The 61,266-nt window shown below is 44.6% G+C and overlaps 3 protein-coding genes and 1 non-coding gene across 4 annotated transcripts; 2 read left to right on the top strand and 2 right to left on the bottom strand.

The window, feature by feature from the left end:
- Positions 1-18,661: 18,661 nt before the first annotated feature.
- LOC149331275 (uncharacterized) lies at positions 18,662-26,489 on the top strand. Its single transcript, XM_089555935.1, has 2 exons — positions 18,662-18,716; positions 25,369-26,489. The coding sequence occupies exons 1-2, from the start codon at positions 18,662-18,664 to the stop codon at positions 26,487-26,489; spliced, it is 1,176 nt and encodes a 391-aa protein (XP_089412061.1).
- Positions 26,490-31,634: 5,145 nt separating this feature from the next.
- On the top strand, positions 31,635-35,300 carry LOC149331276 (uncharacterized). Its single transcript, XM_089555938.1, has 3 exons — positions 31,635-33,174; positions 33,295-33,969; positions 34,018-35,300. The coding sequence occupies exons 1-3, from the start codon at positions 31,635-31,637 to the stop codon at positions 35,298-35,300; spliced, it is 3,498 nt and encodes a 1,165-aa protein (XP_089412064.1).
- A 7,657-nt stretch (positions 35,301-42,957) lies between these two features.
- Positions 42,958-60,281, bottom strand: LOC149331277 (uncharacterized). The gene is made up of 6 exons (XM_089556043.1): positions 60,009-60,281; positions 58,309-58,459; positions 56,076-56,124; positions 52,875-53,154; positions 47,495-47,685; positions 42,958-43,336 (listed from the first exon to the last, which is right to left on the bottom strand). Exons 1-6 carry the CDS (start codon positions 60,279-60,281, stop codon positions 42,958-42,960), a joined length of 1,323 nt encoding a protein of 440 aa, XP_089412169.1.
- Positions 45,295-45,366, bottom strand: TRNAA-CGC (transfer RNA alanine (anticodon CGC)). The gene has a single exon. It is a non-coding gene; the product is annotated as a tRNA-Ala (tRNA).
- Positions 60,282-61,266: the final 985 nt, after the last annotated feature.

Consider the following 61,266-nt stretch of genomic DNA (forward strand, 5'->3'; position numbering starts at 1 on the left):
GGGCAAGGTGCGGAGCAACCAAGATATTAAAGTCAATAAAAGAAACCGAGGCTAAGATAGCGATAATATAGCTTTCGTCCTTTGTTTGGTTGTAGAGAATTGATGGAAATGCTGCCGAGAATATTAAACGACTTTTCTGCCTGTTAGTCCCAGGAGAAAAGTTTAAATGTTACTTCTCTGGTTTTTAATTTCCCTCAAAGCAGGAAGATCATTTCTGTGTTAAATTTTTTTTTATCGATAATACGGCAAGCCGATCGTAATACTATCTTCGATTCTTTTAAAGTAGTGCATACAGGGACAATATAATGTTTAGACAAAAGTCAGAAAATGAGAGCACAAAGAGAAAATTTTTGGATCCTTCTTTTCTTCCTTGAATGGTGCGCAAGGCCTTTGGATATGAGCATCAGTACGAGGAATTCTGCTGCGGCTGAAGGAGTTTCTGAATGAATTTTTTTTGCTCATGATTTTTTTAAGGTCTCGAGAGAGGGGTGTCGGTTTAAATGCCAGCTTGGGCTTCAGGTCCCACAGGGTATAAAGAATTGCAATATAATGGCTGCTTCGTAGTTTAATTCTTTTCAACTCTTGCCGGCCGTAAGAATCGGAACGATTGAATTTAGGCAAGCCGTGGTTTTATTCAAGATTTTAGGCGTCATGTTATCCAGTGCTTAAGTTGGCGTTATAGCCACGGTTTTGCGATTGACAACGAAACATAACTTGCTTTAGAAATGAAATTTAGCCATTGTTTAAAACATTTGCCAGGCGTTGGCTAGTTCCACGCGGTGATGATGTTCTACTAATATCTTGTTCATCATGACAAAGCAAGAACATGCAACCAAAAGTTAATGCCTGTGCCTTTGAGACAGACCCTTCGGACAAATTGGCATTTAATTATATCAAGATATTACGGCGTTCTGATTGAAAATGCGCTAGTTTTCCTTAAAAGCCACTCTTTTATCGCAGAAAAGGTAAAAAGCTGAAATATAAGAGTCGTCACCATTGGCCATTCTCAAAGAGAAAATGCATTAAATTCAAAATGTTTTTAGGCACGGATTTTCGTGAATAACGCGCACCATCATTCACTTAGAAACGCTAAATACGCGATCTCTATAGGCCTTCAAAAGGAAAATAAGAGTATAGTGAAAGCACATTTTTCCAGTTCAGTTGCCTCAATATTAAATACGTCTCTGGCTGGCGAATACCAAAATATCAGCAAAGCCAAAAAGAACCTGACAAATGAGTTTACTAACAACTAAAAATGGATCTAGTTGTCATCCTCAGTAGTCCTTTAAAATGAGCGCCATTGGGCATGCATACGATTTTCAGGAAAACGATCGAATGCTGTGGCGGCGTTGTAGTCCACTAGGAAGGGAGTCGCCGCGAATGAGGTGACGTTAGGGGAGGTGCGGCAACTGTCACTTTCAGGGTACAGACGTCAAATACGCCTAGAAGGAGCGAGTTGGAAGAGAAGGACCAATAATGCAAAGCATGGTACCAGGATGCTGACATTGTTGCTTGTGTTTCAAGTAACCTTTAACAGATACTGGTACGCCAATGTTTCCGTTGTAACGACATAGAAGAGCTGTTGTCATCTGCTTTGAGTTTTGTCTGTAGCATAATTAAGACTCGGTAGCTTTAGAAACTGAATTTTATTAAAGGCTGGAGATTACCTCCCTAAGGATATGCATCAAGTGACGACATCATCTTGAAGATTATTGTACCTTTGATTACATTGCCAAAAGTCCGATATCCGGGCAAGGAAACCTCCATGATCGCTGTAGCAATGGAGGGTGCCCTACCTTTCATCAACGTCATCTCGGTGAACCGAAAAGCGTCAGGTAATTGTAAGGGCCAGTACAGTGCACGGACTTCAGTTTCAATACAGCCTGGGGAAATAAATTGGAAGAATCAAAGCAACATATATCCTGTTAAAAAAAAGTACGACCCTGCTTGCTATATAAAATACTCATTCTTCGATCAAGCCCTAACCGCTTCGCTTGCACGATCAATGTTCGAAAGCATCTAAGAATTATTAATTTCGGTCATTCTTATTTTTACGCTTCAGTAAAAATGCCTAGCCTGAATAGGTTTTGTTACGGCAAAACAACCAGTGTCAGTGGTCGAATAGAATAAAGAAAAAAGAGATCTTGTTTGAGCTGGTAACAAAAAATTCAGGGGGCACTTTGACTGTCTAAAGTGGGTAGAGGCGGAAGCGTTTTCCGTACCACCTTCGCTGTTTCTGTGGCACTGGTGGCGTCACATGTAATTGAGTACTAATTACTAAGTGATGACAAACCACTAATTAATGACTAATTACTTATTAATCCCTGAATACTAATTAACTGCTAATTAATGACGCTTAAGCTTCGCCTTTAGGAGTGGAACGCGACAGCGCGTTGTAGCGCTGCCAGGGAGTCCACGGAACGCCACCACCCGTTTGGCGCGATGCCTTGCCCTTTGAACGCAACGCTTTTTGAGGAAAGGAAATGGCGCAGTAATTCTCTGTCATCTCGGTGGAAACCTGAACCGCACCTTAGAGGAAGGGAGGAAGTGGGAGTGAAAGAAGATAGATAAAGAGGAGCCGTAATGAAGAAAATGAAAATTGTATTTGAGGAAAGGCAATTACGCAGTAACTGTGTCACAAAATTCAGGGGGGCACTTTTTGACCTAAAGTGTGGTCACTGATGTGTGGTGAAGATGTTAAGCTTCGCCCCTAACAGTGGAACGCGACAGCGTCTTGCAACGCTGCCAAGGAGTCCATAGAACGCCATCGCCCATTCGGTTCTACGCCTCGCTCGTCGGTAAATTGGTTTTTGAGGAAAGGAAATGTATGTGTCTCTCATTTGTCGGTGGACACCTACACCTCGCCGGAAGGGAATGGAGGAGTAGAGTGAGTGAAGACACCGTATTCACTAGACGCGCCTTTGTTCATTCCAAACCATCGAGATGGCTTGGCGGAATGAAAGAAAAAAAAAAAAAAGAGATGGCTTGGCGGAGTGGATAGCATGCTCGTCTCTCACGCCGAAGACCGGGGTTCGATTCCTGAGCTCGACCAATTTCTTAATCGGTTTTATTTATTTATATGGCCTGACTAGTAATGCTAATTAGGCTAATTGGGTAATTAAGCAATTAACTAAGCTGAATCCCACTTACTTGGAGCATCACTATACGATCCCTTCAATTGGTTGCATGGTTACTAGCCAAAGTACAATTGGCCCCGTTTGAAATTCGCGCACTTTGACGTCACGACCGTTTCCACCAATTGAAAAGCGTGACATTTTCTGTCGACAACTGCTGCTTACAATGATGAGACATTAAAGGCTTCCGCCTTAAAAAACTCGCCTTTCCAGACGTCATCTAGGCGTAACCTTTGAGAGACTACATTTATGACTGTGCTGAAACTATATAACGGGTCATTGATTCGTTAGCAACGGAAGGCTCAGTTAATGCTTTTGGATATCCGTTCGCGTGCTTGTGATTCTCGTCTAGAATTTAGCAAAGGTATCTCATCCTTTCCGGCATAAATACAGTAAAGGTATCGTTGTCGTACATGAGTTATTTTGTGTTAGACTGCAAGCTGCCAGGAACACTCGCAATGGTTTATAACTCGAACTACAAAAGTAACTTATTATTTTTTTTTGCAGTTACTGCCCTCTTCTTCGTTCTCTTTTCAAGTGCCCAATCAGCACCGCCCTCCAAGAGACCAGCTATGGTCAGCGGTTTCTACATGCTTCCTGGGGCACTGGTGGTCCCGGTGATGGGCTCGCCGTCAGGGTTCGCTTCCTTGGTGCCCTTCAATGGCACTCTGCCAGGTGGCTCGCTGGGCCTAGGAAACATCGTAATCCAAAACAACTTCGTCTAAAGAAGACTTCATGGTAACATAGTGTGACGAAGGGCGCTGAGGACGTTGGCTGCAATGACCGTGGTGTATAGAAAAGACTACAGATGGCTAAAGTCTTCACACCAGCACTTATTTCTGGTCCCTCTGTCTTGTACTTTCTTTTGAGTTCACGCTTCAGCCGCGCCAGTCAGAACGCCTGATGACTATTTTGTCGCTCTGAAACTGAAATAAATTTCTGAAACCACTAAGCTTCACCTTGAATTTTGTTTTTCTTTGCTCTAAGGTTTACTCCAGCGCGTAAAATCAAAATGCATTCGAGTGAGCTTTGGCTGCTGTGAATGCATACTGAGGGAAATATTTTCAGACTCTGTATTGCCCGATGATCAAATAAAATAACCGCAGGTTTCCTCCTCGATCAAGCAGGGCCTACTTTCCTAGAGACACTCGCGAAGCATTGTTTCACCGCATCGGCTGTGCGCTTAGAAGCCTCGCCGTAAAAACATATCCGCTCGTAGCCGATCAACCACGTGGCTAGCCATGTGTCATGAACGTCGGCGACCTTCCGTGGCATCATTTAAAAAAGCTGGAGCATTATGCGCGGAGTCGTCGAAAAATTGCGCTGCTTCACATGAGTTTGGTGTCGCCGATACAAAAGCGCCTCAGGCGCCGGAAGCGTTGAAGGAAGAGAGAGCACTTTTACGAGTGCAATGGCGACAAGTTTTCCGTGCACAAGTCGATTGCTACCGTCAACGCGCAATAACGGCGGTGCTGTGGAAGTTAAGGACGCCTACTGAACTTTGAAAGAAACAAACAAAGGCATTTACGTTCCGCGTGTACGGTCAGGCTTTTCTTGCTCAAAACATCTAATGTGTGCTTGTTGCTCAAGAGCGTCCTCTCTGGAGAGAAGCTGCTTCAGTGCTTCGGCGCTGCTCCGATATCTGATATGTTGCGTCGGTAGTTTTAGGTCATTGTTTGGTGCTGAGAGCTTCCATTGGCCGACTAATATGGCATTCCAATTTCTTTCCTGTTTCGCAACTTAGGGTAGGCCTACACGACGCATCAAAGAATGAGCATGTAAATACGCTATAGGTTGCCTTTGTCTCGATAGAAGCTTTTAAAAGGAGTGGTCAATGTCCGTTTTCGCTGAACGAACCCGCTTTACAATTAGTAATTACGGTATACAGGGTGCGTCGCCGGGGATAAAAATAGGCTTTTTTAGTTAGAATAGCGCTTTTCTCGGCATAGCATTGTCCGCGAAGTAGAACATCAGAACACAGCTAAAACGTGCTAACGAGAAGGCTGGGTAACTGATAGTGCATAGTTAACTTCGTCACTGTTACTGTTAAGCTGTTTAATTTTTGAAAGTCGTGTTGCCCAACGTAAGTAATATCATATCACTATTTATAAATCCGAAAACAAGATTACTATTTTGAAGAGTTACATTGTTGGAGAGGTTGCTTTACCTGCAAGCTGCTCGAAAACGCACGTATTTTGGCTCGATGTAGCCTAAATTTATTGGGCCACAGCGCCGAGGGTAACCACATTTCCGAAATTCCAAAAACTGATATGGACATTGCTTACGGTAGGCTACGCGCCTTTCACTAATGACGAAGCCTAATAGTAATAGTTAAAAAGTTATCTATTCAATACAATAATAGTTAACCGTCCGGCTAGTTAGCACAAGATAGCTGTACTCTGATGTGCTTCACCGCTGGCAATGCTATGCCGAAAAAAGCAGTCTTGTACCTCAAAAAGCGTATTGTTAAAAACTCTAGAGTGTTAAGTGAAACACCCTGTACCGAGAAAAACCGAGTAAGACCGAGTATATCCAATCCCACAGTAAAAGCTGACGGTTTCAGTAATTGTTCCGGGGGGACTTCACTCGTTCCCTGGTATTTTCCATCTCAGAATATAGAAGCCTTAAATTATCCACCACTGCCCGGTCTTCCCTCGCTATATAAATAGGTAGCTTTTGCTGAAAAGGCCTATTAAGTCTTAATACCATAAAAAAAGTGAAAAAGTATTGAAGCTTTGATTCGCGAGGGATCTTCTCCGGGGAGTTATTTATTCCCTGTGGGCTGTCTGCGTGGTTTTGATAATTTCGCTGCATGATTAACTTCAGTTTTTTTTATTTCTTGTCCTTAGAACCCTTTTTTTCTTGTCATGCCCTCAGGCTACATGCCCGTGGAGGAAAAAATTTTGTCAGCTTGGTGCGCATGGTGAAATGAGTTTGAGAGCTCAGCTAAAGAGCATTTAATTATTTCCATACGACCGGAAAATGTAACATATTTTAGCTGGTAGAATCTATAGACTAACTTCCTCGGAACATGAGAGTTCGGGAATGTTTCCACGACCATGCTCATGACGGTGATGAAACACTTGCGGCTGCTTATATCTTCAAGGCTTACGAAAGAAAGGCTTTCGAGATAGCCTTTCTCTACATAGTCGACACGCTAAAAAATCAGCTAACCGTTATGACATTCAATAAAATAGGCTGATAAAGGCGGCGCGACGGTAGTCAGCCATCAGACGAATTATCAGGAACAAGAAGAGAGAGGTGTCGGACAACTTTCTATAACAGAAACTGAATGACAATCAAACCGATGGTTTAAGAGCACAGACATTTGGGATAGTTGGTTCATAGCGGACTCGTACAAGCTCAAAAAAAAAAAAAACACGGAATAAATTTCTAGACCTACTTCACCAAGATGAAAAAAAAAAATGAAGAATAGCATAGCCTGCTCCCTTCACCTTCTCGGAGAAGAAACGCTTGGTTTCGCATTGCTTGCGACCGAAAATGAAAATTCTTTCATTCCTCTCTGATATTTAGGGACTCCCTCTAACTGATAGTTTTGTCCTTGTAAACTGACCTCTTGTGCCCATCTAAACCGATAGCCTACACGCAGACAGAATCCAGGCTTATAAATGAGCCGTCAAAAGACTGCACACCGAAATGAGGAATAGGCTTTAATAAAGAAAACATTTTGATGGCCACCCCGAAGGAAGATTTCCTGGCAAGGTGCGATCTAAAAAAATCTATTTTGAGCTTTTTATTGATGACGTTTTACAAACACGGCCTCACGTTGAATTAAAAAGTTTAACTTTCATTAGTTCTTTCAGTAGTGTTAACTATTATTTACTCCCGCAACTCATCAAAACTGGCTGGTTATTAAGCTTCACGTGAAGCCGACTGGCGGTCACCAGCAGTTGCACTTAAAAAGTAGTGACGTGAACCAAGTACAGAAATATATTCATTAGGTTAGGGTAAATGTACGAGCGGGGGTTCTAATTAGCTACCCACTGGTGACAAAAACCGTTATCAAAACACCGAGAGTAACGTTTGATTTAAATGCTGCGCAAGCAGAACTCAGTCGTTTTTTTTCCAAACGCGTCCTGCAAAGCAGACAAGTTCAACGAAAGTGTCAATTTATGCACCATGTTTTTGTTTCTTGATGACACTAAAATTTCAGAAAGAGTTAACCAGGTTAACTTCTTATTAACCCACTACGCCACAGTACTAAGCGACTCGTATATTCTGTATCAGCACATAAAGACCGAAAGTGTACGCTTGAAAGTAGTATTACTAGACACCGAGTGGAATCCAGGAGAAGGCAAGAATAGCAGGGGCCGGCAGGAAGTTGGGTGGGCGGATGAGATTAAGAAGTTTGCCGGGATACGGTGGCCACAACTGGCGAAGGCCCGGATTAATTGGACAGAAATGGAAGAGGCCTTCGCACTGCAGTGGGCGTAGTCAGGCTGATGATGATGATGATGACAATGAGGGTTGTGTATAAGCTCCGCAAAAAAATTTCGCTCCCTTCACACCTGGCCGCGCACCGGGTAACAACAGTCGTTAACACTGTGTCCAAATGACATTATCTGAATCCGCTTTAAGCTTAGCATCTGATTTGTACGTGAAAAAAAACTACAGCTCTAGTTACGATGACAGGAGTGTGATATACCTGCTTGAGTACTTAACGTGTCAGTTAAGTGAGACTTTGCGCATTTCACAGACAGTGTTTAGAATCAGCTTTCAAAGCAAAACGGTGTAGCATAAACGGCCTTACAGCGACCGCAGGACGACAGGACACGGATGAACGCAATTCCTGCAACTGTCATTTTTTCATAATGTCTTCGTGATCTCTATAATCCTCCCGCTTATGATGTAAAAAAAGTTCTAGTTCATTACGAAGATAAATATATCTACTTTCCAGATCTGTGCGTTGTTAAGAGCAAGGTTTGTTAGTACCAGAAGAGAGTGCAAAAAAAAAAAATCTGGTGCAGTTTAGCTCTAGTTAAACCTGGTTGGTTGCGAAAGCCTCTCCTCCTCCTCTCTTCCTCCGCTTTTCAAGACGTTCGGCCCGTTGTGCTTCGTTTCCTCGGCACGTCTTCTTCTCTTAGCTTCAGTCCGTGTAGCACGGTTGGATCACATTCTGAACTTCAAGTGGCTTGCTTAGCTGCTTCTGATTCTCGTCGTTATCGCAAATGTTCTCGTTGTTCCTCTGTTTCGTGCGTACGTTGTTTCCGCTTGGCTTCATTCCGTTTAACTTGCCTAATACCAGCTTTTCAACTCGATACTGCTCGTTTAGCTGCTTCGGCTTCTCGTCGTTTCTGCAGTCGTTCTTCTCGTTGTTCTTCGGTTTCTTGGGCACGTTGTAACCTCTTTCTTGCATTCTTCCTAGCTTGCTTGGCTGTCGCCTTGGAGTTAAACTGTTCAGAAGCAGTAGAGCAACAAGATTCAGATATAGACTCTTCGTCGGTGACTTCCATGGCGAGACTCCTCGAGGAGCGCGGCACGACCGGCTGGCGGCGGTGGTGAGAGCAAGCTGACGTCACGCGTCTCCATAGCAATGAAGAGGCTGACGTCACACCATCTGTTAGGTGCGGCGGCAGCTCCTCGAGGAGCAGGGGGTCCACAGACTATGCGACGAGCTGTTACACCTGGCGTAGTATTGCTTTCGCAAGAGAAATTGGCTGTGGTTTGTCCAATGGCCATCCTGAGTAGAACTGCGGAAGCAACGGATCGGCAATCGCAGCGGCGGCGGCATCTCAGGAGCACTTTCACTGTCTAAAGTGCTTAGATGGGAAAGCGTTTGCTGCACCACTTTGACTTCCTCTGTAGCACTGGTGACGTCACCACTGGATGGCGGCGCACACAATTAAGCAGTAATTATTAAGTAATATCAAATTACTAATTAATGACTATTTACTGAATAATTACTAAATACTAATTAGCTGCTAATTAATTACGCTTAAGCTTCACCTTTAGGAGTGGAACGCGAAGCATGTTGTAGCGCTGCTAGGGAGTCCACGAAACGCCACCACCCGTTCGGCGCGATGCCTTGCCCTTTGAACGCAACGCTTTTTGAGGAAAGGAAATGGCGCAGTAATTCTCGGTCATCTCGTCGACACCTGAACGGAACCGTACAGGAAGGGAGGAAGTGGCAGTACAAGAAGAAAGAGAAAGAGAGGCCGTAATGAAGAAAATTAAAATTGTATTTGAGCAAAGGAAATTACACAGTAACTGTCTCCAACTTCCTCCTCTCGCATGCGCAGTTGGGGCTCTCCGGGGCTCCGCGAAATCGCTCACACCTAGCGTAGTGTTTCTTCCCCGACAAAAGTGGTGCACAAATTTATACTTTTGTTGGTGTTGCGAGCTTCGCAGGACGACTTTGAAAGAAATCAATAGCACAGCGAGCGTTCCAGATGAAATCAGGAGGATCACTGAGATCAGTCCGATTCCAAAAAACATGCATCCAGATATACATAAGGCGAGAAGAGAGGCATGATCCGAATTCCACGAAAGAAGCTTCGCCAGGGCGAAAGACGTATTATACGTTGACGCAACAACATACAGACACCGACACGGCTCGGTAGCCAGCGTGGTTGATCACCAGCTCAGGGAAATCAACTGCGCTTCGATAAAAACCAACAACATCCTCGAGGCTGAGGAAGCAGCACTTGCACTCGCCATCACCCAGCAGAGAGACGAGCCCCATGCACACATCATTGCAGACTCTCAAGAGGCGTGCAGAGGTACAGCAGTGGACGCATATCCAGTGCAGCCATTCACATACTCAAGGCGAGGACAATCACCTTTACGAGATGCTTCATCACGTGGACACCAGGCCATGAGGCTGTCAAAGGGAACCAATGTGCGGACGCCAATGCCCGAGCATACGCCAACCGGGAGGCGCGCACAGAAGGGGAACTGGACGCAGTCACTAGACGGTATGGAGCCATCTTAGGACACCAACGAGCCCTCCGGAGGACCTACCCTCCTCCCCACAAAGACCTTAGTAGAGAGCAGTCGGTTGACTGGAGACAACTGCAGACTAATACATACCCCAATCTCAGTTTACTCAGAAAAAAATATCATTCCACATATGACAAGAAATGCCCGCTATGCGGTGAACACCCAACGCTTTACCACGTTACATGGGCCTGTCAGAAAATGCAGGCAGCGCCGATAAACAACACACCAACACCGGAGCAATGGGAGGCTGCGCTGTCCAGCTCGAAGCCTGAAGAACAGCTCAAGCTGATCGACAGGGCTCGCAAGACTGCAGAGGCCGCTGGGGCCCTGGACTGAGGGCTCCACCTACGCTGCGAGAAAGAACCCTTGTAGTACAATAAAGTTTTTCATTTCATTTCATTTCATTTTGGGAAAACTACTGAGGGCTGCTTGTGCAGTGCTTAAACCCAATGTTCGTCTAGGTGCACTGAAAGCGCTTTCTATCTCCAGTGGATAGTTATTTAGAACCGGCAATCTCAAAATGGCCCAAAGTGACATACAATGAGGGATATAAATGCTTAATAGCTTCCCGTATAATCTACAAAACACAACAATATTAAGCACATTTGTGGAATGGGCTTGTTTCGTCAAATGTGCGAAATGTATTCGAGCTCCATTTAGCAGTTCTTTAATTTTAGTTGTTCAAAGGTAACAACCTTCGGCAAACCTGCAGAGGTTAGGGCTTGTCGGCGGAAGCCACACATCAAGGCTCAGAAAGATATTCCTTAGACTCTATACTTTTGTGAAGGGCTGCACCTCGTGGTGGGCAGAAAATTTTTTTATGTGATAATAAAGATTCGAGTGATCACTAGCAGGTAGATGGGGTTATTCATTTGGGCCGTGTTGTTAACGCTTGGTACAGTATGCCTTGCATGGTCACGTCTTTATCCAGTATTAATTATTGTTGGTCATTTAGCTGGTGGCCTTCAGGACTTTGAGCAAGACCTCTATTTACTGTCCGCTCTTCCCTGAGGAAGACAAATTTCTCAGCGTTTGATTGAAGAACATATTCTCCTGAAATAGTGGGCCGCTGCGTTTTGCATTGTCAGTTATGTCTCGAAACTTCAGGCAAATTTCCTTTTCTGTTTTTGCGCACTGAACGATATTGTTGTGTTTTCTTGGGGTGCCACTATTTTTTTTCTTTCAGTGAAATAATAGGCTGTTCTCTAATATCAAAGCAAAATTTAGGCCTTTGTTTCTCCAATGAACGGCGCGGTCCATATTTGCTATCCAAATGCTTCCTATATCCGATTGTCTGCCGAATGATTGTCAGTTTGGGACAATGCAGGGAGGAGGACTTGCAGAACCCCTAGGGTCAGATTGGGAGCTAGGCGTATAGTTGCCAGCTAATTCATTCAAGCTGTTCATTCATTAAATGCACCTCTCATAGACGTTACTATGACATCAGTCATGCATATATTAGCAATTGGTGAGTACCGGTTAAAGATTTTATGCCTATAGTGTGTATAATTAATGCCAATGCGTTAAAGCGTAGTTTTGACTGCGGTGGTACTATAGGCTGTCCCTTATTTGCTCGGTGCATCTAAGTTGAGCAACCAAAGTAACAAAAGATTACTTACACTAATATTAAGCCTATGCAGAAAATTTTCGTTTGCAACTGAGAATACAACTTCTATTGACCAGCAACAGTTGTGAGGTTCAGTTTCTAGGAAGGAAGTGAAGAATCACAGTGAGTGTGCAAAGTATTCCCCGACTAGTCATGAAACAAAGTTCAAATTTTAAGGTGAGGAAAAGAGAAATAGAGAAGCCATCAATGCCAAATAGTAGCTGTGATCACAAGATGCCATGATAAGTGGTACGAAAATATGAAGCTCAAACAGCCCCATAGCGAAAGTTCTATTGCTGGCGTTGTAACTATATTGCCAAAATCAGTTTTAGAAATCACTTAAGCATTTTCTTCATGTGATCAGTAGAACATGTAAATAGCGGACTATTGGCCGGTGACTTGTATGGCCCGCTGAAATAATGGTCTCTTGGGAAAGTAAATTTGAAAACGTGAGAGAAATTCTTTAGGATTAAGTTCTCAACTAATACCTTAGGTCTAACTTTGCTGTGCACTTTGAAAGCTTTAAATACAGCGTTAGAAAAAAGAGGAAGACAAGGTTGTAATAAAGCTGTAAACAAGAGGCGTAGGCTGCGCGTATGTTCGGTTTTGTTGAGGAACGTAAAAGTGAGAAGTAATACAAAGTACACGCTCTTGAAATGTGAACGTAATCGTTGATATTATTGATAAGTTTTAAAAGATAAAATACCAGTTTTTTATATTTTTTACTTCGCCGTTTGAGTAGTTTGTCCACTTTGATTTAGAGATTGCCTTAAGCTTTCGCAAACTCTCTTTTAAAACGCGTGAAAGACAACTATTTTGAGCGTGGTAAATGCGAAAATGACATTGTGACGAAAACTCATGCATAAAGAACAGATGCTTGGTCATGAAACCATTGATACTTGAAGTAGTGATTCGATTTATGTACGGACCTTCCTTGTGGTGTACGAAAGGCCCCAGCTTAGTAATATGTCACCGCAGAAAAGTGCTTCTTCACCCAATAGACAACAAAAATAGTGTCTTCTCAAGTGAAAGCGCAGGCACCTTCGGGAATTTGAATGTTCAAATGTGTTAACTGCGTTGGTCTTAGAAATGTTAGCATTGACATTATATTGTTTCGTAGGGTTCGGGGCCCTCATTGTTGCTTGAAATGGTTCACAAGATATAGAATTTTTAAATAATACCGAAAGGTTTTGAAGTACAAGAAGCTTGCCGCATGCCTGTTGAGAATAATGATTATTTGTCCGTCCAAGCAGGCTTTGTTTTCTTTTTCTGTATAACAACATCTTGTGATATTCAATGGTTATGTGTATAGAACTAATTTTGCCTCGTGCCAGAGGCTAGACTAAAAAGTATGTGGTCTTTCGAGAAATTTGGGTGCGGTGTTCCTTTCTGGACTTTTATCAGTCTTTCATCGGACTTATGATACAACGAAGGGTATTAGAGGTTACTAAACACGCCTTAAAGATGGCGCGTTCGGCTCATGACGATAGGGATGAAAAAAAAAGTTGTTAGTCTGCTGCACTACGCCTATGAACCAACCGTTCACTTCTGCTGTTAAGAAAATCAATTGAAACGGGTGACACAAAGTCTGAAGTGAAATTTTATTTTCATTGTGTGTTGTTTAATTAGATTTCCTAATTTTAAGCTTCCTTATGCGTTACAGTGGCCGTCCTCGGTCTCCTGGTTCAAGGAAATACAAGTTTTCGAGATCGGATAAAAAAGCGCATAGATGCCATGAAAGCAAAATTGCCTGATTTGAAGAAGAAAATTTTTCGCTCCGGTCTGATAAGCCCCGTTCACGGTAACCTGGTCCCTATAGAAACGGGGGCTCTGGATGAATTATCTTTTGTGGAGCAAATACCCCTGACAGGAATGGCAGTAAGCCCGGTGTTCACTGAGACATTCCACACTGCAGAAACAGCCTTAACTTCGGGCTACCTTGAGCCAAGTTCGTATCCGACGAAAGTCAATACGGCGGAAGCGTTCGCTGAAGCAAGGTCTTTGAACGGAGGAATCAATCCAGAAGCAAGGTCCATTGTCGGATCGCGTAAAATACTTGAGGGGTCATCCATGGAAAAACACGCCGTACAAAGGAGATCTTTGGAACATTCTGCGAAGGCAACGGAAGGAGCGCCACTTTGAAGACTTGCTCTCCAGTGACGGTCGCTGCTCGAACCACTGAAGACGTCTACATGGCTATGAACCTAATAAACAAGGTGCGGCCTGCTGGCTTTCATAAAAATTTGTTTTCTTTACAATCCAATACACCAATGCTGTTTTCCTACAGCAAGCAGATTAAGAGAGGAGTGGAATGCTACAACAGTCGAGCGAAAGACAAGTGCAGTAATGACAGGACGTGCACTCAGTGCCGTAGTCTCTATCCTCTAACGAATTTGTTTTTACAGCAAAAGCTGTTTTAGGGAGCACACCACACCCGTGGCGGAAGTTTTGGCCCGTCACAGAAACGCTCGCCCTGCCTGGAAGGTACGAAGGTGAGAAAGAGAGTGGTCGGACGTCGCAGTAACCCACACCTCGACGCAGGCTTCCGCCATAAGTTAGCCGCAGTCCTTGCATTGGCCAGGCTGGGGTGTCTCCGCATCTGCCTCTAGAGAGTTCACCCCCCCCCCCCCCCCCCTCCCTGTCCGGCATTCCCGTGCTCCGCCCGCTGGTGGCTCGTATGTTTTCGCGCATTCGCTTCGGAGCACTCTACCTTAGTGTCCTGACCAGCACACCCAGGAGGGTGAATTTGGGAGGAGAATGCAATGCCTGTGAGCAGGAGTAAACTACGCGTTTTGGCCTGCGGCTGGTGGTGGTGGTGGCTAGGGAATGAGCGTTTCGCAGATGACTGGTCAGCGAGGAGTGATCAGCAGATCAGTGCACGCACCGTATTAGCATTCATTTTCACGTCAAATCCTCGTTACAATTTAATCGTTACACGATGCACTTTTTCGTGACTGCTGTCGATTAGCGCTCTGTTGGTAAACGGAGTTTCTCAGCTTTTGCGTACAGGTATATGCCATTAGAACCGATTTCGGATGTAGCATCGCTTGAAACGTTTGACTGCAATACATTGCGGCAAAATATACCTTTGTGAGGCACATGAAAAGGGTGTACACCTCAACATTCGGGTGATAACCTTTGCAACACTCGGAGCGATAGGCATATCTACACAGAGGAGCAAAATGATAGTTCCTCTACTGGACTTCAGTCGCCATTTATAGGTGGTTTATTGCTGAGGCCAAAGCCAACCAAGAATTGTGCGGCGTTCCGGACTGTGAGGGTGGTAAAATAAAATAAATATTGCTGTGAGTAGTCTCGAACTCTTGGCGGAGCGAACAGATCAGCTTCGCTGGCCACTGCACGACAGCGCTACTCTGTCGCAGTAGCCGATCGCGCCTCATGTTAAACTGCAACACACTCTTCCGCGAACAGATTAGATCAGCTTAACCCCGGTCAGAGCTTAACCTGCGTCCAATATTATCGCCAGACGTGCCGACGGCTGAGCAAAGCAAAACCTTGAGCCAACCAGGCTAAACACATGCTTTCGGACGTCTGCTCGGTTAACTATGTTAAAACCCGGTCATTTTTTTTAAGTAATAAGTGGCATTCATGTTCCGCGAAAGGTCACATAGCGTTTAAATCCAATTTTTTGTGGATGTTGCTTTCGAGTGTCCTCTCATGTCAACGTGTGGGAGGACGTCTGCCCATGGCACGAGGCCACTATTGGAACGTAATATTTTTGATAAAATTTGGAATTTCCATTTTTGGTTTTCAAAAATGGCGATTCATTCCTAAATGACCAACAACAAAAATGAAGTAACCGGCTGCTGTATCTCGCGAAACCGAGACTATAATTTCTCCAGCCGAAAAAAAAACATACTTTTTTCATTAGTATGTACTTTATTTAAATATGATTGTTAAGAATTCTAATGATCTCTTACTACGTGTCTAGTTTTATTTCTACTTCATACCTAAAATGGTCACAAAAACGACGCAAGACGTGTGGAGCACAATTGATAGTTTTGTCGGGGCACAAGCAGTGAAGTTGGGTTTGTATGAAGCATGTGTCATTTCAGAAATGGTAACAGAGGTAACATTTTCAAGCAGAATGGTATTAAATCTGGTTTCGCACAGAAAGAAAGCTTGTCCGACAGGTGTCCGACAGCGCATCTCAGTTTCCCTTTTGAGCTACTGATGGCGTAAAAAACAGGAAAAAAAAAACTGAGCTTCAGAAAGAGCAAAAGCAAAGAAAAGTAAGGCTAATGAAGAGGTGAGCTACAAATAGGGAAGATTTTAACCGCGCTCGACATTGATTTACGGCATTTGCAGTTATCCCTAATGTTCTTTCTCTTTTTCCTCCAAGCTCTCTTTTTTTGACACTTTATCTGTGTGGGAGATTGTTGTTTGAAACTTCGTAAAGTTATTTATTATATATCTATGTGTACAATGAAACACATTATGTGAAATCGCACATTGCGTCTCCTCACTTGCGAATTTTTTAAAAGATGCCTATAAAGAAACTATTGTTTTTGGTCATTTCATTAATAAAAACTATAATTGATGGTATCATAATTATTTTGGTTGATTTTGCCGCTTCTATTTCTGTGTGTATAACAGCAAAACCAATCTGACTTGTAATGAACTTCTGGCGTCACATATATAGTAGTGATTTTTAAAAAAATATATTAAACTTTGTTTGCATCTGTTTTAACGTTTTGTTTAGGCCTAAAGCAACGCCCTTCTTAAAACAGACAACTAATTTTATATTTTTGTCTGGTATTGAACATTTTTTTCTGAAAAATAGCTTCATACCCTAACGAAGTAACTCCGTAAGGGAGTTATGAAAGTGGACAGTGCTACACCAGCTCTGGCGACGAGGTAGAGCCTCCCAGCCAGCAGAAGTTTGTACTGACGAAGCGATGCTTCTGAACGCAGAGGTGTGCTAGTCGATGAAGTCGAGAGTTGGACAAAAACTCGTCTGGTTGGGGACAAACATACTGACGGTGAAGAAGGATCGGCGTTTTTTCTTCACCGTCAGAGGTGTGCTACTTTATCCAACGGTAGACCATCTCACCACCTCCATGGTTGCCGCACTCTGTTAATTTTCTTCATGGACTGTGCCATGGACTTCATGGAAGCCAAAGAGCTAGCTAAATGCGCTGCGCATGTCAAGAATGCTGAACTTTTTCACTTATACCGAAATTGGAATAATTTAATTCGGCATATTTTTCTGTTTCTTTATTCTAAAATTTATGCCGAACGATCCAGCACATGCTTATTACCCTTACGTAGGCGCGCACACTCTATGGGTTCAGTCTCTGCTGTTGAAGGGAGCGTTTCGATGGATAGCCGTCTGCTGCGCGATGTCAGTGCACGTTAAGATCTCTTTTCTAGTGAATCTAAAAACACTTAGTGGTCGAAATTATTTCGCAGCCACTCACTACGGCGCCTCTTCCTCTTCTTCCGCTCTACTTAACTCTTTCATTTCTTTCCTCACAGCGCAGTTGAGGTCGTATACGAGAAGTGAGGCAGTCACAGCGCATTTTATTTAACCGACTTACGTCGGCTAGGCTGAGTATTCTCGTGCCTTGACCTACGGCATGGATCAAGCTTGAGACTAAACCGGCGCGGATATGCGATACCGCTGTTTGATTTCACTGCATTGCGCAACACGGCATCAACGTTGTCAGTTTTGCGCTATTAAATCGGCGGCGCAGCGTCTCAGGTATCTTCATGCAGAGCGTTTACGGGCAGCGTCTCTAGCACACGCGCCCTTGAGGGGACCTGTCTCATCTTTTCGAGCGTTCACCTACCAGCTATACCTGCAGTGTTCTAGAGGCGTTTCAACCTGTTTTGTGGCGTCTTACGACCACGCTTTCCACGATGAAGAAGGCTGTACAAAGCACAGTGATCGGTGGGCTGGCCAAGGGTGCTCCAGTGACCGAGTGACCATGCGCGTGTCCGAAGATGACAAAGACAGCGCGATGAACGTGCAGTGGTTGGTGATGTAATAGGGACGCAAATTCGCGTGGGTGGCGGAGGGATCGGAGATGTTGCTTTCGCTTGAAAAACACATGGGAGAAATGACTCATTCCAGGTAGGCCTCGCATCACGAGTGTGTCAATGCATTGCTTGGGAAGCATTTTGCTTTCTTTTAGGTATTGTGAACCGGCTTCAAAGCAGCGTTTATTTAGGAGAATAAATGGAATGTGTAAAAACGGCATGAGGAGCTCATAAGAGACTGAGACAAGTGTAAAAAAAATAGAATATTTGAAAATGGAAGTTCTGAACAGCAGAAGCCTGTCATAAAAAGATAAATGGCTCGGAAAGAGTTTTTCGACAGAACTAGCCGTGGACATTTTGCTGGAGGAACGAAGTGCAGCTGCCGCATTAACCCACGTTTAAAACAATGCTGTCGTTTTTTGTTATCTCGGGGAACCTCTATTTTCTTTTAAGGCGCGGATTGTGTCAGGACAGCTGCTCGCCCCATTCTCCACTGCCTTTTATATTCCGCACTTGGCGGACTTCATTTCAATGAGTACAGTCATCTATTCAATTTGCTGGAAGTGTCCTCAAATTTTACGCTCTCTGTTTACTTGGGAGTTTTCTGCGCTGACGTAGCTTTTGTTTGTTTTATATTTTTCATCATGCCAATCGGCTTGTCAAACGGGGTAATGCAAATTTCTTGCTTTATGCGCCTCACTCATAGTTGTCAATACCACATATCGAGCAGCACAGATTCTCGTGTACCCTCTCTGCATCAGAGCGCGAAGAATACATGTAAAGTTTTGTTTTCTTTATTTCTTCAGCACAACGATTTCATGTAGTGTTTATACGCATGTAGTAGTATCAAGCTGAACAAGTAGCCAGTTATGGCAAGGCTTAAATGTAGCCATGATTAGATTGACATAAGCTTACGCTTTTGAATCTAAGTTATCTGCGCTCAACATCTTCAACGACAATGAGGTTTCAGAAACCATTTGGAACATCACCGACCTACATGGCTCTGATTACAAGTAAGTACCAATATTTTAATAACAAAGTCATCGCTTTGATACATCGTTTATTGCTTCCAATTATGGGATTTATATTAACTGGTAAAATGATCGGACAGACGTTACGCTGTAGCGTTGAAAAGTGCTCATCTTGCCAGGCTATATTTTCACGGCGCGCGCACTAGTTGCCGAATGCTGAGAATTTTAAATATATATACCGAGAATGCCTCTATCTGACCTCAAAAAATTGCATAATAGAAACAGAACCCTGCTGCTAGATAAAAGCGAAAGTTATTAACACTGTTGACATATTAAACCATGGTATGCCCGAGGACCTCATTTAACATTGGTTAATTATATAGGTGGGTGATGTACAATGCGCTTATTTATTTTCACCTGTCTTGTTTCTTCACTCGCGAAAGGAAAATTAAAGGAATAAAGGCACTTTGGAGAGTTACGCGTGTACTTGAATTATGTTCTAAATTTTATTTTTTTTGAGTGCAGAGTAAGAATGTCATATGTATTTTCCGGCAAGCTCGAAAAGAACAAAGCAGAAAATATTGTGGAGCTAATATAAAATTTACGCTGCCTCGCTTCCCCAGTGGAAAACTTTTGGCCAGATCGTCGTTACAGCGATTCTTTTGCAAAGGCGATGGCTTGTAACACATAACAATAACAGATGCGAACATCGAAACTCTCATAGTTTTCTCATCAGCGTGCACATTGTTTTTCATTTGAAAGCTTCGCCTACCATGAAGAAAAGCATTCTGACAGCATTTCAGCGGACACCATTCTCTTCGCTAGCAAATGTTTCACTCTCAAAACACATCATTAACGCACTCTTGATGAGAGAGAATCAGCGAAAATTATAAACGTAGCACTTTCTTTTTCGCACCGAAGAAGAATTCTGAAGAAATATAAATGGCATTGGGAAATGATGCCTGCAGAGCTTTAGCTCCGTGGTTGATCCGCGCTCACAGAGCCGGCCTACTACTGCTGAGTCCCGCAGATAAAAGGCGGAATATATGAGAAGCTCGTCGAGCTGAATCAATGCAGACACTTGATGATTATTAGGATTGTAGGATTGTGGCTTCCAAATAGGTAGTTGTATTTATGCCAAAATAAAGCACGATAAGGGTTCTTACAACTAGCTGGCTGTCCAGTAGAGGGAGACCAAGCACGCATTACCACCTAAAAGCATGCATTTCAGTTCGCAAAAACAGTCTTTCAAACTGTATACATTTGAACGTCGTATGCAACCATCACTAAAACCAAACTGGTTTTAGTGATGCACATTTGGGGAATGATTGTGCGCATACTTAAGCCGATTAACAATGAGCTGGATCTTTGAAAGAGGGGAACACTTAGTTGACGCTGTGCTTAAATATTTTAAACGAAAATGAAGGCATAGTCGCAGTTGTGCCTTCGCAGATGATGAAAAAATGCAAACCTTTGTGACAGAAGTTTAAAACCCAAGCATGCTCGCACAGCGCGTAGATGACATAGGGAGAACAGATACGGACGAAAACAAAAAGATGATTTGATTTATGGGGATTTAACATCCCAAAGCGACTCAGGCTATGAGGGACGCTGTCGTGAACAGCTCTGGAAATTTCGACCACCTGGGGTTCTTCAACATGCACTGACATCGCACAGTACACAGGCCTCTAGAATTTCGCCTGTGTACCGTGCGATGTCAGTGCATGTTGAAGAACCCCAGGTGGTCGAAATTTCCGGAGCCCTTGCTTGCGGCGTCTCTTATACCCTGAGTCGCTTTGGGACGAAAACCGCATAAACCAAACCAAACCAAACCAAACCAATCCTCTCGGGTAGGGTTGGGGATAGGCGGAAGGTGCAGGGTTGATTGGAATGCTCACACAATGTGGAAAATGTCCGAAGAGTTTCTTCACAGTGTGCGCCCGGGGTGGAAATATTTTAGAAGTGCCGGGTACAGAACTGTTTTAGAATAGAGGCGAAGAAGAAAATGCTCCGCCACTTTGGTGAGGCCCTTACAGGGCTTAGGAAAGATTGCATGGCCGAACTGGTAATGTTTGGTGATTTCCTTAAAGGTAAAAGCCGGATTGGGGTCGGAGTGCGCATCGAGGGGAGTCGAGGGCGATGCCCGGTGAAGCGGTTTTGTTCTCTATTCAGCAATTGGAACGGCTACTTTGTGTAGGCTACGGCTGTTGATGAGGATGATGATGTCTTCAGGCTTAATGGCACATACTCCCGACGAGAGATTAACCAGGGCGCAGGGTACCTTGGGGGATTCCCCTAAACATTGGACCAACACTGTTCCCACTTCGAGTTATTGACCAATTCACTCTCGCCCTACCTTAAGCTTGCCGTCCCGGTTAGCTCAATTGTTGAGCGACTGCTCCGGTGAAGTGGTGGTCCCGGGTTCGAACCCCGGACCAGGACGAATTTTTCTTTAACTACGAAGTTTCTGGGAAAGCTGTATAGCTTTCCTTTGTAGCCGTATGGCTGCGCTCGGGTGGATGCCAATGAGTAATTGCTCCCTTATTACAAATCTACTCCACCTTGGGGGATTCCCCTAAACATTTGACAAATACAAGCGCACTCATTCTGACTTTATGAAGTGTTTTTTTTTTTTTCTCGTTGCGTGCTTATGGAGACAGGCGCATGTATGCACGTCATTCAACGGGGGAAGCTTTTGGAACGCGTCGTCTTCCATGTTTTCTGCGCAATTCAAAGGCTGATGTATTGTATGCTTTGAGATATGCTGAAAAGTACGATTAGTGTCATTGCATGTACCACTGCTTTCAATTTGATTAATTCAGAAAAAACTTTCCCAGTGCCGATCACCACGCATGTAGACCGATGGCACCGACACAGAAGAGAGCATTTTAGTGCCTTTTATTCCAGTGCTCTTCCTCTACGGTAAAACTGTAGCATACACATGCGATACGCTGCTAAATTGGCATTAACGATACACGTGCTTCCGTGAGCAAAAAAAAGTTCGACGTTTAAACAGCGCTAGTTTGTGTTACTCTTTCGTCTCGTGTCCCGTTCTTGTTGCGTTGTAAGCAAAAAGTGTGCTTGCATTCATTGCCTACACTCTAAGCTTTAATACACCTATTTGGGAGTGTAAAGGAGTAAGCTGTCTTCTAGCACACTCCTTCTTTTAAAGGGTGTACGCTAGAGGACAACTTTACTCATTTTTTACTCCTGCCTTTTTTGAGTGTACAGTGGCGAACACGCGGTAATCGACAGCACAGCGCGCCGCTTGATGAGCAATGCGTTCGCGATATTTCGCTGAGATGGGATGTTGAATGAAAGACATTAGAACGTGACTGCTTCTCGCATGCTTTAGAAGATCCCTGGAGGCTCACGAATACACTTGCCGAGAGCACCTAACGCCCCGAAAGCACGCAGTCTGTCGCCATCGCCGTTTCATACGTACGTGAGGGCAAGCAGTAGTTTGTTCTGCACTTTGCGGCTGCCCTCAAGAGCTTCACGTAGCACCCTTCATACATATGGAGAGCATTTTTACCGTACGCGTCTCTTGCAACGGGATGCAGATGCAAGCTATGCAGCTGTGGGCCCGTGCCTTTAAAAGAAAGATAGGTTAAGGCAGCCTGCAAGCTTTGCACTATACGACCATGACGGTTGTCTAGGCCGAAGGGCTAGCTAGATCGGGTTTCCGGCAGCATTTCCGGTCATTGGAAGTAGCGCCTGTGATTGGTCGAAGATCTGCACAACCCATATGCCATTTCCATGACGTAGCTGTTTTCATTTATTGCGGGCGGTTTGAATGTCGAAGGTTTTTGGACTTTTATTTGGGATCTGCTAAGCAAAGTGGCCACCTTTCCGCACAGAAAAAAACGTTAGTGTTCCCGGGAAACAACCTTCCCGTCTTGCTTAGTTTGATATTTCTCGTTAGTGTCCCTTTAAAGGCGAAGGCATAGTTTCCGCATAGAACGCCTATAACGTTTACGCCAATACGGAGTAACGTAGCAATGGAGCGCACGGCTACAATTATTTCAAATATGCCTTGTCAACTCTCTCGCAGCTAGAATTTGACGAGGCTGCGTGCATTCGTCGATAAAAAAATGAACGGAAGCCAGGACCTAAGGGCACAAACAGCTGGTTCAGGCAGTATAACGTAAAATTTGGTTATCTTACAAAAAATACGACTCGGATGCGATTGAAGTTAAGGCGTTGCCCACCTAGCGGAAAACGTGCGGGTTCGACTTGTTTATTACAGGTCAGTTGACGATTCATGTAATATTACGTATGTCAACAGCACTCAAGATTTGCGAGCTGGCTTCGTTGCAGCTGGTTGAAGGGTAACTGATGTTTCTTTTCGTGCGTCATTTGCCTACCTATAGTTACCTTTTATTTTATAAAAAAAAGAAGTCGGTGGCCAGTGTCTGCGTCGTATTTCTTTACGTGTCTCGTATCGTAGGGTTGCAGCGATATGTTTTTATTTTCATTTATTTATTGATACATACTGTCAATCCCATACGGGATTTTAACAGGAAAGGCATAAGTTGAACAATCTTATTAAAATAAGCACAATAAAGCAAGCTAGCATAATACAAAGGCAAACACACAGCGTTGTGAGAGTAAGATGCTTAGCAAAGAACTCAAGAATAGATGTAAAAGGTTACAAACTTTCAAATACACGGAACAACAGCGGGAAGGAAGCACTTTAGAGAAAACGGACATAGTAAGCCAATGATTCAATTTTTTGAAAATAACAGGTAAAAATGGAAGGAAATGGACCGGAGGAGCATATAATAACACGCATACAATGAGCGTCATCTGCGGCTGCCTGGAAGGCGGGTACATATTCCAGAAAACTTCAAGACACAGCTGCATTTATTTCATATGCAACTGGCTTTCAACGATGGCTGCAAAGGTATTTAATGAGCACCTCGTGATGGTTGGGTCAAGACAATTCGATTCGCGTATGGTTAGCATATTCCAGGTTGACCTCTCCTGTATTCATTAAAGTCTCTCTCTTGAGTGTTTAAAGCAGTTGGTACGGAAAGTGTACTCGTTTAATGTATGGGAATGCTTATGGTGCATAAACCTGGTGTATGTAAAGGATACATCTATATATAGAGAGAGGTGTCAATATGCAGCTGATTATTGAGTAGCTGGTGCATGAATCTAATACATTGGAAGATAAATTCCTGAAACGTGCGCAAAATTCTGTTGATCAAGTATGCTGGTGCAGTCAGCGTTATAAAAATCAGGGTACAAATTTTTTGTTTGAGACGAGACTACGGTATCATGGACGGGAACATTGCATAAACCAATTTGTGATAAGATATCTTATCTAGGGTTTCAGTTAGGGCTTAGTCAGCAGAAAAATGATCACTGAGAAATATTATTTTAACGGTGATCGATGCAGATCCCTGTGATCTTGTGGGTTGATTAAGTACTTGCGATAGCTTTAGCATGAAACCAATGATAATTTCAATGATAATGTTCAACAAAGTATGGGCCGATTATCTCCCGAACTGGCTTATGCATATCGCATGTAGTTCGCACTGTCGAGTTTCTTTCTGTGAGCGCCAGATTGGACCGTGTGCAGAACTTAATCCAAGCAGAGGACAAAGCACTCAGGGTCTTCCGGGATTTAGCAGATTAATCAAGCGCTGCAGGATGTTGAAACACTTCAACGAATTGCTGTCGAACCACTGATTCCATGTACGTCTGGGCTGAAGCCTTTCGAGCAAATTATTTAGGACAAAAATCCCCACTGCGTTGTATTTTGGCTGTACATTCTTTTACGTAAACAAATTCTAAAGCCAAATTATTCCCATAGACTTGTCAGACTGTTTGAAATGCCCATTGCTACACTGAGGGCCTGGTATAAGGCTGGCAGTACATGAAAAATAAAAAAAAAACGCCAGCCCTAGAAACTTTTAAGCATTCATATGGCTCAGTGGTCAATGGTGCTCGGCTGCTGACCCGAAAGACGGGGATTCGATCCCGGCCGTGGAGGTTGAAGTTCTTTGGAGGAGAAATTCTAGAGGCCCGTGTACTGTGCGATGTCAGTGCACGTAAAAGAACCCCAGGTGGTCGAAATTACCGGAGCCCTCCACTACGGCGTCTCTCAAAGCCTTAGTAGCTTTGGGACGCTAAACCCCATAAACCAAACCAAACCCATATATTTCGTCAATGTTGGCAACCTTCCCATAACGTGCATGTCTTTCAATGTGCCAACTAGCCAGAAACACGTACTGCTGACAATAAGTAATCTATCGACATTTTAGCTAATTGCCTCCATATGCCTTCATATGAAAATAGCATGGCTGTCTAAAGCTTTGAAGCTGCACCGAATGTGAGTAATTTTAACTACGCTAGGCTCCAAAAAAATAAGGCAGTTGCATATTTTATTTCCTCTATTATTACGTAATCCCCGGCAAACTTACTCCCGATGAGCTGAAAATAACACCATAAAATATAGACTCGAAAGTACGATTCAGCATTCGCATCTAGGCTCCTCTAGTATTTCATAGACAGGTTTCGATTGTGGTTGTCAGGGCGCCATTATCGGGCGATTACTACTGATGCAGCAAAATACATGCGAGACGTTGTGCCCTCTTGGACGGGGTGTTCACCATAGTACAGCAAACGTTGATTGCATATTGTCTGAAAAGTCCTAAAAAATTAAATATTTTCCTCGCGTTTGCAGTTGCCACAGTAGCCTCCCTGGACTTCGCAGTAGCAAGAGCGGCATTCTCGTTCGGAAGAAGTTTGTTTGGCGGAAATGATGGAGCGAGCATAGGACTGCCAGGGACAAATACTGGTGGAGCTGTGAGGAGTGGTGAAGGTGGAATCACAGGCACTGTGACGGGAAGACGCACGATACAAACATCTAGTAGTGTTGTAGGTGGACTCACAGGAACCCTGACGGGCAGGCACAGGGTACAAACAGCTCGAAATGTTTCAGGTGGCCTGAGAAGGTCACTGACGGTAAGCCGCACGGTACAAGCATCAAGAAATGTTCTGGCTAACCTCACAGCAGTTCGGACGGGAAGACGCAGGGCAGAAACATCTGTAGATGTTATAGATGGTCTCACAGGCACCCTGACGGGAAGTCACAGGGTACAAGCATCTAGAAATATTTCAGGTGGCCTCAGTGGAGCACTGACGGGAAGCCTCTCTGTAAAAACATCTGGTAGCCTTCTTGGTGGTCTCATAGGGACCCTGACGGGTCGCCGCAGGGTACAAGCATCTGGAGATGTTTCAGGTGGCTTGAGAGGATCTCTGACCGGAAGCCGCATGGTAGAAGCGTCAAGAAACGTTTTGGGTGGCCTCAAAGTAGCTCGGACGGCAAGACGCATGGTAAAAACAACTGGAAGTGCTCTAGGTGGTCTCATAGGTGCCCTGACAGGAAGCCGCATGGTACGAAGATCTGGAAGTGTTCTAGGTAGACTCACAGGAGCTCTCACAGGAAGCCCCGCAGTACAAGCATCTAGAAACGTTTCAGGTGGCCTCAGTGGAGCACTGACGGGAAGCCTCTCAGTAAAAACATCTGGTAGTATTCTAGGTGGCCTCAGAGGAATTCTGACGGGTAGCCGTACGGTAGAAACTTCTGCGAATGTTTCAGGTGGCCTCACAGGAGCCCTGACGGCAAGCCGCACGGTACAAACAACTGAGAATCAAATCACGAAGGAAACGGACGTGGCTGAAGAACGCGCTCAAAGTGCCGAAGTGCCGGTGGAAAGGTCCGCTGAAAGTTCCAAAACCGGAGAAATGCACGAAGCAGTACGACGACGTTTATTAGGAAAGCGCATCGCCGAAGAGAGATAGATCCCTTGTGGTACCTCTGAAGGTCGTAATGGGATTCTTGGGCCACGGACCAACGGAGCAGCGAGCCTGGTACCATGCATTCATGCGGCTATTCCGGAGTCGCAAGCGAACGGTCATGGAAAAGATTACGAGCTTAGTTCTGCCATCTCTCCCATTTCGGTGCTTTAGAATTTCGAACAGAAGCCCGCTGGACAGGTTTCGAAACTTCTTTCAAGGTTGACGCGGAATGCCTATTCTGAGACGTCGGTGCGGCGACGTGTGCCGTATCTCTGGATTGCATGCTTGCAAATAAAAGCACTGTTGTTGTGCTGCCTACTTTTGTACTACTCTATTGGCTGGTCAGTATACATTCACAATCGGGCGACAGACTTTACTATGGGACAAGGATGCTGAAACTATAGCGTTAAGGCTCCAGTTGTGCCGAAAATTTGCCGTCGGCGTTGTCGTCGGCGTTGTGAGCGATAAATAGGGTGGCGTAGGGCTGACAAGGTGGTCGCAGAAGCAACCTGGGTAGGTTTCCTACGTGACGCGACCTTGCGGCTTCATCACAACCTGCACACTGGATTGGGAGAAAACTAGCCACCCCAGTGGCAGTTAAATTAATCATTGATCCCGTGAGGTTGTTTGGGAAGAGCAACTTTGGCCGCACAATACCCACTGGTGGGTCAAGATATGCGCCACTACACTCTGAACAGAAAGAAGTAAAAAGGAAGTAAAGTTGTCCTCTTGCGCACGCCCTTTGAAAAAGTACACTAGAAGACAGCTTACCTTATTTTCACTCCCATGTAGGTGTATTCGGGTTTAGAGTGTAAAGCACAAGACATGAGCCACTAGTGCCATTGCACATATCTTAACCGCCGCACCACTGCGCAAGAAGTGGTGTGAGGGGCATATTAATGCAAAGTTGGGAATGCGCATAAAATAGAGAACATCGCTCGCACGCATTGTTCTTCGCAATATACGAAATACCAATTCTGTTCGGATAAATGAGAAAGCGAAGAAAAGACTATGCGCAGCGAACTACTAGCATTCACATGCCATCGACTGGGCATTCTAATCAAAGTCACTAGTGAAGAATGCCTCCAGGTCAGCCTGACGCTTGTCGACCATCTCCTTCCAGGACTTGGTTGCACGAGCCTGAGTGCGTTGCTCGAGCCTGAGTGCGTTTCGTAGCGCTGGACGGCTGCCATCAAGAGAAGGCGGTTTTTGATTTTATTACAGAGCCCGCTGATAGTCAGTGTCTGCGTCGTATTTCTCTCTGCGCCTTGCATGCGTCGCGTTGCAAAGCCATGTTGAACAACATATTCGTAGCAAATCTCGGCACCTGGACTCTACACGCAATATGTCTAGTTCTAACCTCGAGATCAGTTCTGTGAGAGCCGAATTGGACCGCGTACGGAATTTAATGTAAGAAGAGGGCGGAGCACTTGGTGTGATATGTATGACTTCAAACAGAATCTAGTCGCGCAAAAGTAACAGAAGAGCTCAAGCAGGCAAGACGTGGCAAACTTTTCACTACTCCATTTTATTTGTTCAACTGTGCGCATGGCCATGCTTCCTGCATCATCTGTTACGTGAGTTTTTGATATTTGCAGATGTTGTTTCTAATCTACACTATCGATCAGCAAGTCCAGAAACTTTGGTACGATAACCACCAAAGCGGAACGGCTTTTTTTATAACAATTAAACAATTGCCTACTACTTTTAACAAAAATCAGCAACAAGATTTTATAAATTCTGTACGGATTTTGCGCTGATTTTTGTTTCTCTTTCACATCATTGCAGTTTTTTGAGAAACTTTTTTGCCGCATAATCGGTTCCATTGACTGCTTCAGTTGAGAGGCAAAACAAAGAAAATAAAGTTTGGGGTGTGTTTCATGGTAGCCACCTGAAAAAAATGCCAAATGCGAATACAAATTTTCTATTTAGCTTTGATAGCCGCTGCCTTCTGCATACTGACCGTTACGCGGCTACTAAAGTTCACTCTCGATTTCAGTTTCAAAGGCTACAAGCTAGGGGTACGTGGCGGCAGATTAAGCTTCGCGCCTTTATTTTGTTCTTTAAGCACCAAATTTTGCGTCACTTACAACAGAAAACATTATTTTAAACATTCGGCAGTGTGTGCATTCAAAAACCTCTGTTTTTGGTTCGAATAAAGTCTCAGTTTCGAAATTTTGAGGCTCATGGTACGCGGCCCTCGATCGTAATCCTGAGACCCTTGTCTGCGCTCAGAACAGCAACTTCTGTGCGGTTCACAACCAAAAAAATGATCTTCGAGTTGGCCTGACAGCATCAAGCGCTTGAAGATCTTGGAAATGCCGCAAAATAAGTATCTGCTGGCACAGTGCATGGTCGTATTTTTATTACTGACCAGTAATCAGCTACTTAGGAGCAGTAGGCGGGGAAATATGGATTCCTGCATGCGTAAACCGACGGATTGAGATATCATGTGGTAAACAAAATAGCGGTTTTTTAACAAAAATGGTGCAGTAACCGCTCCACTTCTCGATGGGCACCTCAACTGGCCGTGAAGGAAGGGTGGAAAGTGGGAGTGTAGGAGGAAATAGAGAAAAAGTTGGTGCAATGGGAATAATTGGATGGAATAATTTCGACCCCCCGGGAATCTTTAATATCCTCTGACATCACATATCACACTGGTGCCTTTCCCGTTTCGGCGTCACAGAAACCGAAAACAGAAGGGTGAAAGGTGCGAGATGCAAGTGGCTTTCAAAAAGAAAAAAATGGAAAAGCGCGTTAGAACACGGAAGTGGTCAGGACAACAGTGCCCGTGACCGCAGAGCTCAAGCGTGCTCCCTTGCATCCTGTACCTAGTTTTGCAGATTCTCTTACACACCGCCGTCATGTCGGGGTCTCATTGGTAGCAGGTTAACATTTGTACCATGCTCGAGGCAATAAGTAGCCGACAATTGCATGAACCCTGATCTATAGGCAGCCCGTCAGTAAACACGCTGAATATAGTCGTCGGCCCAAGCATTGGCCTTCTTCCGGGACATATCTTTGAGGCCTGCTTGCGGTGTGCCGAATCGTATTTTCAAAGATCTTTTGCTTAAATAGGAAGTTTTTAGGTTTCTTGAGCAACATTCACAGTCTTAAATAAAGGCTTCCATTCTCTGAGAAGAAAAAAAAGACAGACATAATACTCGAGGTTAATGACCTCACAGGCTCAACTAACAAGATTGCAAAACAACGAAGTACGTTTGATGAAAGGGACGTACATGGAATGACCGAAAAAAGAGATGCTCTTATTTGACATGCGAATATGAGAAGTGGACTCTGAGGCACAGACACGTTAACGCTTTTAAGAAAAAAAAAATAGCGAAGAGCAGATCGGACGAAGCCGGCGAAAATTGTCGTTTGCAGCAGCTACAAGAATTATTGTAACAACGACCATCGCAAAAACATTAGGTGTCATGTGCTGCAAGGTAATCTGACAGCGCCGCCAGACGGCGACGCATGATCTAAGGCGTGCGACTCGGTCCCCGGTGCTTCAGCTTGTTTTTCAGGAGCCAGTGGTTTCGCGCATACACAATTCACGAGAACCTTTTAACGGAAAAAATGGTAGTGCTAAAGCCCGCTGTGTAGGTTGCAGTAGTAAAAAACAAACAGCTCAATCGTATGAAAAAAAAATGTCAGAACAGGTTTGTAAACTAAATCGTAGCTACTCGCCCTTCGAAATTCCTTCTTCTACATCCCCTGACGCAAAAACAAGTGTGGCATAAGAGGTACCCATGTCACGCGAACATATTTCCAGAGTTTCTAGTCCTCCAATGTGAACAAATTTTTGCTAAGGTATTAATACATGGCGTGAAAAGAAAAATTTTAAAATGTTTAAACCTTAAGAGACCAAACTATAAATTTATTGCACTTCGAGAAATACATAGCGCACACTATGCTCGTAGACAGCAGCACGTTTAGAAGAAATCCATTACCAAGCGGCGGCCAATAATCCTGAACCCTCTGTAGCAGCACTTCTTAAATTTTTTGGCAAAAATTTGGCGGATGGAAAAAATGCTGGTGTTCAATAAAAAAAAAACCATGTCGTGCCGTTCCTCCAACAATAAAAAAAGCCAAGCTATCCAAGAAACTGTATGCGCATAGATAGCTCTTGCCAGCTGTCTAGTCAATTTTTTAAGAGTTCTGAATATGATAATCTCTGGCCTTAAACCACATGAATTGTGCAGATTAATTACTGTATGTTTAAGAAAGCATGCCGAAAAAATGATCGCCTTCCATCCTGAAAAGCATTCATATACTAATAACACTTCCTTGCGGTCATCCGTGATACAGAGCAGGCCGTCCATACTCCCTTTTGTTTTCTTCGGGATCCTCCGAGACCTATCATATTAAGCGCGCGCGGCAGGACTTTAAAACACTCTAACTACCTGCTGTCGAACCGTTAATTTTATTTGCGCCTCGGCTGAGCAGATTCGTTTCGAGCAAATTCTTTCATTAGAATAGTTAGCTCAGGGCTGTATTTTGAGCTCTGCATTGTTTTATGTAAGAATATATTTCACAGACAATTTATCACGTGCCCTTGTCAGACTAATTGAAATGCCCATTCCTACCCCGAAGGCATGGTAAAAGGCTGGCAGTGCTTGGAAATAAAAAATAAACCTGCCAGCCAAAACCCGTAAGGAATTACATATTCTATCTACGTTGGCGGTTTACAAATAGCGTAAACGTCTGGAATGCACCAACTTGCCAGATACAAGCACAGTTGACTACAAATAAACTAGCGAATGAATAGTTTGTTGCCTTGATACGATTTTCTACGGAAATAGCATGGCTGTCTAAGACTCCGAAACCCTACCGTATGCCAGGCCTCATAAAGAAAGGCCTCATAAAATATAACTAATATATTTTATTTCCTCTATTCGGTAATCTCCGGCAATCTTAAAGAATCAGGTAAGCTTCCTCTAGGTGTGTTGTAAATGCACAATATCCTACACTACACTACAGCGTTTGCCTCTAAGCTCATGGGGTATCTCGTAGGCCCGTTTCCATAGTGACTGGCAGTACACCATCCAGGGGCGACTATTACTAGGGCAGCTAAGTACATGCAAGACATAGTCTCCTCTTGAACTGGCGTTCACATAAGTACAATTGTGGATTCCATTCTGTTTGATGATCCTGAGAAAAGTAAATATTTTGCTCGTGTTTGCAGTTGCCACAGTAGCCTGCCTGGACTTCACAGAAGCAAGGCCAGCATTCTCGCTCGGAGGAAGTTTGTTTGGCGGAAATGCTGCAGCGAGCATAGGACTGCCAGTGACAAATATTGGTGGAGCCGTGGCAAGTGGTGTAGGCGGCATTACAGGCACCCTCACGGGCAGCCGCGCGCTACACACATCTGGTAATGTTGTAGGTGGCCTCACAGGAGCACTGACGGGAAGCCACAGGGTACAAGCATCTCGAAATGTTGAAGATGGTCTCAAAGGAGCTCTGACAAGAAGACGCACGCTACAGACATCTGGTAGTGCTCTAGGTGGTCTCACAGGAGTTATGGCGGCAAGACGAACGCTACAAGCATCTGGTAGCGCTCAAGGTGGTCTCGCTGGAGCTCTGGCGGGAAGACGCACGCTACAGACATCTGGTAGTGCTCTAGGCGGTCTCACAGGAGTTATGGCAGGAAGACGCACGCTACAAGCATCTGGTAGTGCTCAAGGTGGTCTCGCTGGAGCTCTGGCGGGAAGACGCACGCTAAACACATCTGGTAGTGCTCTAGGTGATCTCACAGGAGTTATGGCGGGAAGACGCACGCTACAAGCATCTGGTAGTGCTCAAGGTGGTCGTGCTCTAGGTGGACTCACAGGAGCTCTGGCGGGAAGACGCACGCTACAAGCATCTGGTAGTGCTCTAGGTGGTCTCACAGGAGTTATGGCGGGAAGACGAACGCTACAAGCATCTGGTAGTGCTCAAGGTAGTCTCGCTGCAGCTCTGGCCGCAAGACGCACGCTACAGACATCTGGTAGTGCTCTAGGTGGTCTCACAGGAGTTATGGCGGGAAGACGCACGCTGCAAGCATCTGGTAGTGCTCAGGGTGGTCGTGCTCTAGGTGGTCTCACAGGAGCTCTGGCGGGAAGACGCACGCTACAAGCATTTGGTAGTGCTCTAGGTGGTCTCATAGGAGATATGGCGGGAAGACGCACGCTACAAGCATCTGGTAGTGCTCAAGATAGTCTCGCTGGAGCTCTGGCCGCAAGACGCACGCTACAGACATCTGGTAGTGCTCTAGGGGGTCTCACAGGAGTTATGGCGGGAAGACGAAGGCTACAAGCATCTGGTAGTGCTCAAGGTGGTCTCGCGGGAGCTCTGGCGGGAAGACGAACGCTACAAGTATCTGGTAGTGCTCAAGGAGGTCTTGCTGGAGCTCTGGCGGGAAGTCACACGCTAAAAGCATCTGGTAGTGCTCTAGGTGGTCTCACAGGAGGTCTGGCGGGAAGACGCACGCTACAAGGATCTGGTAGTGCTCTAGGTGGTCTCACAGGAGCTCTGCCAGAGAGCCACAGGGTGCAAACATCTGGCAGTGTTTTAGGTGGCCTCAGAGGATCACTGACGGGAAGCCGCACGGTACAAGCATCTAGAAATATTCTGGGTGGAACGACAGGCGCTACGACGGGAAGCCGCACTGTAAAAACATATGGAAATGTCTTAGCTGGTCTCACAGGTGCTCTGACAGAAAGAAGCAGGGCACAAAGAACTCAAAATGTTTCAGGGGACCTCAGAGGATCACTGACGGGAATACACAATGTACAAACACCTGGAATTGTTCTAGGTGGTGTCACAGGTGCTCTGACAGGAAGCGGCAGGACACAAATATCTGGAAATGTTTCAGACAGCCTCAGCGGACCACTGTCGGGAAGCGGCATGGTACAAGCATCAAGAAATGTTCTGGGTGGCCTAAAAGACGCTCGGACGGGAAGCCGCACGGGACAAATAACTGCAAATGTTCTAGATGGCCTCTCAGGTGAATTGACAGGAAGCGGCACGGTACAAACATATGGGAATGTTTTAGGTGGTCTCAGAGGAACTCTGACGGGAAGTCCCACGGTACAAGCATCTAGAAATGTTCTGGGTGGCCTCACAGGAGTTCGGACGGCAAGCCGTACAATACAAACATCTGAAAATGTTGTAGGTGGTCTCACAGGTGGCCTGACGGGAAGCCAAAGGGCACAAACATCTGGAAAAGTTCGAGGTGACCTCAGAAAAGCACGGACGGGAAGCCGCACTGTACAAGCATCCAGAAGCGTTCTGAGTGGCCTTACAAGAACTGGGACGGGTAGCCATACGCTAAAAACGTATGGAAATGTTCAAAGTGATCTTACAGGCGCTCTGACAGGAAGCGGCTGGGTACAAACATCTGGAAATGTTTCAGACGGCTTCAGAGGATCAATGACTGGAAGCCGCACGATGCAAGCAAACAAAGATGTTCTGGGTGGACTCAGAGTAGCTCGGACGGGACGCGGCACTGTACAAGCATCTAGAAATGTTCTGGGTGGCCTGAAAGAAGCTCGGGCGGGCATCCGCACGGTACAAGCATCTGGAAATGTTGTAGGCGGTCTCCCAGTTGTGCTCATAGGAAGCGGTAGGGTGCAAACATCTGGAAATGTTACAGGCGGCCTCGGAGGATTACTGACGCAAAGCCAAACAATACAAGCATCTACAAATGTTCGGGGTGGCCTCACAGCGAGTCGGACGGGCAGCCGCATGGTACAAACATCTGAAAATTTTCTAGGTGATGTCCCAGGTGCTCTGACGGGAAGCCATGGGGTACAAACATCTGTCAATAATTCAGGTGGCCTCGAGGAATCACGGACAGGAAGCCGCACGGTACAAGCATCTAGAAGTACTCTAGGTGACCTAACAGGAGCTCGGACGGGAAGCCGCACGGTACAAACTTACGCAAATGATCAAGGTGGTCTTAGAGGTGCTCTGACTGGAAGCGGCAGGATGCAGACATCTGGAAATGTTTCAGGCGGCCTCAGAGGATCCCTGACGGGAAACTGCACGATACAAGCATCTAGAAATGCTCTGAGTGGTCTCACAGTAAACCGGACGGGAAGCGGCATGGTACAGAAAGGAAATGTTCTTGGTCTCACAGGAGCCCGAACTGGAATCCGCGCGGTGCAAACATATGGAAATGTTCAAGGTGGTCTTAGAGCTGCCCTGACAGGAAGCGGCAGGGTACAGACATCTGGAAATATTTCAGACGGCCTCAGTGGATACCTGACGGGAAGCGGCACGATACAGGCATCTAGAAAGGACCATGGTGGTCTCACAGGAAATCGGACAGTAAGCGGCACGGTACAGATAGGAAATGTTCTTGATCCTGCAGGAGCCCGGTCTGCAAGCCGTACGGTACAAACATCTGGAAATATTCTAGGTGGTCTCACAGGTCTCCTGACGGGAAGCCATGGGTTAGAAACATCTGGAAACGTTCTGGGTGGTCTGGCTGAAGAACGCGCTCTAAGTGCAGAAGTTCCAATGGAAAGATCTGCTCAAAGTCCCCAAAGCGGAGAAATACACGCAGGTGCCCGACGACGTTCATTAGGAGGGCGCATCGCCGAGGAGAGATCCCTTATGGTACCTTTGAAGGCCGTAATGGCATTCTTGGGTCAAAGGCCAACGGAGCAGCGAGCCTGGTACCATGCATTCATGTGGCCTTTCAGGAGTCACCAGCGAACATTCATGGAAAAGATTAAGAGCGCAGTTCTGCCATCTCTCCCATTTCGCTACTTTCGCAATTCGAATAGAAGCCCGCTGGACAGGTTTCGAAACTTCCTTCAGGGTTGATGGGGAATGCCTATTCTCAGACGTCGTAGTGGCAATGCGTTCGCTGCTTTGGATTGCATGTCTTCAAATAAAAGCACGTCTGTTGCGCTGCCTGCTTTTGTACTACTACATTGGTTGGTCAGTATATACTCACTACGGGCTGACAGACGACTATGCTACAAGGATATTAAAGTTATAGCGTTAAGGTTCCCGCTGTGCAGCAAATCTGGCGTCGGCGTCGTCGTCGGAGTTTTGAGTGATAAATAGGGTGACGTAGGGTGGACAAGGTGGCCACCCCCGGTGAAGCAACGTGGGTGCGTTACTGGATGGGACTTTGTGGTCTCACCGCAACCTGCACACCGAATTGTGAGAACACTTGCCACCCTAGCAAGTGGCAGTTAAATTAAGCATTGATCTGGAGAGATTGGTTAAAGAATGCAGCGCGAAAAGACAAGGACAATCGAAGAAGTGGACAGGACTGGCGCTGTGGACCAACGCCAGTCCTGTCCACTTCTTCGTTTGTCCTTGTCTTTTCGCGCTGCATTCTTTAACCATGATCACTGACCAACAAGCCCAAACAGCCACTTTAGGTCGAGAGATTGCTCGGGAGGAGCGACTTAGGCCGCAAAAGGCTCACAGGGGCCAGCAACTCGCATTAAAAGGCCGTTGCATATTCCTTAACCGCCGCACCACTGCGCAAGGAGTCGTATGAGGGACGCTGTATGTAAAGATGAGAATGACTAATTCCGTATGTACGGGCATAAACTCATCAACGCCATCGCGTCATACCCTTAAGGCGGAGCTCAAGTGTCCTCTCGAGTTTTCTTGTTTGTCTGAATGCTCGTGAGACCACAGGTTCAAAACCCAGCTGGATTGTGTTGTTTCGTGTTAGTAGTGTTATTGGTAGCGAAGCAGCTGTTAACTCGGCCAATCAAGAGGCCTTGGTTTTCTTTTGCGCTCCTATTCACATTTCGTCAGGGTAAACAAGGAAAATGTAGGCTATGAAAGAAAGAAGCTCAGTTTGTAACGTTAAAAATCCTAACGCATCTGTTCTCGCCTCGCATCCCGAAATGAAGCATTTGGCGGCTAAATGCTTAAGAGAATAGGCATAACATCTAAAGTTAATGACATGATTGTTAGGGAAAAATAAATGTTTTTTTTTTTTTCAAATTCGCAACATGCGGCTGACGGCAATAGTTTGCAGATTATGGCTATCAAATAAATGTAACTATTGCGGCGGCCGCTAAGTCAGAAACAGCGGCATATGTTCGACGATCCGTCATGCTTTCGTTCGTTTTGCTCTTTGCAACCGTATCATTAGTAACGACATTATTAAACCATCCATATGCGCAGACGCCCTGCGACTCGCACGCACGCAGGCATGCACGAACACACGCACACATATGCAGACAGGCGAGTGCCTCATGTTCACACTTATAAACACTGCTATAGGCTACCAATGAAAACAATACACAGTTGACAACGCCGTATTCATTGCCTGAGGAGCGATTCTCTGTACGTCTGGGGATTTTTCAGCTCACTGCTGACTATGGGAGCGCTTTAGAAAATTTCAGATGTACAAGACCGGGCAAGAATTAGCTGCTTCTAAAGACAGACGATATATCGGTCGGCAGTTTCTCTGGAGGCGTCCTGCATCTTTTGAAAGTAGTCTTTTTGAGATATAGAGAGCTACTTCGACAGAGCAGTTACCGTCGTATGTCGCATCAGAACACAGCTAAGATGCACTAAATGGTGGGCTTGTTAACTATTGTTGAATATTATCTTTTAACCTTTAATGTTTGTGTCTTCATTTATTTAGATGCCTGTAGCCAACCGCAAGTGATATAATTAATGTTTAGGATTTCGAAAACGCAGTTACCCTTGGTGCCAGGGCCTAATAAATTTTAGCGACATCGCACCAAAAACATGCGCTATCGATAAACTTAAAGGAAAAGCAAACCATTCGGGGCATGTAACTTGTCAAAAGAGACCGAATTTGTTGTGCCACATTGCCGAGGGTACGGATATTGACGTGGATATTGAACCTGATATTGAGATTACTTCCGGTGGGCGTCACACCTTTCAATAAATACGGAGGTTAAAAGGAATAGTTAAAACTTGCCTACTCAATATGCGATAACTAGCGCACTGTTTAGCACGTCAAAGTCAAAGTCAAATTTATTTTCAACATCAGACGTCCGCTAGACAGGTGTGATGTTGAGGTGGGGCAAGCAAAAAGCCTGAAAAAGGCTTGACAGGGCCTGCACCGCGTTGCAGATGGCGGAGCGACGCAGAAACCGACATGATAAGAAAAGAAAGGCAAGTACATTCTTATTTCATGTACAACAAAAAGAAGAAACAGAGATACATCAAGGCAGGAATTACAGTGGAAGTAGCAAAGATACAAGAAAGGCGAAAAATACAAGAATACAAGATACAAAAATACAATACAAAAATACAATACAAGAAGACAAGATACAGAAAAGGCGAAAAAGAGAGTAGATACAAGGCAAGGGATAGCTATGGAATTCTAGGAAATTGAAAACTCGCAAAAAATACACATAGAAATAAAAGTCGCAGAAAGTGTGGTAACAAGTTTGTGAGCACATTGATTATGAGTGAGCAATATGGGCACCATTTAATACCCTTGGTAAGGTGTAGCGTAGCTTCTGGCGACCGTAATTGGTTCATGTATATGGTAACTGCCATTGTTCTGTGCTCCTTGTATTATAAGCAGCGTGCCGTAATTTCATTTCTGCAAGTTCCTTGAGATAAAAATCATTATTTTTCACCGAAGTCTGATAGCATGATGCAAGCACTGAATTATAAAGATTTGGTAATGAGATTAGGTTCAAGTTTTCAAAAATGGGCTTGGTGTGGGCATCATAAGCAGCATTTGAAATTATGCGCACAGCTTTCTTTTGCAACCTGTGTATTTTAGCAAGGTTAATAGCCGTTGTGGTGCCCCAGACTAGGTAACAATATCTTAAAGTTGAAAAAAAAGAGGCTATAATAAAGCAATAATTTATGTTTGGGGGCAAAAGAAGTCGCAGGCGCGATAACATCCCAACACTACGAGGTAATTTAGAGCAGGTCCTTTGAACGTGATCGTCCCACGTCATGTTCTCTTGCAAAAGAACACCGAGACTTTTTACAACGGGCAACACTTCTATGTTAGATCCAGCTAGGCTAAGATTGAAGCTTGCGTTCATCGGCTTGTTTTTGGGGCGGAATAAGACTGCCTTCGTTTTAGAGACGTGTATAAGTAATGAGTTTACCACGCACCAGTCCACAAACAGCGTAAGTACATCATTGGCTTTAGATTCGATCGCAGTCAAACTAGGCCCTGGAATGAACAAACTGGTGTCATTGGCATATATGATAAATTTAGTGTCGTCGTTAATGTTAACAATGTCATTTACATAGATATTGAATAGCAATGGCCCGAGAATACTGCCTTGTGCGACGCCACTCCCGAGACCAGAAAAATTAGATGTCTACCCGTGTATCTGTACTAGCTGCTGTCGATTATTTAAGTAACTATGCAAAAGTTTGAAAAATGTGCCGCGAAATCCGTAGTGTTCTAACTTAGTTGTGAGAGTAGTATGATTAATTCGGTCAAAAGCATTCGAGAAATCCACAAATATTCCTAGCACGTAATATTCATGTCTTATCTAGCACGTAGTATTCACGTCTTATCTGTATTCTGATGCACTACACCGCGAACGATGCAATGCCGACAGAAGCGCTTCTGAAAATTAAATTGCTTAGTTCTTAAAAATGCGGGACATCTTAGGTGAAGGACCACCCGGTATAGGGCAAAGCCGATGTGTCGACGTTGTTTGCGTATGAAAGAAGCCTTAGCCTTCGTAGATCACTATACGGCTGTCCAGATCTGAAGCTTAGTTTATTGCCAAATGGCCAAGTTGTGACCATTCCGAAAATGAGCTGATCATTACGAGCATTCGACCAAAATGTTTGTGTACGAGAGGCACGCTAAGGTCTGTTTATTAGCATTGGCAATTTCACATGTTCTACTTAGCACACAGGTGGTTAATATCAGAGTTTTGGAGCTGGAAGGAAAGTTTCGATATGTCGTTGTTTACTACTCCAGTGGTGCTGTATATAGCTTGACATCTCTATCTTATGCACAAGGCACTGTACTTAAAGAAAGTTGCTGCTAACCACAAAGCTGCTTCTACTGATTTCAGGTGTTTGCTGTCAGCCTTCCGAGTTCAAGGCAGAGTGAATTCTCGAAACGTGCTACCCCCATTGTCAATGAAAGAGAGTAAATATTTCTATTTTACAACCTGCGAGAACGGTGAAGGCTTTATTGCCAATTTAACCATGTGGAAGAACGTTGAGAGAGGTGAAGAGAAGGCAGCTAATAACTTTGTGACTTTTTTCGACCTGATTCAATTAATCGTGCCATGCTTGCGACCTCTTCATTCTATTACGTACAATACTTTAGGACATATTATTGTAGTTTGTTATTTGGGGTTTAACGCACCAAAGCTGTTAGTCAGTTGTGAGAGACACCATATTGGATGGCTCCGGATTCTTTAGACCACCGGAGGATCTTTAACCTGCACTGACACCGTGCAGCATACGGGTGTTTTTGCATTTCGCCTACAGACCGATGCCGGCACCGCGGCCATGATTTCGTCACACAACCTTGGCATGAGCAGTCCCACACCATAGCCACAGTGGGCTGCTGTGGGTTTGAATAACTTTTTGTGATAACCTATTGGATATGCTGCGCCGTTTAATTAATATTTTCTCAAGATTGCCTGCAAGTGTATGTACAGCTACAGTTGAAAGGGCACTGTTTCAGAAGTTTTGGTAAGTGCACTAGTTGGTAGCGATTCATTTTTCGTATCCAAAGTGCGCAAAATAGACTATGGCAACTATGCGCAAGAAACTAGATATCAGAACCTCTTGTAATTTAGTTTTTTGGCTCCCTTTAATCCGGCTTCTACCTTCGTTATTTCATCAAAGGCTGTTTATTTCGCAGAGTCACTTTTCCTCAATGCTAATAAAATGCTTTTAGGGAATGTACCGGCAGGAGGATAGAGTATTAACATACAACACCTATACTTGTACGCGTCTTCCGTACTGCGTGTTTGGTGTTGGCTGTCATGTTCACTTCTCGCGACAATTGCATAAGGACTCTGAATTTAAATATTGCAGAAAAAACCACACGTTCTACGAGTCTAAGTTAAAAACTGCGTAGAAGAGTGAAGAAGCATCCGTTGTTGATATGCCTTGCCTGGCAGGTAGAAACTCAAGTTAAGAACTGATATTTCGGGTTTGGATAAGCCCATACAAAAATATCATATGGCCAGCTATTGTTAATTATCCGAACTAATAAAGCAGCGCGTAACAAGACAGAACAAAATGAGGAACATGGAACGACACAAGCGCTCGTGTCGTCCTGTGTTCCTCATTTTGTTCTGTCTTGTTCTACGCTGCTCTATTATCATGGATCAACAACTCATCCAACAATCAACACTTCTGGAATTATCCGAAATAGCTATAAACGATTCCTATGGTCGTCTATAGCTGTAAGTTCCGGCGGGTATACTCTTCTGTCGAAAGCAAACAACATTTGTAAGGTTCCGAAGCTATTGCTCTGGTGACAGATTCTTCAATAGCAGGCAATAATGACCTCTTTGTGCATGTACAAACGATCATAAAAGGCCAGAGACGGACATAGCTCAATATAGATTTTTGATAGATGCCCTTAGGCCACTTTGGTATGGGAGCATGGCACGATGTATCTGATTTTAATGAGCTCACTACTGATTTTATTGTTTTTTTTCTACTTTTTCATCGCGCTTCTATAAAACTCGGAAAAACACTGAAGCTTCACTGAAACAAACTTCGGAATAAGAACCTATAATAAGTTATTTTCTCAAACTTGACTCGTGAAGAACTGGGGAACATCGTTCAGTTCCGTCTGCAGATAAGTTAAACGGACGGATGTCTTGAGGAAACTTCAGATATTTAGCTGAGTGAGCATTTGTAGCTTAATCTGGCAAGCACCCAATAAAAAGACATGAAAGACATGAAAATGTGCATCCTGAGTTCAAGCATGTAGTCTTCACTTGCTCAACACATGAATCCGCTGAATATTGTAGCAACCGGGAATTGCTTGCAACAGTTGCATGGAAACGATTTGGGAAAGTGGGAGTGATAAATTCCCTCCAAGCGTTGAAATTTTCAAGTTTTTTAGATTTACTTTTCCACAGAAAGTGTTTTGGAGACTTACAGTATGCGCATGATATAAACACTAACCCATTATTCAACCGATTTCCATCGGCAATTTTCTGGCGTGCACAACGACACCAATTGTTTCAAGCCCCAGAGAGAAATGCATAGATAAGTTATTTTTTCATGGCAAGTTTGGTGACAAGGACACTGTGGCGGGTATTTTCCTAGTGGAAAGTACCGCCTCTACTCAAACAACGGCTGACGGGAATGCTGGGTTAAATTATTACCCGCGTTCAGTAATCCTGCTTACACAGAAAGATAAAACTATCTATGTATTCTCCGTCAATTGTTCAATAAAAGTTTTGGTTCACTGTGTGCACCATTTATTGTCAGCGAGGTGACAAAGAACGGAACACTTTTCGGTTGAGGACTATAGGAAGCGCACACGGCGAGCCTTTTCCATCGACACAACGTCATACCAATGAAGTCCATCTATAACTATAGGCTGTGCTATAAATATAAACTCGCCATAATGAAAAATCATGACTCCTTACTTACACTGGCTGGGCTAGAGCAAAGCAGAACTGTGTATGATACCCGAGCAGCAGAACCTTGTAATGTTAAGAAATGCCGCACAAACTATGGCAAGCAAATGTTGCAGCATACCTTACCGACACTTCTGAACCAGTTGTACTGACACAAGAATCTTGACCTATCCAATATTTCTCTGAAAGAATTGCCCCAAATGTTCATGTAGTTTTTTTTTTCTTCCTATTACCACTTTGAGTGCACCTGTCAATTTTGCTGTCATTTATTTTCTCCTCCCTGTGTTTGCCTTTATAGGCTCTTTGATCTAATGTAGTTCTTCTTTCTTTTATAAGCACAATGTACTACGTATTGAACGTACATGTCTCATTCTCTGTACCGAACATACTTTACTTACATTTTGTTTGATGTCGTACTCCGCCACCGTCAATGCTGCACTGTAAGAGGAAGCCAGGACCTCTCAAGCTGTCTATACAGCTTTTTCCCTGGCTGTCCTCGCAACACCCAGTTGCGGAAATAAACCTTCAACCTTCAACCTGCAACCTTATCAGATGCAAATATCGATCCATTATTTTACATTACTGTTTCAATAAATAGAGGGGTGCATATTGACGCAAAATTATAGTTGGTTTCTGCGTCACGTTTCGAAATACAAAGCCGAGGTAGTGTTCGCTTTGTAAAATTTTGAAACAACGGTATAAGAGTTGGCGAAACTAATATCTCATTCCCCTCACTTCGGTAAGATCTCAGTAATCAAGAAAACGAAATCTAAGACCCACATCATAAAATTGAGGACATCGCTAGCACACATTGGTCTTCACGATATACTTAAGGCCAGTGCTGTTCTGATAAATGCGTAAGCGGAGACGAAAAGACTAATCGCGGCGAACAACTTTCGCCATGCCGTCGATTGGGCATTCTAATCGGAGTCACTTGCGAAAAGTGCCTCTAGGTCCGCTTGACGCTCGTCGACCAGCTCCTTCCAGAACTCTGTGGCACGAGCCTGAGTACGTTTCTCGAGCACCGGCAGGCTGTCCAGAAGTTCGTAGCGCAGCACGGCTGCCAGCAGGCGAAGGCGGTCTCCGCGGCGTAGCGACGCACACGAGGCTCGGAGATCCCGCTCCACGAAACGCGTGCGCCAGTCGTTGAAATATATGCAGGCCTCGCGGAATTGGTCCTTGAGTTCGGCGGTAAGCCTGCGCCAGGCCGCCTCTATGTCCTCGCGCAGTTCTTCGCGTCCAGACTCGTCCGGCTGGGAGTCCAGGATGTACTGGCAGTCGGCCAAGAACTTGTTGTACCTGAGATGTACATACGTACGTACCAGCTAAGGGCTGGAACCGGTTCAGCTGAGCTCTAAGAATGCATATAAAAGCGGTAATCGTACAGAAGAGTTACTCAGAGGTAAGTGACATCGGAGTTATGCAAGGTGAGAAATATGGGAGTAAAAGAAAATATAGCCGGTGGTTTAACATGGCTCAGAGCGGAATACCGTTCAGAGAGCATTAGAGACGGTGGATACTTAAGGAACTTACGTGCTAAAGGCATTTGAAATAATGGTCTTGACCAGAAAGACTTTTGGCCTGAGGGCACTTCACCTAAAGGCGCCTTTCACCCGGAAGGCATGAGGGCCTTCACCTTAAATGCGTTAATCATAAAGACTTTGCCTTTGAGGCCTTTAGGCAAAGACCTGGGTAAAGACCTGCCTGGTGCACACACCACCCCCCTGTCAACCGTCCCTTCCTTCTCCTGCCGCCCCCCCCCCCTTTCCTGTCCTACCCCCCCCCCCCCCTGTATACTTGTAGTGGAGGGGAGGGAAACGATTTAAGAAGAATGAGTCTCAGCGGAAATGACGATAACTGATAAAATAATTCAGACAAGAACAGGCCTACGTGGAAAATATAGAGCCTCCCGAAAAACTGTGTGCAAAAATGTGGCTTGCGGGAGCTAATGCTTCTCGCATTGCAGAGGAAGAGCAGCTGGGTATAATAGACCCAACGGCGGTTGTGTTCTAAACAGCCACCTGCCATTGCAGTGCCATACTGCTTGAACGCGGCTTAAACGCTGCGCCACTCGATCAAAATGTCGGTATGGGCTAGTCAGTGGCTCATCTTAAGTAAAAGCATACGCAGCGCAAAAAACAGGGACAGAAGACACAAACGACAGGACTTGACTGGGGCGCCAGTCCTGTTGCTTGTGTCTTCCCTTCTGTCCCTGTTTTTTTGCGCTGCGTATCCTTTTACTTAAGTTGCGCCACTCGCCGGTTGTGGTAAGAGGACCCGCCGGGAACTAATAATGTGAAACACTTTGCGTAGCTGCGTAGGCGGGATTGGAACACAATGAAAAGTGGAGTAAACTGTAGCCCGCATAACATCATCATCGTCATCAACCTGACTACGCCCACTGCAGGGCAAACACCTCTCCAATGTCGCATGTCATATTGGGCCGGCATAACAGTGAACTCAGAATCGAAATAAAATCAGAACTGGAATAGATAGGCGAGTGAAAGAAGCTAGGAATATTTTATTTTTTTATTTATTTATTCATGCTGTCAGCTTATGCCAAGGCAGGAGTTGCGATTGTTGAACAATATAAAACACAATACAATAGCATGAGAGAAGCCAACAGCCACAGAAACCAAGGGGCACAGGGGATTTTTAAAAATTTATTCATTTAATTTGTGGCGGTGATCAATTTAGAATATTACTGAATATGTTATCGCTTAATGCTAATTGATTAGAAAAGCAGAAGAAAAAACAACCACATGCCGCCGGTGGGATCTGAACCCACGACCTCCGAATTACGCGTCCGGTGCTCTACCTCTGAGCTACGGCGACGGCTGTCAAATCTTTTGCTTTCGGGGGTATTTATGTCTACAAGTAACCTAACCTTGAGAGTGTTCATCAGCGCCACCCACGTTCATAAGCGGCGGACGTGGAACGTCCTGAGTTAACGCAGGTGTGACGTAGAACGTCATCGAACGAAGAGGGTGGAAGCTGCGTGAGAACCCTTTTATGCTTCCTATGGCGTCAAGGCTCCAGAACCGAGGCCCTCGCTAAGCAATTAAGCAAACAAGGGAAGGGGAATGAGGGGCTCGTTATAAATATGAGAGAAGCCAACAGCCACAGAAACCAAGGGGCACAGGGGATTCTTTTAAATTTATTTATTTAATTTGTGGCGTTGATCAATTTAGAATATTACTGAATATGTTATCGCTTAATGCTAATTGATTAGAAAAGCAGAAGAAAAAACAACCACATGCCGCCGGTAGGATCCGAACCCACGACCTCCGAATTGCGCGTCCGGTGCTCTACCTCTGAGCTACGGCGACGGCTGTCAAATCTTCTGCTTTCGGGGGTATGTTCTGCATGTTCTCTGCATCAATCCAGTAGGTTGGCGGAATTTTTTTTTTTTTCCATTCTCTATGAGCAATGAAACAGTAATAAAAAATTACGAGGAACTTTAGCGGCTAAAGTGCTGAAAGGCGAAAGCCTGAGTGCTGCATTCTGCTACGTGATTGTTGACTGCTACGTGATTGTTGGTGCATTAATTAACTGCCAATTAATGACGCTTAAGCTTCGCCTTTAGAAGTGGAACGCGAAAGCGTGTTGTAGCGCTGCCACGGAGTCCAAGGAACGCCACCACCCGTTCGGCGCGATGCGTTGCCCTTTGAACGCAACGCTTTTTGAGGAAAGGAAATGGGGCTGTAATTCTCTGTCATCTCGGTGGACACCTGAGCCGCACCGTACAGGAAGGGAGGAAGTGTGAGTGAAAGAAGAAAGAGGGGCCGTAATGAAGAAAATGAAAATTGTATTTGAGGAAAGGAAATTACGCATTAACTGTCTCACATATCTGAGTAGACACTAGTCGAAAATTGTATTTGAGGAAAGGAAGTTGCGCAGTAACTGTCTCACATATTTCGGTGGACACCCGTCAAAATTCGCGCGCGGTGACGTCACGACAATTTGGACCAATCTGAAGCGCGGACAATTACGCCTTGCTCGTCGGTAAATTGGTTTCTGAGGAAAGGAAATGTATCTGTCTCTCATATCTCAGTGGACACCTAAACCTCAGCGTAACGGGAAGGGAGGAAGATGGGAGTGAACGAAGACACCGTATTCACTAGACGCACCTTTGTTCATTCCAAACCATCGTGCTGGCATGGCGGAGTGGAAGCGTGCTCGACTCGCACTCCGGAGACCGGGGTTCGATTCCCAAGCTCGGCAAATTTCTTACTTGGTTTTATTTATTTATCTGGTCGGACTAGAAAGGTTAATTAGACTAATTAGTTAAGTAAGCAATTAACTAAACTCAAACTTACTTGGAGCATCACTATACGACCCCTTTAATTGGTTGCATGGTTAGTAGCCAAAGTACAATTGGCCCCGATTGAAATTCGCGCACTGTGACGTGACGACCGTTTCGACCAACTGAAAAGCGTGACATTCTCTGTCGACAGCTCCTGCTTACAACGATGAGGCATTAAAGGCTTCCGCCTTAATAATTCGTCGTCGTGTAGGAACTCATAGATCTGAGAAATGGGTAGGTCAGTAAATTGCTGCCTGATGGAGCAGACCTACACCGTTTAGACGTGTGCACTGGCGGCAACCGTCGTCCTCACTGCATATGTTGTGAGTGCACGACGCGTTTTGAAAAATACAGGGCTTCAGTATCGCGGATACGTAAGGACATAAGAGATCAGCGAAGCCCATGCCACTTGTAGGCAGGAAGCAAACCCTGTTAGCGAGCCATCAGCGGCGCGTAGTTTATGTCTAGGCGGTAGGGCTGTGGGGTTTCAATTATGTATTTAGTTTTATTTTATACTTGTTTCTCTCTTTTGTGATACGTATTTAGTGCAGGTTTCCCGCTACAGATTATTTTTGAAACTCTGCTGTGTATTTAACATGACAGTGATTTGAGGGCAAGGACAAATGTTTTTTGCGGGATGGAGAACGGCAAGTTAATATTGTAACTAGAACTACAACACGCCAGGCTATGAAAACGAAGAGGTGAAAATTAATGGTCTTGAAACGGAGCCTAAAGTTGGTGGTCGATATGTTGAAAACCGCTGCTCCATTTGAAAATTGCACCCCCCCCCCCCCACACACACACACACAATTGATCAGAACATTCAGGACGAAGCATATGCGAGCTTTGTTTTTTTTCTTGCCGCCTTCTTCAGCAGTTGGTTTCATATTGAAGAAGTCTTCCTGTTGCCCTCTAATTTTAAATAAATATACTCACACGATGGCGTGTCTTCCCATATTCCCGCTAGCCAAGAACATTACTACAGTTATATCCTAGCATGCAAGCTTCGACGCCACTGCTATCTCTTTGTCATCAAGAGGGCCCTCTTCGCCTCCATGAAAGTTGGTGCCCTGTTGGTTGAATTAACCTGTCTTATTATGAGGAAATGTCTTTTATCTTTGCATCAAGCGCATGAATGTAGTTTTTCTAACCTGTTGTCACTCTCTGCCTTGACCTCATCGCAGACTTCCGACCATTTCGCCTCCATGCGCTCGTAGATGAGGCCTAGCTGGTCGCTGATGATGTACGATCGGACGTCGCGAGGGCGTAATATGTCATGGTCGTCATCCAAAGAGTCCAGGATCGGACCCACAGCAGCACGGGGGCCACCAACCGCCAGCGCCTGTAATAAATGTTAGATCACACTTATGGCAACAAGACGCCGGAACTATACTTGGAGACAACACTTCTTGGAAAAAAAGGCAATGATGCCTGTAATAATGTCATTCTACTAAATAACTTGCACGTTGCTCTCTCTGCGGTAGCCTGACTGCGTCCCTTAATTAGCTGACACCACTGACCATTTTTAACATGGTGTGCCTAGAAATTCGCTGGAATCAACAAAACTTTTTCTTGGCCATTGACAACATTGAGAACATACTATGACATCGTACTATGCTTCATAAAATACTGACAACATATTATGTTTCAGAAAAAAAAACTAACTGGAAGCGTGAATATTTCTTCCCTGAGTTGGAACAGAGGGTGTGTATTGGTTGCGTAGGTTCCGCACCATTCCCAGCAAACTCGGTGAACACTTGAGCTCCGCCTTGCGGGTATGACACGAACACGGTAGTGGGTCCTTTAAGCGGGCTTGTACCTTCTTTGCAATTCAATTCGAAGACCATGACACTGTTTTTATTTTATTCTATTGTGGTTTATTTCTGTTTTATTATTTTTTATTTACCACAAGACACACAACGCCTCTCTTTAACCGAGTCGAACGAAGGTTCCGCAGTGGTAGAGGGGTAGCGCGCCGCGGTTCACGACACCAAAGGCAGCGGCTCCAGTCCCGGCTCGACCCCCTTTCTTTTCAGTTGCGTTGATTGTGATTCTTCAGAGGCACTAGGTAATGTTCGCGGAATGAAGTCATGACCATGTAGAGTAATGAACAATTGCGAGTGAAGCCATCACTCTTATATACTGTGTGATCGTAGTGGGGGCTTGGATAACCCTCGTGAAGTCATGTGGTTGTGCTGCCACGACCCTGTCGACTAAAAAAATTCGCTGGAGGCACTTAGATATCTCAAGTGCGGGAAGGCGAAAGCCGTTTGCGACTCACTGGTTTGAATTTGCCGCGCTTGAATTCATTTCACGACAGAGGAGGAGAGCATGGCGAGAGGAAGCAGTGACGTCACGCTGCGCATGCGCAGCGCACCGGCAGCTGTTGCTTGGCGGCGGATCCCACAGCTTCGACGTTCTTTCCTGTGTTGTGACGTCATCATCCACTTTTCCTCGTTTTTGAGCAATATTTGCCCAAATTATAGATCTTTCGGTGATCTTAAGTACTAAATACGCTTAATTACACATTTTAAAATCTCATTTGACACAAATCCGGTGTTTTCCCGCCCATTCTGTAATAATTTTCTCTTTGGTGTAATGAATGGCTTATGGAACTTAACACTAATAAGTGCAAAATTATGTGAATATCAAGAAGTGCCAACGCTCCGCCTGTGTACTACCTAAATAACGTTCTCTTAGAAGCGGTTACTTCATATAAATACCTGGGTGTTCATATTTCTCCTGACCTTAACTGGAAGCGCCATATTGAGTACATTGCTAACCGCATGTTGGGCTATGTCCGCCGTAACTTTTCCAAAACTCCGTCTTCCTTAAAATTATTGCTTTATAAAACACTAATACGTCCTAATCTGGAATACGCCGCCGCCATATGGGATCCCCATCATGATAAACTGATAACTTTGCTTGAGCTAGTTCAAAATAACGCTGCTCGTTTTATCCTGTCCAACTTTAACCGTATCGCAAGTGGAACAAGCATGAAAGCTAATCTTTCTTTGCCTCTTTTAGCATCCCGCCGGCAGACAATTCGTTTGAGCCTCTTTCATAAACTATACCATCATCCCATGCTACATGATGCCCTCATTTCTTCCCCCAGATACGTGTCAAACCGCATTGATCATCGTCACAATGTTGGCATTGAAACGTGTAACACTGTAACTTCATTTCAGTCTTTCTCGCCTCGTACATCACGCGAATGGAACCGCCTTCCCGCAGATATCGTCGACATAAGTGATAACCAGAATTTTCGTTCTGCACTAGCTAACATTGTATAACAGGAATATAATCTTTGTTTTGTATCATGCATTGCATCTGTTTATGTATCTTCATGTTTTGTAACCACTCCCCTCTTTAATGCCTTTGGCCTTGAGGGTTCAATAAATGAAATGAAATGAAATGCTGTGACGACTTGCGGTGGATGTGACGTCATACAGTACTCGTCGCTATATCGATTTCGCGCTATATGGACGCATTTCATTATTTTTTCGGTATGTGTGGCTATAATTAAATAACTAATCACTCTACAGTCAAGAAACTTGGCGTCGGGGTTACGATTTGTCCCTCTATCTGATGCTACCATTGGTTTTCTCCTCTCCTGAGTAGTTGCTGCGTTATTTGTGGAAGACAACGTTACACCGGACGGGACTTTGGCCACGAGTATGAGCCACAAAAGGCTTTCGCCTTAATAAAGCAGAAGCAAACACAGTGCTGTTTCAGTCGTTATTTATGTTTGGAGCTGGGGTACTCTCGTCAGGGATAAAGAACTAGCCCACATCTGTTCGCCACAGACATGCCTTCGGAGACGCTGAAATTTAAAGCTTTTTTCTTTTAATACGAGTCTCAGAAAGGACGTTTCGACTGCTTCTTGATCCGGTGCTTAAGCAGCGAGGAGTGCAATAAGTGACGCTGTTTTTATATTTGTTTCTCTAAAATTACATATGAAAAAATACCAGTGAATAGAACGAACAGAAAGTGTTGGCTGGTAATTTCGAAAAGTAAATAATTACTTCAGACATGGCAGTTGCGCGAAACACACACACACAAGACAGGTTACGGGACCAGCGCAAACTTACAACTGATTTTATTCAAAATGCAAAACACTTATTTAAAGGAAGAAAATAGATTGCACTTTGAGCATGCGCATCGAAATTATACATCATGTGGCAATCAGTAGCATACCAAGGTCTGGACTTACATCGTCTTATCCAGAAAGGCTACCTCACTATTGTACAGTGCAACCGAAGAATCACTGATACATGCAAAAGGTTGAAAGCAAAGCAAGACCAGTAGTCATGCCGTACGTGCACAAGGTGTCACACAACCTGAAGAAAGTGGCGGGAAAGTACAATGTGCCAATGGTGTTTACAGCACCGTCCAAACTGGCAAAGCTATGCCCCCGCATCACCAATCAAGGAACAAAGAAAAGTGGTTGTGACAAGAAGCACGCTAGGCCCTTTGCAGGATGCGCCGTCGGAGTTGTCTACGAAATACCACTGTCTTGTGGAAAAACGTACGTAGGCCAGGCTGGACGCTGCTTGAACGATCGCGCACGGGAACATGGGTTATCGCTAACAACGGGGGAGGGATCAAATTTGGCAAAGCATTGCCTGTCCTGCAGTCACTGTCGGCCACGGCTTAATGAGATTAGAGTTCTGGGCAAAAGTCGAGATGCAATTGCACGTGAAGTGATGGAAGCGTATTTCATAAAGAAAAGAGGACAAGCATGTATCAGTGATTCTTCGGTTGCACTGTACAATAGTGAGGTAGCCTTTCTGGATAAGACGATGTAAGTCCAGACCTTGGTATGCTACTGATTGCCACATGATGTATAATTTCGATGCGCATGCTCAAAGTGCATTCTATTTTCTTCCTTTAAATAAGTGCTTTGCATTTTGAATAAAATCAGTTGTAAGTTTGCGCTGGTCCCGTAACCTGTCTTGTGTGTGTGTGTTTCGCGCAACTGCCATGTCTGAAGTATTGAACCAACTAGCCCGACAACACGTTCTACTTAAGTAATTAAATTTAAGGTATATCACACAAGCGAGTAAACATAGCATAAGTATGCTAAGCTGGGCGAGTTGGAGCATTGACATTTTCCGAAACGTAGCGCGAAAAAACGAGGTCACACAAGAAGGCAGAGACCCGACAAGACAAGAAAACTTCTGTCTCCTCGATTTATCGCGCTACGTTTCGGAAAATGTAAAGATAGCATAATCACTCAGCTCTACTCTTCGAAAATAAACTAATACCAAGCTTATGTCAATTGCACAAGACAAACCAGAGAAAGAGCTCGACAGGAAGAGGCTGTAGTTGTAAATTCACATACAGAGATGAAGAGGCATGAGCTCTGTGTTGACTCATTAAGTCGGAGGAAATTGAGCCACGCGATAACACCGGTAGCTTTCGCTGCGCTGATTAGATCCCGTATTAAGAGGCTTCGAGCGAAAGGGCGCGAAACGAGCTATTAAACGTTAGCAAAATAGTGACATCTGAAGATCGATTCCGGCATTATGATTGCGTGAAGAGGAACGTCCTTTCGAAGCTCGCGAATTGTTGTTTTTTCGTACTTAGGGATCATTTTGTGGGTGGATATTTTGCACAGACATACTAGTACACAACGTTTTTTCGCAAAGCATTGCAGGACTTGTCGCAACTTCTGTTGCAACTTCTGTGTGTGTCAGCTTCTATGCAATGGTCGGTCCATCAATCGCGTTATTGAGGTTGCTCTCTGCAGTAGCAAGTGTCATTTGCAAATATCGCGTTTTTTTCTGTTTTTTATTTGGATTCTGCATCCCGGTTGTTGTTGCTGTCTAAAAAATAGGTTGCTCACAATCTGGTTGGCAGGTTGTGACAAAATCACAAGGCTACGTGAAGTCTCTCCATCATTCAGGGTATGCAATCAGGACAGATAGTTTTAATTTCAAAATGAGATGTGGCCTCCCTCGACAAATCAGCGAATTTTGTGACTTCGTACATCGGCGGGGTCACGGCGATGTGGCTACAAAATTAGTGGTACCGCACTGAAAAAGACAATGCGGATTCCAAGAAGAGGAAAACATGGCAGGAGGATGAAAAGAGTAAAGCGGGGGGGGGGGGGGGGGGGGGGGGGGGGGGGGGGAGGGGAAGGTTAGACAATTTGTAGAGAGCAGTGAATCTCTAGCGTAGAACAGAGTGAATCGGAGGGTATCGGAGGAGACTTTTATCCTTTGGTGAGCGTAATTCTGGTGGTGCAATTGATAATAGTCTTTCTACGTATACGCCCTTTGTGCTGAGACGCATACGCTCATGGAATATTTCTATTCATGCTCCTCTGGAAGCCTAAACACGCTCCCGAGACGTTTGAAGGAAAATGCAAAGTGTCCTAGCGACTTGAAATGGACCAGCAGTCTAGTTCGGAGCCCTAAAGTTTACTGAAAGTATTAACGCACCCAAAATTTGCTGTCGACAATTGTCTCAGTCCTTTATGGCACTGGATATATAAGATACACTACCTTCATGGGGCTAGCCACTTACGTAATACGACGAGGCTCTGGAACGAGACATACGGCGCAGCGGGGAGGGTGATCTCTGCCGCACCGGGAACGGACTCTTCAAATCGGCTTGTGTCGGGTCGGGCGACGGGGATCGTGTAGTTTCGAGCACCGCCTCGAGCAATACTTGTCGTGTTTGGGCCATCAATTCCGGGATGTGGCGTTTGGCTCCAGGGGGCGAGAGCAGCGGATGATCGTTGTCATCGGTTGTTAGTAAAGGTGGAGGGCTGGCCCAAACCCGAGGTGGACAAAAGGGCGGGGAGCTGCGGGTAAAGGGTTGGTCACATCTATAAAAGTGGTAGGGTTTTACATTAGTTTAACTGAGGAGACTTTGGAAAGCGTGTGTTTAGCCTGGTTGGCTCGTAGTTTTGGTTTGCTGGGTCATCGGCACATCTGGCGAAGATATTAGTTCGATGGTAGTATTGGCTGATGAAGACAATTCGCAATGCACAGCACGAGAGCAGGTTGTAGTTTAACACGAGGCGTTATCAGCTGTAGCGATAGCATACTGCTCTCGTGTAGTGGCCAGCGAAGCTGATGTGTTCCGGCCGTCGCGGGTTCTAGTCCTAGTAGCGGGAATATTTGTTTTATTTATGGTTTGCCCAAAGTCACCCAGAAGGTCAAGCTTCACACAAACTCGATGAGCCGGTTTGACCTCGTGAATTAGGGCTTTCGCTCTAAAGAAAGGAAAGAATGCGCACGCTTAAGCACTAAATCGGTGAAGGGCACTAGGTCGTGCTATTGCAATGATTATGAATGTTAACGTTAGTGACCCTTAAACCATATGACAGGGCGATGATTCAGGCTTTGTTGTATATGCTCGTGCTGAAAATCCCTTTGTATTGTCATTATTAATTTATAAAAAAGACACCGCCGCTGCTCGTAGGATGCATAATTTTGCGGTGGCTGACGAAAACAAATACGGCGTTTAATCACGTGGCCATGTGCGGAATCTTAAAATCGATGATAAAGAACTTTCAGGGACAGAGCTGGCAAATGCTTTCAACGACTTTTTCACGAAAAAGAGAACGGATGGGTCTGCACGGAATGCATGCGATTACTTAGACTTTCATAACGATAATACAATATTTCTTGAACCTGTCACGACGGATGAAGTAGCATCGGTCATACTTACTTAGCCTAAAAAATAGCAGTTGTCGAGATATTGACGACATCCAGATAAAGCCCATAAAATATGTAGCCGATATTATTGCTCCAGCTGTGGCACATATTTTTAATGTCTGTTTAGTTACATCAGTATTCCCAGAAAAAATGCAGATTGCTAAAATAACTGTTTTATTTAAAAAGGGCGACCGAAATGACTTGGGTAATTATAGACCCATCTCTGTACTGCCTGTTTTCTCTAAAGCATTGGAGAACATTCTACACTCTAGACTGAATAAATTTTTAGATAAATACAACTTGCTCACACCATATCAGTTCGGATTCCGGAAAAACAAATCGACTGAACTAGCACTCTTAGAGCAAAAAGAATATATTCTGACACAGTTTGAACACAAAGAGCTCGTAATAGGAATATTCATAGACTTCTCAAAGGCCTTTGACTTGGTTAATCATAAGTTACTTCTAGAGAAACTATGGCACTACGGAATTCGGGGCCAGGCTGCAGAACTTATAAAATCATACTTGTCAAAAAGGAAACAAACTGTCAACATAGATAGTACATATTCAGAAATAAAACCAATTTATTCTGGTGTCCCACAGGGAAGCATACTTGGGCCCCTACTTTTCAACATTTACCTTAATGATATTGTGAACATTAACCCAAATGTCAGGTTCATCATATATGCCGATGATGCTAGCAGTTTTTCTCCGGAAGTAACATTCATGACCTCATACAAATGTGCAACACGACAATGATCACACTGGAAAGATGGTCCCAATTAAACTATATGCGCGTGAATGAAAAAAAGACTAAAGCTGTAATATTTCGACCAAGAAGCAAACCGATCCCCCCACACGATAGTATTAACTTTAACTCCAGAGAAATAGAAATTGTTGATCACTTCAAGTGCCTAGGTGTAGTATTTTCTTCGCACATGTCTTGGGAAGGTCACGCAAATCATGTTGTCCGGCAGTTAGCCAGGGTAACAGGCACGATTGGCTGCATTAGATACATTCTTCCTAAATCAATTAAACTACTTCTATATAACACACTGTTCTGTGCCCATATTAACTACTGCCAGCTTGTATGGGGCACTGCAACGTATTCCTCATTACAAAAAATTCATGTTCTGCAAAAAAAGTTTCTTCGCTACGTCTTTAATGCGGACTATGGAGCACCCAGCAAAGCGTTCTTTCGTGAAACTAGCATAATCAAAATCTTTGATTTATATCAATATCGACTGAGTGTTCGTTTTAAACTAGAAACCAAAAATAACATAGGTCATATTCGACGTCTGGCAAATCTGAAAGAAAAAGAAGCGAGTTACCCTTTTAGAGAGCCTGAAACCTGGTTGGTGCCTACACCACGCATAAATACTGGTAAACAGCGCCTGCAATATACACTTCCTTCTCTTCTAAACGCATACAAATCTGCCAATTTTAACTTGTTTACCTGTACTCATTGTGAGCTGCGTTGCTTATACATAGACTGTGTTACAAAATGATTTTTTTTTCTTTAAACTGCACTAAGTGGTGTTTTTTGTTTTCTTTAATTTGCATTGTTTGATTCATTGTGCTTTTGCTGTACTGCTAAAAGATACTTAACTTATGCAATGATGTTTGGATGACCATGTAAATTGCACATATGTACAAACTAGAGGTAAGATTTTTCTTGATGTTAATAATGTGTTTTTCTCTGAATTGTTCTCTTTTGTTTTTTGTTATTTTTTTCTCGTCGCCTGTCACTGCTGCCCGGTATAGGGGGCTGCGGCTCAGTCAAGCTGTCTATGACAGCTTTTTCTGCAGCTCCTCTGTCACTTTTTGAGGCAGAAATAAAATTAATATTAAAATTATTATTATTGCTGAAGAAGACGCTTGTCTCGGTAAAGAACCAAACGTGCTCGGGTTGCGTGGTTTCGAAGGTTTCAACGCAAATGAAAGATAAAGGCCTCTTTTCTGATCCCACGAAGACTCTCTTCCTGTTTATCAGCGTGAGCCTCATGAACGTATGCGCTCCCAGTTGAGATTAAAAACGAGGGAAATTTATGCAGCAACTTACCGGCCGCGTTGGGGGTTCCTTTGGTTCCTTTCGGCTCCGGGAGTTCTTGCTGCACACGAGAAATGCACACAAACGGGGAATCAATGAGTCACACAACGAATGAAATGTTTGACCGAATGTAGAAACCATTTAGTGAGCGAAAATAGCTAAAACGGAAGAGCAAAATGTGACGCTAATTGGACCTCCTTGAAAGCTACAAGCTAAAAAACAAAACAATTTACTCAGTGTTGTCAGGAGGTGCAGTGCCTTCATAACCGTGTTATACCACTTAAAATTAAGAATGCGTCAGATTTACTGTTGAGGCCCCCGAATCCATTATTTCATTCGGGAAATTGAGGGGTAGCAGGTGATACCTTTGATGTGCGTTTGATTCATTGAGCGCCGTGTAATATTAGCACCATACTGCTGCTGCGTTCAATATATCGGCCAAATCATTCCAAATGCATTCCGAAATCGATTTCTGCCTGATGACTTCTCGCAGTTTTCAAAAACGCTCAGAGTTCGGTCACTGAGTATAGTTGGAGCTAATATAAGCTATGACCACGGCAAAAAACAAAAACAAACGGTGACGCAATTTTGGTTCTTCGGAATAACGTGACATGCTCGCTTAGAGGGCCAGAAGATAAGGCCACCTAATCACATGAATGAGACACAACACAGTCGAAAAAATACGCATTGAAATCTGGTTGAGGTGGCTTGCTCACGTTAACTAGGTATAAAATGGCGTCGATGCGTGCGTTAAGTCTCAAAAGAAATGTTAACTTCTTCACCATCAAATACACGAATTGCGCCTGTATTTGATGCATTATCAAAGCGAGGGACGCATTTTATAAATTTGGAATGCGCGAAAGCCAACTCAAATAGCTTTGAAAAGCGTATTTCGGACGTTCGATATTTCGAAACACACGCCCATGAAGAAAATTTCAAATAGGGCGCACCTTGAAGTATGAAAGGCATGAATTACGCATTATAACCTTGCGCAGTGAAATAACAAATGAAAACGTTTATTAGATATATTAAATTAATTAATCGTCCAACTACTGACTCATACGAAGTACATAACTATCGTCCGCCTTGCTGTACGATCTAGCTCAACAGACCACACCGACGTATCTCTCGCTATTTATGAAATAAAATTCTCTGAAGTTAAAAATAAATCACCCTGTATATATCAATTTTCGTGTAAAAAAGTGGTAGATTGGAATTTTTGTCCCGTTTGAGCGCTATATATGCCACAAAACGATTAAAACACACAACAGTTGATAAACGGTTATATCCTCAAGAGAGAAGCCAACAGCCACAGAAACCAAGGGACAGGAGATTTTTAATTAATTTATGTATTTTGTGCTGTTTTTCGACTTAGAATATTACTTAATATGTATCGCTTAAAGCTAATTGATTAGAAAAGCAGGAGAAAAAACTACCACATGCCGCCGGTGGGATCCGAACCCACGACCTCCGAATTACGCGTCCGGTGCTCTACCGCTGAGCTACGGCGACGGCTGTCAATTCTTCTGCTTGGGGGGGTATTTATGTTTACAAATAACCTAACCTTCTAGAGTGTTCACCAGCGCCACCCACGCTCTTAAGCGGCTGACGTAGCACGTCCTGAGTTACCGCTGAGTTACCGCTGGCAGCCTTGAGGCCATAGGAAGCATAAGAGGGTTCTCACACAGCTTCCGCTCTCGCCGTTCGATGACGTTCTACGTCACATCAGCGGTAACTCAGGACGTGCTACGTCCGCCGCTTAAGAGAGCGGTGGCGCTGGTGAACACTCTAGAAGGTTAGGTTATTTGTAAACATAAATACCCCCGAAAGCAGAAGAATTGACAGCCGTCGCCGTAGCTCAGCGGTAGAGCACCGGACGCGTAATTCGGAGGTCGTGGGTTCGGATCCCACCGGCGGCATGTGGTTGTTTTTCTTCTGCTTTTATAATCAATTAGCTTTAAGCGATACATATTAAGAAATATTCTAAATCGAACAACAGCACAAAATAAATTAATTAAAAATCCCTCCTGTCCCTTGGTTTCTGTGGCTGTTGGCTTCTCTCATATTTATAACGAGCCCCTCATCCCCCCTCTCTTGTTTGCTTATATCTTCAAGAGGGAAGTCATGAGCAGCGCAAACCTCAGAAGAGATAGGGACGCTTCACATTCTGAATATAAAAGCATTCTTGTAACAAGTGCATGCCACTTTGCAGTTAAAAAACTAAAATGGTAGCTTTGTGACTTACCGAGCTTTCTTTCACCGCTTCCAACCTCCGCTGAAGGTGAGCATGATGCAGCTTTAGCCGGAAACGGGAGAGGCTCGGGAGGCGGCCTTGCTGCTCTTCCGCATCCCACGCAGGGGCACACCACACGCCTGACGACGCGTTGTTCGCCAGTCTGTGGAGAAAATCGGTTTTGGGGAAACGAAAGGCGCAGTAATCCGCAGTGGAGGGCTCCGGATGAATGCAGTGTGCAGTGAAACGCCGTTTCAGGATGCACGATTGATAATATGACTGCGGCACTTCAAAGAAATCTTTCATTCGCACACATCGGTCAGTAGAGAAAACGGACTGCGAAAAGAAACTTTCCTGCCCTTCCTTTACCTGCAGTCGCTGTCTTTAGTTTGTAATACACTCGTGCTTTATTCGTTGCCGTTTTTTTTTTATGACTTTAAAACCACTACACTGTCGCTGTGGGCTGTAAGTGGAGGCAAATTCTATTGAGAGGAGAAAATGTTTTGAACAGCATGCTGGCACTCTTTGTCTAGAGCCTTCTAATTTAAAAATCTCGACAATTCTAGTCGCCTTCCACAGGCTAAACAGTGACTCGGTCACGAAGAGAGGCGCGAAAATTAGTTAGCCAAACGTTTGACCCATTACTGAGGCACGTGATAATATAAAACCACAGGAAACTGCCCTACCTCAGCAAGAATGTTTTACAAGTTTTCCGAACACCTCGAGGTGTGCAAACTCATTTGTGAGCTCCAATGACAAAGAGAAAATTAATTTTTTTATGCGCAAGTAGCCACTACAGAAATGTTTTGCACATGGGCGTCAGCCGAGATGATTTCGTCGTTATCTTCCTCCGTTCTCGAGCGTATTATGTGCAGTTTGTGGACATTTCCTTCATGAAAGTATCTGCGGCATTGTTAAGAGCAAAATATGGGTCCGCATATGACGTAAATCGATGGCAGCTTACTTCAAGTAGCAGGCGCGTCGCTGCGCTGACAACCTTAGCCTCGAGAAATGCCTACTAAAACAAAGGTTCCCGGTGATGTGTCTGCATGTCGGACGTTATGCATGAAACGCATATATTAGAAACGAAATAACAAATCGGAACAATGCGAAACTAGGTGCCTTCAAAGTAAAAAATATTGCGCCAGCGTACACAGGGCGGAGTGGATGAGGGAGCAAACGCGGGTTAATGACATCGCAGTCGAAATCATGAGAAATAAATGGGCTTGGGCAGGGCATGTAATGCGAAGGCGAGATAAACGCTGATCCTTAAGGGTAACAGAGTGGATTCCAAGAGAAGGCAGGCGTAGCAGGATGCGGCAGAAGTTAGGTGGGCGGATGAGATTAAGAAGTTTGCGGGGATACGGCGGCCGCAACTGGCGCCGCTTAATTGGAGAGGCATGGGAGAGGCCTTTGCACTGCAGTGCGCTTAGCTAGGCTGATGATCATGATGATGATGCAGCTGCAGCCAGCACAGCTTTTTCCAATTCGCGGCCGCTGTCGCGACGCTCCTCCAAGCTTATCAGTTACTCAGAGGCTTCAACATGAGCAGTCACTGCTTTTTCATTAGTGACTCATCGAGTGCTGGCACTTTAAAAGATGGGCAACCCTGGCTCTGAATAATTAGCCAGAAGCCGTTCTGAGAAGCATCATTCTTGGGTTTTATACTTTAAAATGAAGGTTTTACGTTCAGCCCCGAGCATCGCAAGTACCTGTGTCGCTGCGTCTGCGGTGCTTGGCCTAGGTGAGCGGCGCAGCATGAGGACTGGTTCCGCCTCCTCGAACTGACGGGAACTACTGCGACGAGTCGAGGAGGACGTCCCCAAATCAACTCTGGACAGGTTGGGCAGAAGACCTTTCGAGTGGCTCTTGCGGGAACGCCTGTTGGTAGGGTCGGGCGTTTCGGGTTCCTGATGCTTCTGACGCAGCGCTAGCTTGGATACGAGCTTCTCGCCTTTGGCGACTGGGCCCCATGGACTGTTCATCACGGAGGCGTTGCAGCTGTCATGTACTGCCTTCTACTTAAGCTGCTACGTCGGGCTCTCTGAGCGGAGTTGGTTTCTGGGCTAGTTTTTACTCGCTCCGAGACTCTGCTTCTGCAGAATATTGCAGAATCTGAAAAAGGAGAAGTGCGGACTTGCTAAGGCTTCGGTTGTCTTTCAGGACACTAGAGTAATGTAAAGTAAGAATTAACTTTGCAGAGTTGCGACTGGTTCGCACCACATTAGTTCGCCTCAATAGTTAAGCAATTCCCGGGGTTGCATTGCCTCGACGTGGCCTGCCGAAGGCTACAATTTTCAAGTCAGTATTCGACGCATGTGTTGGAGCTTAGTAGGAGACTGCGTGTGTACTGAAACCTGAATGTTCACTTCATTTCTTAATGAGAAATAAGGTTGATCTACGGGCTTCTAGAGGAGGCATGTTCCATTGAAGTCAATAAATACGACAAACCACTAAATCAGTGATTGTCTTTGCTATATAGATGATATGGTCGCTCTTACCAAATGTCTTCCCATCCACTGCACTTACTGCGCACTCTCACGTGCCATCCTGGAGGCAGGCACCAATTGAGCATGAAAAAATGCTACTTCAGTGCAAAGAAGCTGAACATAAAGGACATGCCATCTCCGAGAAAGTCGTTTTCTCTGACGCTGCTTGTGTTACTACTTTTGCTGTTTCATACGAAATTTCACTCGCGTTATAGACCCTTTAGGCCGCTGATGATTAATATTTATTGCGCAAGGGTACCTGCGGCCAAAGAGGGCCATGGCATGAGGCTTTTCCTTTTACTCCAGGTGGGGTAAGAGAATCATTTCTCAAGCATTTCACTCTAAGAATCCCAGCACCAGGCAGGGAAAAAGCTTGTACCCATTGTATCACCGGTGGGTACCCGGCGGCACTGTGGATCGAACCCCGCACCTCCAGCATGCGAGGCGGATCTCAACCGACTAGGCCACTGCTGCTTTTATA

The sequence above is a fragment of the Amblyomma mixtum genome, chromosome 8, assembly GCF_055824585.1.
Source record: "Amblyomma mixtum isolate Tamu chromosome 8, ASM5582458v1, whole genome shotgun sequence".
NCBI lineage: Eukaryota > Metazoa > Arthropoda > Arachnida > Ixodida > Ixodidae > Amblyomma > Amblyomma mixtum.

Excerpts from the sequence above, each read along its gene's own strand:
- LOC149331275 (XM_089555935.1), top strand. The coding sequence starts at position 18,662 with ATGAGGTTTCAGAAACCATTTGGAACATCACCGACCTACATGGCTCTG. Across the intron at positions 18,717-25,368 it reads CTACATGGCTCTGATTACAA|TTGCCACAGTAGCCTCCCTG; the intron begins GTAAGTACCAAT and ends TCGCGTTTGCAG.
- LOC149331276 (XM_089555938.1), top strand. The coding sequence starts at position 31,635 with ATGATCCTGAGAAAAGTAAATATTTTGCTCGTGTTTGCAGTTGCCACA. Across the intron at positions 33,175-33,294 it reads TGTCTTAGCTGGTCTCACAG|GTGCTCTGACAGGAAGCGGC; the intron begins GTGCTCTGACAG and ends GTGGTGTCACAG. Across the intron at positions 33,970-34,017 it reads CAGAGTAGCTCGGACGGGAC|CTCGGGCGGGCATCCGCACG; the intron begins GCGGCACTGTAC and ends GCCTGAAAGAAG.
- LOC149331277 (XM_089556043.1), bottom strand. The coding sequence starts at position 60,281 with ATGAACAGTCCATGGGGCCCAGTCGCCAAAGGCGAGAAGCTCGTATCC. Across the intron at positions 56,125-58,308 it reads AAGCGGTGAAAGAAAGCTCG|CAAGAACTCCCGGAGCCGAA; the intron begins GTAAGTCACAAA and ends TCTCGTGTGCAG. Across the intron at positions 53,155-56,075 it reads AGGAACCCCCAACGCGGCCG|CTCCCCGCCCTTTTGTCCAC; the intron begins GTAAGTTGCTGC and ends CTTTACCCGCAG.